Raw genomic sequence first — 72089 nt, 5'->3', positions numbered from 1 at the left:
CACTGATTTAAAATGCTTGTTCATAATTTCTGCCATTTCTATTTCCTCTGTGTATTCAACTCCTCCTTGTCGTAATTTCTCTAAATATCTTGTTTGTTTTTCAGTTTGTTGTTTACAAATCTGTAAATAGTTTTGGTTGATCTTTACATTTTTCTATGACATCTTTTTCATATTTTCTCTTTTACTCTCTGCACACTTGTACATATTCATTTCTATAACAAGTATATATTTTCCATTTTTCAGGTCTTTTGTTTTTCTTCTATTTGGTCCAAGCTTTATCTCTTTTGTCTTTCAACTCCTTACAACTTTTGCTGTACCAGCACTTTATATATTCTTTATCTTGTTTTTTGTCTTGGGACATACTTTTCCACTCCTTTTTTGTAAAATTTTGTCAAAATATTCCATTTCTCTCCCACTGTTGTTTCTTCTTTGTATATTTCTTCCCAGCTTTCTTTTTGAAAGAATTCTCTTATTTGATCAAAGTTTGTTTTTTCATACATCATTCTTCCTTTTCTATATTGTTCATTTCTTTTCATGTATTTCTCCTCATTTAGTTCCAGTTCAATCAATATGTGGTCACTTTTACTTATTGGTGTTTTATATTCAATCTTTTCCACTATTTTAGGTTCAGATGTGATTATTAGGTCTAGTCTCGATGATTCTTCCTCATTTCTATACCTAGTGTTCTCCTGTATCCACTGTGTCATTGTATGGTCAATAATCATCTCGAGTAGAACATTTCCCCATGAGTCGTCTCCACCCTTTACAGTCATCTCTTCCCAGCAGACTTCTTTGCAATTAAAGTCGCCCATTATAACTATTCTTCCTCCATCTTCCATTATCTTAATTAATGTTATCTTTGTGTCTTCTGACATACTTTTATGTTCACTCTCTTCCCACGAGGCTGTTTTTGGAGGCACATAATTTATCACGAACTTTCTGCTCTTCTTATCTCTGTCTTCCACTTCGATCATAATCATCTCCACTGTATTCTTTCCATATGTGACACACCTCACGTTTATATCCTTCTTAGTCAGGAACATAACTCCACCCCCTTGCTTTTTCTCTCTGTTTCTAATCCAATAATTATATGCATCATTGCCTACACTGTTGGGTGGTAGTGGACCTTTTAATTTCGTTTCTACAATTCCCATTATGTCCGGTTCTTTTTCCTTCAGATAATCATTCAGCTCATTCAGTCCTGTTATTAATCCATCTATATTCGTGTAAGACACTTTTAGTTTTCTGCCACTTCCATTGTATTCTCTGTTTCCCTTTTGTTTTTTTCTAGTATGTCGTATATCCCTATTTTCATATTCACTACTCTTCAATAGAATTTATCTTTTTCTGACTCTGTTCTGTTCTCGTTTTTTCCCTTAGCTTTATGTCTTTTTTTTCCCTCCACTCTTTCCTCTTTATTCATTTCTCTTTTTATCCATACCTTTTTATATTGTTCACTTGCTGCTAGTTTCCCTGTTTTTGCTAAGATATTCTCTGCCGTCGTTTGTGACCTGAATTTAATCTTAATTGGTCTGGACTTATCTGTACTATACTTTCCGAGTTTAAACATCTCTTCAATTTGTTTCATGATTTCAGGTTCATCTTCCTGAACTAATTCTAGTAAACTGCTTACTTTTTCTTTTTCCTCTTTGATTCTTGTGGTTCTATTTAGGCCATATTTCTCTTCCATTCCTAATATAATTATACATTTCTTTTTATCTGCTAAGTCTCTTACTATATTCTTCTGTCTCATCACTTTAATAACTGAGTCTTCAGTTTGTTATTTCATTTGCTGTTTAATTATGTCAGTAAATGCAACTCTACTGTATTCTTGGATCTTTTTCCAACCCTGTGCTTCCTTTGCTATGGCTTCTTTATTGTCTTTATTATTCCTCTTTAATTCCTCATTCTCCTCTTTTACTTCTTTTAACTGCCTTTTTAAATCTTCTATTTCTTTAGTTAAGTTTTTGTTCACCTTCTCAAGTTCTTCCAGTTTTTCAACTCTTTGGGCAATCTTTGCTATGTTACCGAACCTCTTTTCCCAATGTTCAGTCATTTGTTCAAGTTTTTCCTCTAGCCTTGCCAATCAGGGGAGGTTGGTATCCTCCCCCCCCCCTCATTAAATCCCTGGAAATTATTTTCTTCACCTTCCATTGTGCTGCTCATATCTATATTTCTAATCTTAATGCTTTTACTGATATTTTCGATTTTCCCAGTGTCATCAGCTGATCTTTTGTTTACATTTTTCCTGCTGTCAGGGGGAGCTCGTTTGTCTCCCTCCTCATTTTCTTCCATTTCCCTCAGTAATCCCTCCCCTTCTCCCCTTTCATTACCTTTTTACTACACGAGAATTCCCCTTCCCTACAAATACAATAAGGTACTTCCTTGTAGTTGAGATCCACGAAAAATGCGTTTTTTTTTCCGGAGTTCCAATCCACGCCGTGAATCCGACGAAAGTGTGTGTGTGTGTGTGTATTTATCTAGTTGTATTTTACGGGAAGGGGAGCTATGCTCGTGGTGTCCCGTCTTCATATCTCATTTTATCTAAACTATTTTTAAATTCATGTATTGTTTTTGCACACACCACTTTCTCATCTAACTTGTTCCAACTGTCTATTGCTCTGTGAGGAAAGCTGTTCTTTTTAAAATCTCTTCTATAGCTGTCTTTTTTTATTTTCTTTCCGTGTCCTCTTGTATTTCTGTCATCCCATTTTATCAGATTCTCTCTATCAGTAATTTCTATGCCTTTCATGATTCTGTAAATAGCTATCAAATCTCCTCTCTCTCTTCTTTGCTCTAGTGTCTGTAGTTTAAGTTTTTGTAGTCTCTCTTCATATGATAGTTTTGAGAGTGTTGGTGCCAGTTTTGTAATTGCTCTTTGTATTCTTTCAAGTTTTTTTATACATTTTTTTGTACTTGGTGACCATATCGTTGCTGCATATTCCAATCTTGGTCTTATCAGGGTGATTAGGATTTTCCTCACCATTTCTTCATCCAGGTATGTAAATGCCACTTTGATTGTTCTTATTAAATTATAAGTTTCTCCAAAAATCTTATTTATATGTTTCTCAGGTGACATATTATTCATAACAATGACTCCCAGGTCCTTCTCATTTTCTACTTTTTTTATTCCTTCTTCTCCCAAATTATATGATCCTGTTATTCTGTTTTTGCTTTTTCCAAATTCCATTATACTACACTTTTTTGTATTGAACTCCATCTCCCACTTCCTACTCCATTCTTGTACTTTATTTAGATCTCTCTGTAGTGATTCACAATCTTCTTCAGTTTTCACTCTTTTCAGTAATTTTGCATCATCTGCAAAGAAGCTCATATAGCTTTCAATTCCTTCATCCATATCATTAATATATATAGCAAACATTATTGGGGCCAGAACTGTTCCCTGCGGGACACCGCTTATTACTTCATTCCATTTTGAGTGCTGATCTCTTATCACTACTCTCATTTTTCTTTCTTGCAAAAAGTCTTCCATCCAATTTAGCAATTTACCTTGTATTCCTCCTTCATATTCTAATTTCTTAAGCAACTTCTTATGTGGTACTTTGTCAAAAGCTTTTTTTAGGTCTAGAAATGCACAATCAGCCCATCCATCTCTTTCTTGTATTATATCTATTAGCCTTGAATAGAAACATATTAAATTGGTGACGCATGATCGTCCTTGTCTGAATCCAAATTGCCTTGGATTTAGTACGTTGTTTTTTTCCAAGTATTTTACCCATCTACTTTTGATAATTCTTTCACATATTTTTGCTATTGTACTTGTTAGAGAGACTGGTCTATAGTTGGTAGGTTCTTCTTTATTTCCTCCTTTATATATAGGTACTATATTTGCTTTTTTCCAATCTTCTGGAACTTTTCCTTCTTTTAAGGAACTGCTTATTATGCTATGTATTTTGTCTGCCAGTTCATTCCTGCATTCTTTCAGAATCCAATTTGCTATTTCATCTGGCCCATGCGATTTTCTGACATCAAAATTACCCAAGTGTGTCAATATTTCATTCTTTGTTACTTCTATTTCTTCCATAGGGGGGACTTTTTCCTTCCACTCAATCTCTTCAGGTTGTATATTTTCCCTTGTAAACACTGATTTAAAATGTTTGTTCATAATTTCTGCCATTTCCATTTCCTCAGTGTATTCAACTCCTCCTTGTCTTAATTTCTCTAAGTCTTGTTTGTTTTTCAGTTTATTGTTTACAAATCTGTAGAATAGTTTTGGTTGATCTTTACACTTTTCTATAACATCTTTTTCATATTTTCTTTTTTCCTCTCTGCACTTTTGTACATATTCATTTCTATAACCAGTATATATTTTCCATTTTTCAGGTCTTCTGTCTTTTTTCCATCTGTTCCAGGCTTTGTCTCTTTTGTCCTTTAACTCCCTACAACTTTTGTTGTACCAGCATTTTACATATTCTTTTTCTTGTTTTTGTCTTGGGACATACTTTTCCACTCCTTTTTTGTAAATTTTTGTCAAAATATTCCATTTCTCTTCCACTGTTGTTTCTTCTTTGTATATTTCTTCCCAGTTTTCTTGTTGGAAGAATTCTCTTATTTTATCAAAGTTTGTTTTTTCATACATCATTCTTCCTTTTCTATATTGTTCATTTCTTTTCATATATTTTTCTTCATTAAGTTCCAGTTCAATCAATATGTGGTCACTTTTACCTATTGGTGTTTTATATTCAATCTTGTCCACTATTCTAGGTTCAGATGTAATTATTAAGTCTAGCCTCGATGGTTCTTCTTCATTTCTATACCTAGTGTTCTCTTGTATCCATTGTGTCATTGAATGGTCAGTAATCATCTCAAGTAGAGCATTTCCCCATGAGTCATCACCACTCTTTACTGTCATTTCTTCCCAGCAGATTTCTTTGCAATTAAAGTCGCCCATCATAACTATTCTTCCTCCGTCTTCCATTATTTTAGTTAATGCTATCTTTGTGTCCTCTAACATACTTTTATGTTCACTCTCCTCCCATGAGGCTGTTTTCGGAGGCACATAATTGATCACAAATTTTCTGCTCTTCTTATCTCGGTCTTCCACTTCTATCATAATCATCTCTACTGTATTCTTTCCATATATGACACCTTTCACGTTTATATCCTTCTTAGTCAGGAACATAACTCCACCCCCTTGTTTTTTCTCTCTGTTTCTAATCCAATAATTGTATGTATCATGTCCTACACTGTTGGGTGGTAGTGGGCCTTTTAATTTTGTTTCTACAATTCCCATTATGTCTGGTTCTTTTTCTTTCAAATAATCATTCAGTTCATTCAATCCTGTTATCAATCCATCTATATTTGTGTAAGACACTCTTAGTTTTCTGCCACTTCCATTGTATTCTCTGTTTCCCTTATGTTTTTCTTTAGTATGTCGAACTGCTTTATTTTCATGTTCACTACTCTCCAATAGAATCTCTCTTTCTCTGACTCCGTTCTTTCCTCGTTTTTTGCCTTAGCTTCAATTCTTTTCTGCTTTTCTGCCTCTCTTTCCTCCTTATTCATTTCTCTTTTTATCCATACCTTTTTATATTGATCATTTGTTGCTAGTTTCCCTGTCTTGGATAGAATTTTCTCTGCTGTTGTTTGTGACCTGAATTTAATCTTAATTGGTCTGGTCTTATCTGTACTATATTTTCCGAGTCTGAATTTTTCCTCAATTTCCTTTATAATTTCTGGTTCATCTTCCTGGACTAATTTTAATAAACTGCTTACTCTTTCATTTTCCTCCTTGATTCTTGCGGTTCTATCTGGGTTATGTTTCTCTTCCATTCCTAATATAATTATACATTTCTTTTTGTCAGCTAATTCTCTTACTATATTCTCCTTCTGTCTCATCACTTTAATAACTGAGTCTTCATTATGTTCTTTCAATTGCTGTTTGACTATGTCAGTGAATGAAACCTTATTCCCTTCTTGAGTTATTCTCCAATTTTTAGCTTCTGTAGCTATTTTCTCACTGTTTTCATTACTATTCTTCTTCAATTTCTCATTCTCCTCCTTTACATTTCCTAACTGTCTTTTTAGGTCCTCTATTTCTTCAGTTAAGTTTCTGTTAGCCTTCTCTAGTTGTTCCAACCTTTCAATTCTTTGGAAAATGGAGTCTACGTTACCTAACTTACGCTCCAAGTCCTCGATCACCTTATCAACTCTCTCCTCTAGTCTTATCAGTCGGGGGGGGGGGGGGTTGTGTCCCCCCCACCCTCTTTAAATCCCTGGAACATATTCTCGTCACTTTCTTCTGTATTGCTCCTCTCTATACTTCTAATCTTTACATTTTTATTAGACATTTGATTCTCGCTAAGTCTTTTGTTTACCTTCCGCTTGTCTGGCTGGGCAAAGTCTACTCCCTCCTCATTTCCTTCCATTTCCCTCAGTAATCCCTCCCCTTTTCCTCTTTCCCTACGTTCCCACTACTCCACGAGCAATTTCCCCCCACCCTGCAAAAACACTAGGCACTTCTCTTTGCGTTGGGATCCACAGACTTCACTTTTCTTCAGAACGTCTTTTAAGCCGTCCATTCGTTGAAGTGTGTGTGTGTGTGTGTGTGTGTGTGTGTGTGTGTGTGTGTGTGTGTGTGTGTGTGTGTGTGTGTGTGTGTGTGTGTGTGTGTGTGTGTGTGTGTGTGTGTGTGTGTGTGTGTGTGTGTGTGTGCGTGTGTGTAAAAATGTGAAAAACCCGAAAAGTGTGACACTTCTCGGGTATTTCACATTTTTACACCACTCACTTCACTCACTCACACACACACACACACACACACACACACACAAAAACACACACACACACACACACACACACACACACACACACACACACACACACACACACATATATATATATATATATATATATATATATATATATATATATATATATATATATATTTCAAATGTGGCCGAACCAAAGCCTACAAAAAGAATTATATACGCTCTGAGGTGCAAGGGGGGCAGATCCCCCCCAAGAAATCCAGATTGTGTTTGAAACTTTGCCGGTCGTCACGTATAATTTGGTTAATTTCTTAAGTTATAGTATATCAGTGTATGATTGAAGAAAGTTGAAATTTACATCATAAAAATATATGCCTATGGTGGGAATTTTAAATGTATATCTTGATATATATACCTATACCATTAACCATATATATATATATATATATATATATATATATATATATATATATATATATATATATATATATATATATATATATATATATATATATATATATATATAATATTTTTAGTTTTGCCCACTTCCCCTAAAGAAATACCTGCGGACGCCCCGGCCCACAATATACGAAAAAGAGAAAATTACACACCAAAAAAATTAAAAATGAAATATTGCTAACATTATATTATTGAGGGTGTTAAGTATTAGTATTTATTTTTTATCATTAAATAAATATGGGCGCACCATGATTTGTTCAGTGCTCATGGTTTCTACAAACCTTAATCGATATGCACTGGTGGCGTAATAGGAAGCGTGTTGGTCTCGCATACGCTTAGTTGTGAGTTCAAATTCCGCTCTCATCTTCGATTTAATTGATACTTGCCCCAACAGTCCAAGTGCTAAACAGGGCAAGAGAGGCGGCTTCGGCCGCAGTCACGCGCCTCCAGTTGAATCTCACGTCAGCGCTCCACAAGAACTTGATTTACATCCGGCCAGTTGTTGATTTGCCGGGCGTGAACTATCCAGATTGGGACGACCAACTTTATTTTATTATCCATTTGTTTATTCTTATTTTCATTCCATTTAATTCTTCTCTGACCTCAACCAGAGAGCACGGAGTTTCATTTATCGGTAAATCTGCAACCAACACTTCTCAAAGTACTTGTTCCAGCGAGTTCTACATCCCTCTGCACCTGGCACTGATTGCCTATTCAGATAGTACTCACCTGGGTCACAGATTTGAATCGGAAGTTTCTTCAGGACTCACATTGGAATGGCCCTCGACATCCTCGACGATTCCTCTGATATGCATCTCCTTGTCTATTCTCACGACTTGTGTAGGTCCAGGCGCCCGCAAACTTGGCAGCGTGACACAAATCAAACAAAGCATCATCCAAGTTTTCACTTGCCAATACAGGAGGCCAGGCGTCTTGTAAACAAGCGGAGGACTGAGGATGATTTTGGAGAAGGGATTAACAAAAATATAAAGGTTACAAATATAGATAAGAGCAGCACAATGGAAGGTGAGGATAATAATTTCCAGGGATTTAATGAGGGGGGTGGGATACCAACCTCCCCCGATTAGCAAGACTAGAGGAAAAACTTGAACAAATGACCGAACATTGGGAGAAGAGGTTCGGTAACATAGCAAAGATTGTGCAAAGAGTTGAAAAATTGGAAGAACTTGAGAAGGTGAACAAAAACTTAACCAAAGAAATAGAAGAATTAAAAAGACAGTTAAAAGAAGTAAAAGAGGAGAATGGGGAATTAAAGAGGAATAATAATGATAATAAAGAGGCCATAGCAAAAGAAGCGCAGGGTTGGAAAAAATCCAAGAAAACAGTAAAGTTGCATTTACTGACATAATAAAACAGCAAATGAAAGAACAAACTGAAGACTCAGTTATTAAAGTGATGAGACAGAAGGAGAATATAGTAAGAGATTTAGCAGATAAAAAGAAATGCATAATTATATTAGGAATGAAAGAGAAGTATAACCTAAATAGAACCACAAGAATCAAAGAGGAAAAAGAAAAAGTAAGCAGTTTACTAGAATTAGTTCAGGAAGATGAACCTGAAATCATGAAACAAATTGAAGATGTGTTTAGACTCGGAAAGTATAGTACAGATAAGACCAGACCAATTAAGATTAAATTCAGGTCACAAACGACGGCAGAGAATATCTTATCAAACAGTGAACAATATAAAAAGGTATGGATAAAAAGAGAAATGAATAAAGAAGAAAGAGAGGAGGAAAAAATGAAAAGACAAGAAGCTAAGGAAAAAAACGAGAACAGAACAGAGTCAGAAAAAGATAAATTCTATTAGAGTAGTGAATATGAAAGTAAGGAAATACGACATACTAGAGAAAAACAAAAGGGAAACAGAGAATACAATGGAAATAGCAGAAAATTAAGAGTGTCTTACACAAATATAGATGGATTAATAACAGGATTGAATGAGCTGAATGATTATCTGAAGGAAAAAGAACCGGGCATAATGGGAATTGTAGAAACAAAATTAAAAGGTCCACTACCACCCAACAGTGTAGGACATAATGCATATAATTATTGGATTAGAAACAGAGAGACAAAACAAGGGGGTGGAGTTATGTTCCTGACTAAGAAGGATATAAACGTGAGGTGTGTCACATATGGAAAGAATACAGTAGAGATGATTATGATCGAAGTGGAAGACAGAGATAAGAAGAGCAGAAAGTTTGTAATAAACTATGTGCCCCCAAAAACAGCCTCGTGGGAAGAGAGTGAACATAAAAGTATGTTAGAAGACACAAAGATAACATTAAATAAGATAATGGAAGATGGAGGAAGAATAGTTATAATGGGCGACTTTAATTGCAAAGAAGTCTGCTGGGAAGAGATGACAGTAAAGGGTGGAGACGACTCATGGGGAAATGTTCTACTCGAGATGATTATTGACCATACAATGACACAATGGATACAAGAGAACACTAGGTATAGAAATGAAGAAGAACCATCGAGACTAGACCTAATAATCACATCTGAACCTAAAATTGTGGAAAAGATTGAATATAAGACACCAATAAGTAAAAGTGACCACATATTGATTGAACTGGAACTAAATGAGGAGAAATACATGAAAAGAAATGAACAATATAGAAAAGGAAGAATGATGTATGATTTTTTTATATAAAATAAGAGAATTCTTTCAAAAAGAAAACTGGGAAAGAATATACAAAGAAGAAACAACAGTGGAAGAGAAATGGAATATTTTGAGAAAAATTTATAAAAATAAAAAATAAAAAGAGTGGAAAAGTATGTCCCAAGACAAAAAACAAGAAAAAGAATATTCTCTGCTGGTACAACAAAAATTGTAAGGAGTTGAAAGACAAAAGAGATAAAGCTTGGACCAAATGGAAGAAAAACAAAAAACCTGAAAATGGAAAATATATACTTGTTATAGAAATGAATATGTACAAACGTGCAGAGAGGAAAAGAGAAAATATGAAAAAGATGTCATAGAAAAATGTAAAGATCAACCAAAACTATTTTACAGATTTGTAAACAACAAACTGAAAAACAAACAAGATTTAGAGAAATTACGACAAGGAGGAGTTGAATACACAGAGGAAATAGAAATGGCAGAAATTATGAACAAACATTTTAAATCAGTGTTTACAAGGGAGAACATACAACCTGAAGAGATCGAATGGGAAGAGAAAGTCCCTCCCATGAAAGAAATAGAAGTAACAAAGAATGAAATATTAACACATTTGAGTAATCTTGATGTCAGAACATCGCATGGACCAGATGAAATAGCAAACTGGATTTTGAAAGAATGCAGGAATGAACTGGCAGACAAAATACATAGCATAATAAACAGTTCCTTGAAAGAAGGAAAAGTTCCAGAAGATTGGAAAAAAGCAAATATAGTACCTATATATAAAGGAGGAAATAAAGAAGACCCTACCAACTATAGACCAGTCTCTCTAACAAGTACAATAGCAAACATTTGTGAAAGAATTGTCAAAAATAGATGGGTAAAATATTTAGAAAAAAAAGTGCTAAATCCAAGGCAATTTGGATTCAGACAAGGACGATCATGCGTCACCAATTTAATATGTTTCTACTCAAGGCTAATAGATATAATACAAGAGATGGATTGGCTGATTGTGCATTTCTAGACATAAAAAAAGCTTTTGACAAAGTACCACATAAGAAGTTGCTTAAGAAATTAGAAACTGAAGGAGGAATACAGGGCAAACTACTTAAATGGATGGAAGATTTTTTTCAAGAAAGAAAAATGAGAGTAGTGATAAGAGACAAACACTCAAATTGGGATGAAGTAATAAATGGTGTTCCACAAGGAACAGTTCTGGTCCCAATAATGCTTGCTATATATATTAATGATATGGATGAAGAAATTGAAATATATATGAGCTTCTTTGCAGATGATGCAAAACTATTAAAAAAGTGAACACAGAACAAGATTGTGAGTCACTACAGAGTGATCTAAATCAAGTATGGGAATGGAGTAGGAAGTGGGAGATGGAGTTCAACACAAAAAAGTGTAGTATAATGGAATTTGGAAAAAGCAAAAACAGAATAACAGGATCCTATAAATTGGGAGAAGGAAGAATAAAAAAAAGTTGAAAATGAGAAGGTCCTGGGAGTCATTGTTATGAACAATATGTCACCTGAGAAACATATAAATAAGATTTTTTGGAGAAACTTATAATCTAACAAGAACAATCAAAGTGGCATTTACATACCTGCATGTGCGCGCGCACGTTTTAAAACTAGCGTACATAAAGACATGTGCGCACACAAGATTTTAAAATTATATTAAAATCCATTCAATAAAGTTCCACCTAAACATGAACTTATAAATTCTAAAAAAAATACGGTAACTTGCCAACCGTCAAACCAATAATCGGTTTGGTAGATGTAATATGTAATACAAACTTACAAATTGTGCGTATTTGCTTATATGATCAGATGGGTGCAAGCACATATTTTTCAGAGAAGGCAAAGTTTGCACACAGGCAAATTTCTGCGCACACTCAGCAAAAAACTAGATGGAATATTGTTTACGTAAACGATTGTAATCCTAAAAAAAATCTTCATAGAATATATTGTACATATTTCTCTATGCAAGATAATTGGATGTCTCAGGATGGAATTTAAATAACCCGATATCGGACTATTTTCTCGCTTCATATATAGGCCTATTCTCCTACAAGTCATCCACATATTTCCATATGTGTTCTTCTTACATATTTTTGTGTCATCAGCAAACAAATGTCACAAATATTTCTCTAACATGATGCATAGTAACGTAGAATTCCGTTACGTGTTCAGGAGTATGGAAACTGGAGTTCCATTCTCTCTCCCAATTTTGCTCTGCACGAACTATAGGGAGGAAAACAAAACGGAATGGGTAGTAGAAGGCGTTCGGGAAGCATTGAACGTCGCACAGGATTGATAAAGCACTAGGTACTAAGTTATTTGTTATGTCAGCTCCACACGAAATAAGTTCCGAGCTGAAAGCGTGATAAAAGGGGGATTTTCGCTAAACACTGACTAAGCTGGAGTACAATAAGGGAGTCTATTTTGTGCTTCGCTTCTTTTAGTACGACGACGTCTGCAGACGATGGCGACATTCGGCTTAACCTGATCTCGGCAGGAAAACTTTTCTCGGTTGGTTTATCATTCCTGTGCGACGCTTCTCTGCTGAACACCACGATATACACAGTAACTTAAATGAATTAACGTACTACCTGAATGCATCATCAGATATCTTAAACTAATATAATGTAAGTGACAGTTCGTGGATTGGGGATCCACGAAAACAGCTGCCAACCGTTTTCAATAAATGAAACTCGAAGTAAACATTAGTTTATGTGTTATTCGTGTGTCCGTGTTTTCCTTTCGAAATGCATTGTTCTAGTCTACATGTATTTTTTTCTTGTCCAGGTATTTTTTCTACACTCAATTCAATGGAATCCTACCATCGTACCCATTACTTGTTTATTTTTGGTATGATCACTTGCAATAAACATGCATTTTCTAAAGTTCGTGTTTTGTATTCCACAATCACATTTCAGGAACAACAGTGTTCGTTTTCAGCAAATTGAGTCGGAATTGTTGATTCTTAGGTTTATTCAGAGATATAGTTGACAGAATTAAATGACCTAGCTGCTTGCGTTTTGCCTCCTACAATTTACCATAGCTTCTGTCTTCACGGACAATATCACACCGTTGCCGAAAAAAATCCAAGTTCATGGTTTTGGATTAGCTAGTAGGACTGGGTACATATGTGGGGCAAAGTACAAAGGATTACAAAGGCGGAGCATGCCGACAGGAGACCTTTTGGTCCATATCTAGGTCGGATGCGATTTTTTTTTTTATAATAATTAAATATCAAATAAAATACATAAATAAATGCATAGGTATAGTTAAATAATAAACAAACAGGTAAATAGTAAATAATGATAAATTGACATATAACTAATAATAAATGAAAATCAAACAGACAAATGATAACAAAACAAAAAACAAATAATATAAAATAAATTATAATCATTACAGCATCTTGCTTAGGTGTTTATCTAAATAATTCTTACAGCTTCGAACTGAACCACATTGTACTACCTGTGCAGGAAGTTTATTCCATTCATTAATTACACGTTTGGCAAAGTTGTTTCTACCAACTTCCAAATTGAATATATACATATATTAACGCACATATACATATATATATACATATAAATACATATATACATATATATATATACATATAAAATAATATAATATATACACATACACGTACATACACATGTACAGTATATACATACATGTAACTACATATATATATGTATATATGAATATATATATATACATATATATACACATACATACACATACATACACATATACATACATATATATACATATACATACACACATACTTATATATATATATATATATATATATATATATATATATATATATATATTGAAGTCAACTGCGCTAATAGCTTTGGCTATCTTACGATTCAAATTCTTCAGTTTGAAGAATAACTTTTTGTTGTCATAGTTCAAAGTATGAACATAATAATTTATGATTTCAAAATCATGAAGAGGGTGCAGTAAAAGGCGCTGCTGAATGCTAGTTTACAAAGATTACAAAGGCGGAGCATGCCGACAGGAGACCTTTTGATCCATATCTAGGTCGGATGCGAAAAAAAAATCATATTAATAATAAAACAATAAATAAAAACTATAATAATGTAAATAACAAATAGAATACATAAATAAATGCATAGGTATAGTTAAATAATAAACAAACAGGTAAATAGTAAATAATAATAAATTGACATATAACTAATAATAAATGAAAATCAGACAGACAAATGATAACAAAACAAAAGCAAATAATATAAGATAAATTATAATCATTACAGCATCTTAGGTATTTATCTAACTGATTCTTAAAGCTTCGAACTGAACTACATTGCACTACCTGTGCAGGAAGTTTATTCCATTCATTAACCACACGGTTGGCAAAGTTGTTTCTACCTACTTCCAAATTGAATCTATTTCCGGATAGTTTGAGACCATTGTTTCTTGTCTGATTCTCATTCAATGTGAAAATTTTGTCACTTTTGATGTTGTCAATTCCCTTTAAAATCTTAAAGACCTGTATCAAGTTACCTCTGAGTCTACGCTTTTTTAGGGAAAACAGATTCATGTGTTTTAGTCGATTTTCGTATGATTTATTTTTGATATTTGGAATCAGTTTTGTGGCTCGCCGTTGTACTTTTTCCAGTCTGTCAATGTCTTTAATGAGATTCGGTGACCATACAGAAACAGCATATTCCAAATGTGGACGAACTAACGATTTATATAGCTTGTTAATGAGTGATGGACTTTTGAAATCAAAAGATCGCGCAATCAGTCCCAGAATCTTATTTGCTTTCTCAGAGGCTGAAATACACTGCTTGGATGATTTGAGGTCGTTACTGATAATTACGCCGAGATCTTTTTCACTATCCACTTTTGTCAACGAATTACCAAATAACTTGTAATCGTACTTACTGTTATTTTTACCTATGTGCATTACCTTGCATTTACTTGTGTTAAATTTCATTAGCCACTTTTCAGACCATTGCTGTAATTGATCTAAATCTTCTTGAATATCTAATTGGTTTGAGTGATCATTTGCCACTCCGCACATTTTTGTATCATCAGCAAATTTGGAAACAGTAGATTTTAGTCCATGGTCTATATCATTTATATATACTATGAATAGAAGTGGCCCAAGAACGGAACCCTGAGGAACTCCACTTGCAACACTTTTCCATCCAGAAGTTTTTCCATTTAAAACAACTCTCTGTTTTCGACCATTCAACCAATTACTAGTCCAACCTAATAGGCTACCACTTATTCCATGCAAAGCTAATTTAGTAAATAGTCTTTCGTGTGGGACGGTATCAAGCTTTTGCAAAGTCTAGATATATTAAATCTGTATTGTTCCTTTTGTCATAATTGGAGATAACTGTGTTGTAGAATTCGAGTAAGTTAGTCACGCAAGAACGTTTCCATCTGAAACCATGCTGGCTATCATTTATCAAACGGTTACTTTCTAAATGATGTTCGATAGCATCTCTGATGATAGTTTCCATTATTTTTCCTACGATTGAAGTCAAACTTATAGGCCTATAGTTATTTGGTTTCTTTTTGTCACCTCTTTTGAATATGGGAGTAACGTTAGCTAGCTTCCATTCTCTTGGGACATCTCCGGATATGATGGATTTCTTGAAAATAATTTCTAATGGAACAACAATCTCATTTTTTATTTCCTTTAAGATTCTTGGATGCCAACCGTCCGGCCCTGGTGTTTTATTAACTTTGAGTTTGTCTATACACCTTTTAATATTTTCTTTTGTTATATTTACCGTAGTGAGTAAGTTTACCCCAGACTTTTCACAGGTTTCAGTTTGGAATTCACTTTGAGGTGTTTCGTTTACGAATACCGAGCTAAAATAATTGTTTAAGATATTACACATTCCTTCATTTGAATATTCAAGTTGACCGTCAGCAGATAATAGTGGACCAATGTGATTCCTAACAACCTTTTTATCTCTAATGTAACTATAGAATTCTTTGGGATTCTCTTTGGATTTATCAGCGATTTTCATTTCGTATTGTCGTTTTCTTTTTCTTATTGTCTTTTTTAAATCTCTCTGTATTGATACATAACTTTCATAGTCATTAGATGCACCCGAGCACTTATATTTCTTATAAGCCTGTCTCTTTTTAGCAATCCTTTTTTCAGTTTCTTTGTCGAGCCACTTTGGGCGAGCCTGATTTGGGGGGACGTCTGTCCTTAAAAGGAATGTAAGTTTGAATCATCTTAGTGAGCGTATTTTGAAATATTTCCCACATCTGATCTACAGGTCTTTCGCTTAATTTTGCCTCCCAATCTGTAAGCTGAAGCTCCTGACGTAGTCCTATGAACTGAGCTTTACTGAAATCAGATATTTTAGATACACAAGTATCTATTCTAAAATTGTTTAGGAGTTTGAATCTAACTAAGTTGTGATCGCTATTTGCAACAGATTCACCGACTTCTACATCAGTTACCATGCTTTCGCGGCTAGTGATCAAAAGATCGAGTAAGTTTCCATATCTTGTGGGCTTTTTTACATGCTGAATTAAGTAATTGTCACCAAGAAAATCAATCAAGCGACTACCTATATGGCCATGTTCAAGGGTCATCCAATCAATGTCAGTAAAATTGAAATCACCCATTATCAATAAATCCCGGTTGCAGAAACTAGACAGTTCTTGAAATAACAGTTGGTCGTCTGCTAATGATAATGTCTTTGGGCTATATATTACACCTATATTAATTATTTGTCCATTTGTTTGGGTTAACTCAACCCACAAACTATCATATGCATCCTGTTTCACTTTCTCTAAAACACAAGCATGAACATTGTTTTTAACGTACAATAGAACACCCCCACCTTTCTTGTGGTTTCTATCCTGATGAAAGTATTTAAATCCCGCAATATTAAATTCAGCTTCGAACTCTGTACCATTTAACCATGTCTCAGTTATTCCTATCATATCGGGATTTTCGCTTTTGACATACGCCTGTATTTCTTGAAATTTGTTCCTAATACTGCGAGCATTAAAGTACATGATATTTTTTCCTCCACTATAATTACATCCCATCGTGATCTTTTGTCTTCCACTGACATTACATCCTATCTTGATATTTTGGCCTTCATTGACATTCTGTCCGGTATCCCTTCCCAAAATTATATTTTGTCCTTCACTGACATTATATCCTACCGTGATATTTTCTCCTCCATTATCATTACATCCTATCGTGATATTTTGTTCTCCACTATCATTACTTCCCATCGTGATCTTTTGTCCTCCACTCTCATTACATCCCATTGCGACATTTTGTCCTATGACATTACATCCTAATGTGACATTTCGTCCTCTAGCGACATTACATCCTATAATGATATTTTGGCCTTCATTGACATTCTGTCCGGTATCCCTTCCTAAAATTATATTTTGTCCTTCACTGACATTATATCCTACCGTGATATTTTCTCCTCTATTATCATTACATCCTACCGTGATATTTTCTCCTCTATTATCATTACATCCTATCGTGATATTATGTTCTCCACTATCACTGACATTATATCCTACCGTGATATTTTCTCCTCCATTATCATTACATCCTATCGTGATATTTTGTTCTCCACTATCATTACTTCCCATCGTGATCTTTTGTCCTCCACTGTCATTATATCCCATTGCAACATTTTGTCCTATGACATTACATCCTAATGTGACATTTCGTCCTCTAGAGACATTACATCCTATCATGATATTTTGGCCTTCATTGACATTCTGTCCGGTATCCCTTCCTAAAATTATATTTTGTCCTTCACTGACATTATATCCTATCGTGATATTTTCTCCATTATCATTACATCCTATCGTGATATTTTGTTCTCCACTATCATTACTTCCCATCGTGATCTTTTGTCCTCCACTCTCATTACATCCCATTGCGACATTTTGTCCTATGACATTACATCCTAATGTGACATTTCGTCCTCTAGCGACATTATATCCTAAAATTATATTTTGTCCTATATTGGCACATTGTTCTACATTAATGCTATACTCTACACTGTTTTCCCAAGTACATTCTATTTCCCCTTCCCTTTGGGCTTCTACCCTAAAAAAGGAGGTAGTTCATTACAAACTCCCACAATGAGGTTTGTAAGAACATCTTTGCCTCTGCGGGTAAGGTGGATCCCATCAGAAGCGTAAAGGTCATGGCGCCTAGAAAAGAGATACCAAGGATCAAGAAAGTGGTATCCCAATTGTGTGCACAACTGCGATATCCTATCATTGATCCCTATGGCTCTACTGTTCCAACACGAGCCTGCGTAGATCCTCGGGAGGATCCCACAGACTACGTGACGGCTCCCACGTTCCTTCATCTCCTGAAGGAGGACCTTGTAATTCCGAACAAGCTCCTCTGATCTCACCCTACCTACATCGTTACTTCCCGTATGAACAATCGTAACCGTGTTCTTCCGTCCTTGCTCCCTGATGGACTGGGTACAATAACACAATGTAACAGTACAAAAGCTGTTGACACAAACACCTAAAACTTAAGTCTCTTCGCCTCTCACGGAGGCTTCTTCAGGGTGAGAAGAACTATAAATTCGAAGGCTAACTAGGTCTGCTATCGACGAAGATGAAGCAAATAACAATGGTCTCTGGCCGACTGTTAGTCCTTAAAAAGCAGAGTGGTAAGGGTTATGGGAGATGTCATCGCAATTCTTTTGGGATAGGTCACTGGAGGAAACAGGGGAGGTTAAAAGAAGTGGGTGAGGTCACTAGAAGGAGAAGATGTAAAAAAAAAGAAAAAAAAATGATATGTCAAAAACAAAACAAAAAAAAAAACGACATTTTGCGCCAGATGACAGTGACGGAGACTGCATCGATTAGGTGCCCCCAAACACACCTATTTCTGCACAAAAATTCGGAATTGTGATATTTGCGAGACATATCACAACCAAGTAATACGCAAGATCAGCATGGAGGTCTCAAAACTTCAGAACAAGAAATAATCAAGTAATATTTTCATTTGGGTATTGGAGAGCCAAACAGCCAAACATGTCAGCTTTGTTTGTTGTGTGTGCTTGGTTTAGGATATTCATAGTCATAATTTGGAGGGAAGTCTCTTTTGGAGAAGGGTCGAGGAGGGGGAAATAAAAGTAACTGTGTTAGTTCTCCTAAAATGAGGTGTAGTGCGATCGTTTCTAAGGTATAATAAAGGTAGTGCCATAAGGGTAGGTGTGACTCCGTAATCCTGTGACAGCCATTGACGAGACAAGAGTGCTTCAAAGCGTCGCTTACGCTGGAAAGAGGTCAAAGATAAAGTTTTATGTTTTTTAAGTGGTTTGCTTGGGTTTTCCACCAAGGATTTGTTTACGGTTAATAGTGTAGATCGGAGATTTATGTATAAACTTGTTTAGGTAAATGGGATAGAGACACGGAGAGAGATCGATGTAGCATTCCAAGCTACGCAGGGCCCTCATTTGGGGGGGAGGGGCGGGGGGGGGGGTCATATGCCCTGGGGCAGCATTTCTGGTCTGGACATGCCGCCCACAAGGCTGGCAAAATAATTATTATAAAAAAGGTCATAGGAGACCTGAATATTTTACCGTAAAATACGAATTTTACGCTAAAATTAACGGAATATGAAATATTTCCCCCTTATCCTGTCTGCAATAGGGACATTATTATTTTTTTTTAATACGTTTAATTATTTCGCAATCCAATAGCTAAAACAGGCTGTAAGGGAGGGTGGAGATGGGAAGTGGTGATAGGGGAGGGGGAGGGGGCGGCACTTTTTTTTTTTTTTTTTCGAAATTCGGGAGTGAAGTATCATTCCCACGGGCTTTGTTTGAGCCCGTGCGGTGGTGTTTATGTAAGACACACCTTGTGGAGAGGAGGTGGAATAGTGTAGGTAGTTAGAGGGTGATAGGGGGCAGTAGAAAAGAGAGGCTGCAGCTGTTAGAGCGGCGGCTGACACTCTAGCAGCTGACGGAGCTCATAGGGGTTTTGCAGGCGGCAGAGGCGGCTCACCAGACCTTCAGGGGAGCCGGTGGTCCCCGTCTGAGGAAAGAGGTGGCGGGGCAATAGCTCAGGTAGCGTTGGAGGTCGGCATTTTTTTCACGGCAGTGGTTGCACCGGCGGTCTTCCATGGTGTTCTGGGGATAGCTGCCAGAAGCAACGGTATTCAAGACGCAACCTGAAGAGCAGCTTTTCTATCCTTCTGGGAGTGGAGCGGGGGAGGACTAGAGGCTCATATGCTGTCACCTTTTTGTACCAACCCGCTCGTTGGGAGATTTGCGCCTCCTGCCTGTGTTGGAGGTGCCACTGCGTGCGTGCTAATGCCCTGGTTCGAAGTTGGAGCTGGCTCTTGCTGGGAGGGACCTGGACGTCAACACTGGCACTTTTGCGGGCTGTGGCAGCAGCTGCGTCTGCAAGGTCGTTTTCATGCACACCGACGTGGCTTAGCACCCAGTTGATGATGATATTCCGTCCTTCACGGTGCAGGAGCGCAATTATGTTGGTGAGGTGGTGGACATTATCTTCGGGCTCTGCCTGTTGCAAGCAGCTCATCAGGCTCAGAGAGTCATTGTGGATGACCACGGAATTGGAGTGGGATACAAGGGCATGTTTTAGGGCCCCCTGCATCGCCACGGCCTCGGCTTGAAGAGAGGACGCGGAGTCGCTGACTCTCCTGCCGAAGATGTGTCCATCAGTGACGAAGGCAGCTCCAGCCGTGTTTGGGCTGCGTTGTTCGACGGACCCGTCTGTAAAATATACGGTATGACCAGGTCGCGTCAGTGCCCGGATGCCGTTATTTGCTAATGCACGCGCTTTGTCCGGGTGGCATGCGCCCTTTTGCCCGGGAGTGACGTAAATTTAAAGGTCATGGGAGCCGGTGCCCACGGCGGCGGGCATTTGAAGTCCGGGTGGGATTATGGAATGCCCTTCTCGAGGAGAGGTTGCCGCAGTTGGGAGGAATCCAGGAGTTTGGCCACGTGTGAGAGCCAAGTGCTGGGGCGTTGCAATGTGTCTGCGCGTGGAAGTGAGGAGTAGATGTCCCGACTTAGACCTGTCTCGTCGCGGGGCTGGAGTGCGCGGGCATCAAATTCCGCCCCGAGCATTCTGATCCTGAGTTGGAGGATCAGAATGATCGGGGCGGACTTAGGCTCTGAAGCTACCTTATCGGCCCGTTCATTGCTGAGGTTGTTATAAGATGGCTCCCAACATAAGAATACATTTGTGAAATAAGAGGATATTCAGATGATCCACACGATTTATTTAGATCAAAAAATGACAGAAAAAGAGGCGTGTAATGCGTTTCCGGGCGCTTCGTGTGTCGAGATGAAAAATGTCTACGGCGGCGAGAATAACAGAAAGTTCGATCGTACTGTCGGGAGCGAGTCGAATTATTGGTGGAAAAATATTTCTCATAATTCAGTTTTTGAGGCGAGAGAAATCACAATGGGTGAAAAATCAACTTCAACTATTTAGCCAGGTATGGTATCCAGCCCGAGCTTTCCCAGTTAGGGGACGTAGGTTTTTGGGGGTGATTTGAAGATATTTTTGATTTTGTACGGACCCCTATACTCATTGTGGTGCGACATGTACAGTTTAATTTACACCTCATATTGTATCTAAAATGTAATTTCATTGAACTTAACAACATTGATTTGAAAAAAATCACTGGTTTCTCGGGCACATTTTCCATGTGGTATGTAATTTCATTATTATCTCAACAAATAAACGCTTTTTTGTAATGTTTTATCACTTATCTATATACTTATAAAAAAAATCCCTGTTTATATAGATCTAAATCGGACCAAAAACCGGGAAGTCGTAACGAGGACACGTCCCCTCCGTCACGGCAACGGAGACAACTGATTGGCTGAGAACCGAAGGCGCCTGCAAGCGAAGTGAGCTCGTCCGAAAGAAAAAAAAATATATATACATATCCTGCACGGATCGACCTTGTTCACATGACCCCCGACAACACACGTTTCTTCCTGCACACCTCAAAGAGCCATTTCCCTTTGTCCAAAGTTTTCACTCAGCACCACGTTAATATGGCTATTCTCATCACTCTAAGGTATACCAAATGAATCACAACATATTCACAATCATGAGACACTGTATTAGTAACCCGAAAAATGACATCGGACCTTGGGGGAGGGGGGAATCTCTGGTAACTGCAACGAGAGAGCAGGCGCCAAATCAAAACGATGGTATTGTGGGGCATCTTTATCTTCTCCCTCAGAGAGCGTGATGTCATCATACAGGCAAAGTATATATATATATATATATATATATATATATATATATATATATATATATATATATATATATATATATATATATATATATATATATATATATTTATATATATATATATATATATATATATATATATATATATATATATATATATATATATATATATATATCGACCACAATGCACTTTAATTCTAATCCATCAACATCAGGAGATACGTAGAGGCTAACATGCAAGAATTGAAACATGGTTCGGCCATTCAGTGTTGCACACACACACACACACACACACACACACACACACACACACACACACACACACACACACACTGGAAAGTACGATAGTGCTCGCAGTACCCAGTTCGAATCCTGCCCAGGGCCGAAATTATTTCGGTATCGCTGTGCTTCGGGTCGGTACTCTGACTCTCGTGGGCGGGGAGTTGGGTGTGTGTGTGTGTGAAAGGTCATAGCATAACCCATAGATCGGTCATACGAGCTCTGAGCTCTCTTCCGGGAGGAAAATAGCTGTCGATCACGAGTCCAACACGTGATCCAAAGACCAAGGTGAACACGCACACACACACACACACACACACACACACATATATATATATATATATATATATATATATATATATAGTCTATACACACACACACACACACATATATATTATATATATATATATATATATATATATGTATACATATATATATATATATATATATATATATATATATATATGTGCAAGGTAACTAATGAAAAGAGACGACCGGAGCAGAGCGCTTTCATGTATTACATCTTCAGTGCAGAAATACATGTAATACACGAAAGCACTTTGTTCCTGTCGTTTCTTTTCATTAGTGGTTACCTTCCATCTTTAAAACACACGTTACTAATGTTTTTATTGCATATATATATATATGTATATATATATATATATATACATATATATACATAAATATATATATATACATATATATATATATGTGTATACATATATATGTATATATACATATATATGCATATATTTATGTATATACGGAAAAACCACAAAGGAAAAAGAAAAACTGATGACCAAGCGCTTTCGTCTATTCAGACATCCTCAGGGTATTTAGAATCACGAGTTTATGTGATTTCTCATGCATATATATGTATAAATATATATATATATATATATATATATATATATATATATCTTTTTTCAGCCACAAATCACTTTTAATTACATGCCATCGCAGTCGAGACTGAGAATCACTCGATGGAGGTATGCATTGGAAATTGAAACATGGACGAGCCCAAGTCGAACCCAGCTAACCCGTAACAAAGTTACAGTGACGTAAACCAATACGCTCTCAAGAGATAGCGTATTGGTTTACGTCACTGTAACTGTGTTACGGGTTAGCTGGGTTCGAATCTTTGGCTCGTCCACGTTTTAATTTCCAACGGATGCCTCCATCGAGCGATTCTCAGTCTCGACTGCAATGGCATGGAATTAAAAGTTATTTGTGGTTGAAAAAATATATTAATTGATCACTGGGAACCATTCAGTATATATATATATATATATATATATATATATATATATATATATATATATATATATATATATATATATATATTTGTGTATTTTGGGAGCAGGTTCTCTTTTAAACATGTTTGATTGAATACGACAGCATTCTGGAAGTTGTTGAATTTCTTTCTTGTATTTTCTATTTTTCTAATTATATTCTTCCCTTGGATAGGGTGGGCATAGACCAATTCATTATACTTCTCCATTTTATTGCACAACGTTTCGTCTCTAATAAGACATCTTCTGGTATTTCTGTTTTAAAGATACAATAGATATTTATGATACTAGTCTGAATTACATTGATTATTACACATTTACAATTTATATCAAATCTTACAACTGCATTTACATTTTAAATTTGAATGAATAATAACACTAAAGATAATATTATTAATAATAATAATGATAATAATATTAAAAACTACTTCTTGCCTTAGGTGAAAAGGATGGCGAGCGGCTACATATTAAACCCGGGGCGACCTTCTCCTATGCAGGTGTGAGGAGATTAGCGGATTACCCGTGACCTCTGCCCTTTTAAATGGTTCAGAGACCTGATGAGGAGAGGGTGTGTGTGTGTGTGTGTGTGTATTCGTAAAGGTAGGTAGCAGATCTTCCTTAATACATATAGAATTAAATTTGACCACTGCTTGTGCAAGAATAAGCTTCTTGTTGAAGGATTCAACCTTTCTAATAGTGCTTCTTTGTTCTTCATGAAGTCGGAATAAAAGATTGCCGAAGTTCATATTGTGTATTATACGACGTTTCGCCCTTCTTAGAGCATTTTCAAGTACATTTAAATGGTAATAGAAACAATTTATATATATGACAATAGGTGAACTGGGAAAGCTTATACAAAATAGTGAAGAAAGATCAAAGATCTTATGTGGGAATTACGTCCGTGGCACTCCGTGGGGTGCTGGGAGGGTCAGTTGTCCACCCAGTGAAGCTAGAGCCACGGAGGTTGTACCTCCCTGTACATTTATGGATGGAGCCTTCTCTCGAATATGGAGGGCCTCCAGGATCTCCAGACGATGAAAGTTATGTGCGGAGTCGATGATCTTTGTATTTTCCACCAGGATCTTTCTAGTCAGGGAGGAGTTATGTTTTTCAGAAAAATGTTTCTTCGGGGCACCAGCTTGTAGATGGCACGTTAATCTTCTGGAGAGAGAAGTGGTCGTCATTCCTATGTAAGATACAGGACGAAGCTTACAGTCTTCGTGCGGGCAGATGAACTCATAGATGACATTACTCCTCCGTAGTGGGTTGAGGTTACGGGTCGGGTTATTTCGCAAACCACTACGGAGGAGTAATGTCATCTATGAGTTCATCTGCCCGCACGAAGACTGTAAGCTTCGTTCTGTATCTTACATAGGAATGACGACCACTTCTCTCTCCAGAAGATTAACGTGCCATCTACAAGCTGGTGCCCCGAAGAAACATTTTTTCGGAAAAACATAACTCCTCCCTGACTAGAAAGATCCTGGTGGAAAATACAAAGATCATCGACTCCGCACATAACTTTCATCGTCTGGAGATCCTGGAGGCCCTCCATATTCGAGAGAAGGCTCCATCCATAAATGTACAGGGAGGTACAACCTCCGTGGCTCTAGCTTCACTGGGTGGACAACTGACCCTCCCAGCACCCCACGGAGTGCCACGGACGTAATTCCCACATAAGATCTTTGATCTTTCTTCACTATTTTGTATAAGCTTTCCCAGTTCACCTATTGTCATATATATAAATTGTTTCTATTACCATTTAAATGTACTTGAAAATGCTCTAAGAAGGGCGAAACGTCGTATAATACACAATATGAACTTCGGCAATCTTTTATTCCGACTTCATGAAGAACAAAGAAGCACTATTAGAAAGGTTGAATCCTTCAACAAGAAGCTTATTCTTGCACAAGCAGCGGTCAAATTTAATTCTATATGTATATGTATATATTATGTAATTTTTTCCCTCGGGAGCGACTGTACGTGTCGACCCCGTATGCGACTTGCCTCCACATTACACTAACCTAAAGGGAGGGGAAAGATATGGATTTTGTATGAGACAAGGTAAATAAAATCCTAATATTATCATATTCGGCAAGCATCTACCTGTATCAATATTAATATTTCGAGTCGTATGAATTTATTCATCTGAAATATAATAGGCAGAGCTTCCGTTCAAATGTTTACTAAACTCTGTTGACTTCATAATTTCAGTTAGAGGGAAGTGACGACCCTGAGGCACTGGCCGAAATCTTCCTGATACAGGACAAATGCAACTGGCAATCACTATCCCGTTGGGGTACGGGTAAACTATTTGTAAAATAGTCTAACAGTCAAGGGAGATACGCAGAAATTATAAAAAATAGTTATGTTGATACTAACTTATGTTTTATTTTCTCAAAATATATACTTTTTAAGATTTATATTACAATAACAAGTATTTATCTGCACTTCAAAAATATTTCTCATAATTAATCTTTTATATAGTAGTAGTTTTTATACTCGATTACTCTTCAGTAATATGTGGTGAGAACGCAGTTCTTAAAAACGCGGGAATTAAGCTCGTGAATGTAAACACAAAAAGTAACTCTAACTAAGAAACACATAACAATGGCTCAGGCTGAAGAAATTATTGAAGATTTCGAGACGTTTGGTGTTAGCCTAAACGATGACGCCTTAGTAGGAATGTGTAAGTACAATATTATACATTTCACAAAAGTGTTCTGAAGGTTCATATGATGGGGAGCACATCTTGAAAACCTAATCTGTTCTGGGATTATACAGGCCTGCAATGTTCATCACTAGTTTATCGTAGTAGGTTCTACGAATTGTTGCAGTGATACTGTAGTTATAATGATAACGCTGTATGTGAATAGTCAACTAGTATCATGTATGTGAATTCTTTTTCCCCAAACACAGCCCAACGAAATATTTTTAGGGACTCCTGGAGTATAATAATAATCATATAATAATAATGGTCTAATCAGACAACATAATTTGGCCCTCTCCCTCCACCTCCCGAGCTAAAAATGACAAAGTGAATGAATAATAATTAATCTATTGTATATACACACTAACATAATTTAAGCTTTTGGTGATCAAATAGATCGTTAGTCATTTATTGTACCTGAAGTCTTGTTCTGCCTGGATTGACAAGTTTTCCTTTAATTCAGGAAATGCCGATGCAATCAGGGTGTAGTCAACACTCACCAAGATCCTTGTGAATTAACTTTTCAAAACTTAGGATCTTTCATTCTTGTTATGGCATCTCATCTAACTTACTTTTATAATCTATACTTTTTAAAACAGTTTTCGAGTAATCACCCAATATTCTACTTACTTTCTTTCGACTATATAGATATAGGCTTTATATCTCAAATCCCTCTCTTCTTTACAATTCTTCCCTTTTTGTATGATTAAGAAGTCTTTAATCAAGTCGTTCATATTCTTTTAACCTCCCCTTGGTTACATCTCCATTTCTACCTCTTCCTATGATCTTGCTCTAATGATTTTAAGGTACCAGTGATGGGTACTGGTTGTGGTGGTCCTGCAAGATGGACATTGGAGCTGCCTATTTTCAAACACCTTTCAACCTTTCCCCTAAAGGATTGAAGAGAAAAAGGCAACTCAATTATAGTGTTTTAGTCAATAAAATGGGTGGACTATATTGACAGAGAGCTTGATTAGGAGTGGGAGGGCTCCACAAGGTCTTGTGTACAAATACGAAAAAACAGTGTCTGTTTCTGCATAGTTCAAGGTTTGTTTTCAAATACTTTTCATTCTGTAAATGCGGTTTTCTAACCTGTCATTTGTCCACATGAATATGCATTGCATATTTTAACTTTGATATTTCCTAATAGTCTGGAGTCACCACCACATAGTAGTGAAGAGTGGGCATACTAATACATTGAAAAGACTAGTGTAATTATTATATACTCACATTTTCATTAACATTTCTGTGTATTCTAAGTCCATCTAGTAAGTACTTGTTTCTCACTTGCTAACCTCATTGTCCTAAGTTTATCTCTTTATATATTTATTTATTTTTACTTTCTTTTATATTTACACAGTATAACATCATTTCAGGTGTTGATTTGTGCAGCAAGTACGATGTCACTGGTGAACAAATTGCTGCTTGTTGGTTGGGCTTTGCCAACAAGAATAGTTATGAGGGCGTTACCATGGATGGTTTGCAACACTTTGAGAGGGAGGAGTTGGCCAAACAAAACAAGAAGACCAAAGTGAAACCAGCAGATATTGATGCTCAAGTGTTCAAAATGTATGATGCATCAACAATTGATGAGTAGTATCCTTTTGTGAATTTTTGTTTATGAATTTAGGTTTGTAACATATAGAAATTTATTTTTGAAAATACACTAATATTTCTAATTCTTGTTGCCTCAGTGTCACTGGCTGAAAGGGGTAAGAAAAGGAGAGTAGTCACTGGTTAGCAGCTCCCCATATATGAAAAATTGTAATAAATACATACATATATCAAAGGCTTTTTCCCCATTACAAATGAGATAACAAAAAAACAAAGGCATAAAATCCACTCCCACCTGTTCCATCCCTACATACTCCACTCCCATCCACCCCCCTCCTCCCTCTTATCTTGGCTCCTCATAAATACAGTTAAAGTGAATAGATCTTGGGCCTAGTCCAGAGACTGAGTGTCAACTCCTCAGTACTGCACCTCCTGATGGAGGTGAGGATGTGAATGGGTTTTGAAAATGGGCAGCTTTGCTGTCTATCTTGCAGGACTACCATATGCAGGTACCCATCATTGATCCCTGTGGAATGTTATGGTATTTTAATGACCAGACTCTTTACCTAGTTAAACAACCAATGCAACACTGCAAATATGTATGTGTGTGTGTGTGTGTATGTGTATATATATATATATATTAATCAAGAAGAACCCACGGTCAGAATAAAAGGAAACTTTAGAAGAAAATTTAACCTCTATATTTCGGGTAATAGCTATAGCTCTCTTCAGGAAAGTACTCTCCTGGAGAGGGCTATAGCTATTAGCCGAAATATAGAAGTTACACTTTCTCCTAAAGTTTCCTTTTATTCTGACTGTGGGTTCTTCGTGACTATTATTTACAAATGTGCTACAACATTTTGTCTAAGTGATATATATATATATATATATATATATATATATATATATATATATATATATATATATATATATATATATATATACAGGTAATCGTCGACTTACGACCGAGTTCGGTTCCGACAGACAGGTCGTAAGTCGATCTGGACGCAAGTCGGTCTATATATATATACAGTATATATTACCCTTTATATAGTATATATATATATATATATATATATATATATATATATATATATTTTATATATTTTATATATTGTATATTTAGCATACTGAAATAATCTTGGCATCTTTGAACTATGTTGTATAGTATTTTTAACCTTTTTATAATTTCATCTGATTTTCTTTGGGAAACGTAGCCTAGGCCTAAGCATATTGAATAAAATCCTATCATCTTTGACCTATGATATTTAACACTGTATTTGTTAACCTTTGTATTATTTTACCATCAGACTTTCTTTAGGAAACGTATGCATACTGAATAATATCTTGTTATCTTTGAGCTGCGTTGTTTAATATTCATTAACTTTTTATCATTTTCGTTAGGAAATGTAGCCTAGGCCTACGCATACTGAATAAAGTCCTGTCATCTTTGACCTACAAATCCTTTTTTGTTGGTTACATTAAAATCATTGTAAAGCAAAATTAGGAAAAAAATATTTCGAAACACATTCTTTTCGTTTACGTACTGTACCGAAAATATTGTTATCGACAACAGACTAGGCATAAACAAAGTTTACTGTTACATTTTATTAATCGCAAAACATAAAAATACAAAATGCTGTGCCGAACATTTTGTCATCGACAACAGACTAGGCATAAAAAAATACTGTTACATTTTATTGATTGCAAAACATGAAAACACAAAATGTAAGGCAAAATTAGGATTTTTTTTATTTCAACAAAACACATTCTTTTCGTTTAAGTACTGTACTGAACATATTGTTATCGACAACAAACTAGCCTAGGCATAAAAAGTTTGTTATATTTTATTAATTGCAAAACATACAAAATGCAATGCAAAATTAGGAAACATTTTACTTCAAACAAACAAAATGAAAGAATATTTAGCTGGCTGGGATGCTGACACTGCCGGCAGCCTGCGAAAACTATCGTACTCGCGTCTCGCAGCGTGCGGAGTAATGTACTGCACTGCCAGGCATAACATTGCAATTCTATTACTCTATTAAATGTTAGATATTATTGCACCATCTCGTGGTCGTAAAGTCGATCAGTCGTAAGTCGCATAGGTCGTAAGTCGACGACTACCTGTATATATATATATATATATATATATATATATATATATATATATATATATATATATATATATATATATATATACATATATATATATATACAAGGGAAAAGGGGACAAGTGTGAGTTTAGTAGTTTCAGAGGGATTAGCTTGTTAAGTGTAGTTGGGAAGGCTTATGGGAGGATCTTGATTGAGAGGATTAGGAGAAGAACAGAGGGAGTGATTGGCGAGGAGCAGTGTAGACTTAGGACAAGTAGAGGTTGCATAGATCAGATTTTTGTGGTAAGACAGATATGTGAGAAAGCTATAGGAAAAGGTAAGGATGTTTTTTGGGCTTTTATGGATCTGGAAAAGACTTATGACAGGGTTGACAGGAAAGCACTGTGGGAGGTCTTGCAGATATACGGGATAGGAGGAAAGCTTCTAAGAGCTGTCAGGAGACTTTATGAGAGTTGTAGAGCATGTGTCAGGATTAGAAATGGAGAGAGTGAGTGGTTTGAGGTAAAGGTGGGACTTCGTCAGAGATGTGTTACGTCACCCTGGCTGTTCAACTTATACATGGATGGGATGGTGCGAGAGGTAAATGCAAGGGTGGTGGGTCAGGGATTGGAGATGTTTAAAGAAAATGGAGAAAAGTGGGAGGTGAACCAGTTGCTGTTTGTGGACGACACTGCTTGTAGCAGGATCAGAGGAGGGATTGAGGAAGTTGGTGACAGTTTGGGAGAGTGTTTGAAAGAAGAAAGCTGATGATAAATGGGGGTAAAAGTAAGGTGATGAGATGTACAAGGGTGAAAATGGCAGCAGACTGGAAGTGAGCATTAAGGGAGAGCAACTGGAGGAAGTGGATAGTTTTAGATACTTGGGTGCGAATGTGGTTGGAAAGGGTGGAGTGGAGGTGGAAGTAACTCTTCCTATCATAATCCTATTTACCACTACATAATCCATTAGCGCTCTATCTACCACCCTTCCCTCCACCACCCTCTCCCATGTGTACTTATGCTTGACTTTCTTCCTAAACAGTGTATTTGCTATCACCAACTATCGAGACACATCTCCACCATCAACTCTCCACTACGATTCTTTCCTGGAACTCCACATTTCCAAACCACTCCATCAAATTTCCTACCCTAGCATTAACCCCTTCCATACGGTGCCGCACACGTAGGCGTCATGGACTTAGATCTCGGTGGCAGCAGCCAATGCCAGCCGTACGACGTGTCGTAATAATACTCGCATCATAAGATATAGTCACCGCTTATATTGATCGTTCTCTCTTCACCCGTGAATTCTGATAACCATAGAAAATGCGATTACAAAAGAATTAGAAAGAATGTCATTATGGAGGGGCGACTACAATATATATAATCAAGACGCCGATATGGCAGCCTCGCGAATACACTCGCTCCCCATGACGCCTACGTGTGCGGCACCGTATGGAAGGGGTTAAGCTGTCCCAGTACTATCACATTGACATTTCTTCCCAAATCCTCTATGCACTCATTTAGATCTATCCAAAAGGCCTCCCTTTCTTCTACACTCTTCTCACTGCCAGGCCCATATGCACTTACAAAGACCCACATCTCCTTCCCCAGTTTCACCTTCATCCACATTATCCTTGAGGACACCTCCATCCACTCCACATGCCCCTTAAAAATGCCATATATATATGGTGAAGGTGGGTGAGGAAGACATAAATTAGAATCCAAGTTTATTTCTGACTAGTTTTGCACAAATAGGCTTCTTCAGAGAAATAATGTTACAGTATTTCTCTGAAGAAACCAATTTGTGTGAAACTAGTCAGAAATAAACTTGGATTCTGATTTATGTCTTCCTCACCCACCTTCACCAACCTGTCATAATACCTCAACATTATATATATATATATATATATATATATATATATAAATATATATATAAATATATGTATATATATATATATATATATATATATACACACATATATATATATATATATGTTGACACATTGTGACGGGTTTGAGGAAGGAGGAAGAGAAAGACATTGGTCTAGGGCCGAGTTTATTCCTGGCCAGTTTCATTTACAGCTTCTGAAGGAGCTGTAAGCGAAACCAGTCAGGAATAAATTTGGCCCTAGACCCGTGTCTCTCTCTTCCTCCTTCCTCATATATATATGTGTATATATATATGTGTATATATTTATATATATATATATATATACATATGTATATATATATATATATATATATATATATATATATATATATATATATATATATATATACAGGTAAACGTCGACTTACGATGGCATTAGGTTTCGATAGAGCCATCGTAAGACGATTTCATCGTAAGTCGATCCCCAATTTATGTATCACTGTTCCGTGGTCACTGTACCTAGCCTACCTGTATATTAACCACCAGAGATACTGAATATAGCCTATTAAACATGTACAGTAGTGTATTTAATTATTTTTATCCTTTTTACCATATTCAAACACTATAATATGTATTTTCAGTACGGAACTTAAATCTCGCGGGCAGCAGCCAATGCCAGCCGTACGACGTGACGTAATAATACTCGCATCATAAAATATAGTCACCGCTTATATCGATCGTTCTCTCTTTCACCCGCGAATTTTGAAAACCACAGAGAATGGGATTCAAGGCACATTTGAGAGAATGTAAAAACACAGGGGCGACTACAATAAATATAATCAAGACGCCGATATGGCAGCGTCGCGAATCCACTTGCTCCTCATGACACCTACGTGTGCGGCACCGTATGGAAGGGGTTAAATTATCATATCGTCGTCGTCGTCGTCGTCATCGTAAAGTCGAACAATCGTAAGTCGCGGCCATCGTAAGTCGACGTTTACCTGTATGTATATACAGTGCATCCCTGGTTTAGGGTTTCAGGACCCCTTGGGAATAGTGAAAAATCACAGACAATAGACATGCCCCTTAAAAATGCCATAGAATACCCTTTTTAATACACTCATGCCTCGATTTAACGGACTAAAAGGGGGGAACACCGGTCCGATATACCCGATTGTCCGAAGTTTCCGATACTACTGTATTTCAACGATTACATTACGAAAAAATGAATGAATACAGTACGGTACTTTTACTTAAGCACATTATCCAATCTGTTAGTGTAAATACCTGGGATCTGGCCCAAAATTTTCACCCCAAGAGTACCAAGTCCAAAATTTTCATCAACCGAATACTTCAGCGAATATTGGGTAAGTTGTTCCTTTTGTTTACGAATATCAGACACAGTTTGTTTCTTTACTCCAAATTCATCACACACCTGCTTCACCGACACTCCGCTCTCCAACTTTTTAATCAACTCAAGCTTCTGTGATACTGTTAAATTGACTCTTTTCCTCTTTTCTACCGGATGTACAGGTGCCATGGTTAAAAGAACTGTTGAATTATTTCACAAACACACAAAACAGGGGCAAAAAGGTCGAAAAACACGGACCAAACAGCTCCACATGTTCTGGCACAGTTGTAAACAAAGCGACCATAAGTCATCTGGCGGTCAACTGCGGAAACATCGGACCGCGTCCGGTCACTCTGGACGTTCCGGAAGCTACAGATTTTGTCCGTTGCATCCGAAATCCGTTAAAGTGAGGTCTGTTAAATCGAGGTATGAGTGTACGATGAACCTTGTTTTAATCCTTTTATATAATTTTATGATTTAGATCAATCTTAATATTTTTTGAATAGTTATTTTTTAAACATAATAATAGATTCTAATGATATAGTTAAATAGACCTGTACTCGGCAATAATGAAAAATTTATTGAATCGTGCACCTGGATTGGGTACTCACAAATCACCAACTAATAGCATGGCTAGAAACATTGATGCTGGAGATACTGGAATCCCACACCACATTTTATCATTGATATATAAATTCAATATTAGGTTATGTACTTTATATTGTTCTTTTGCTCATTTTTAATCAGTAAATGCATTTAAAAATTAAAATGTAATAATTTTTAAGCTTTAAATTAGGAAAAAATAATTAAGGTTCAAAGTACTAGCTCAGAGATACATAGCCCTTATGGATAGGTAGGAGAATTGTAAATACACAGTAGCTAGGTTCCATGAGAAAAGTCTCAATGTGCAGGGTCATGAATAGCTCTATATATATATATACATACATACATACATATATATATATATATATATATATATATATATATATATATATATATATATATATATATATATATATGAGTTAAACACCACAGCATTATCACAATTATTAATTTTCTAATGTTTTCAATTCCCCTCACTATAGTTTTGACTCTAGGAGGATGAGCATAAATGAGTTGTCCAAAGTTATCCATTTTAATTTCTCACAAGTTGACATTTCGACTTCAAGGAGTCATTCTCAAAATAATAAATCACAGAATGGACAAGTCAACACGTTTCCGTATACCTTATAAACAAGTACAAAGGTGACATAGAAAGGCTTACATTCGTGTGTGGTCTGCTGACCTGACCTGAGCTTATATTCTTAGAAGTGGGGGAGGGGGAGTTGGGGCAGTGAGAAGATCAGCTTTGGTCAGGTCGGCAGCCCACACACTAATGTAAACCTTTTCAGGACACCTTTGTACTTGTTTATAAGGTATATGGAAATACATCGTCTTGTCCATTCTGTAAGAATGTAGTTGTTCTGTGCCTGTTCGGTGTGTTTGTTTGTGTGTATTTATCTAGTTGTATTATACGGGAAGGGGAGCTATGCTCGTGGTGACCCATTTTTGTATCTCGCAAGATCAAGTTTGTTCTTAAATTATTGTATTGTGTTTGCACACACTATTTCTTCATCCAATTTGTTCCATATATCTATCACTCTGTGTGGGAAGCTGTTCTTTTTCAAGTCTCTTCTATAGTTATCCTTTTTGAGTTTCATTGCATGTCCTCTTGTTTTTCCTCTGTCCTGTTTTAATAGGTCCTTTTCTATCAAGGCATTCTTTTCCTTTTATAATTCTGTAGATGGTTATTATGTCCTCTTGTTCTCTTCTTTGTTCCAGGGTTGGCAATTCCAGTTCGGCCAGTCTTTGTTCATATGTAAGGTTTGGAAATGTTGGGACCAACTTTGTTGTTGCTCTTTGTATTCTTTCAAATTTTCTTATATTCTTTTTTGTACTGGGTGACCATACCAGCGCTGCATATTCCAGTTTTGGCCTTATTAGTGTTTGTAATATTTTCTTGATCATTTCCTTATCCAGGTATTTAAAGGCCACCTTTATTGATCTCAACAAATTGTATATTTCTCAGACTATTTTATTTATATGTTTATCTGGCGACATGTCTTTGGTGATAATTACTTCTAGGTTCCTTTCAGAATTCACTTTCTTTACCTCTTTTTCATCAATTTTATACTGTCCTGTTATTCTCTTCTTGCTTTTTCCAAATTCAATTATACTGGACTTCTTGATGTTGAATTCTACTTGTGTGTGTGTATTTACCTTGTTGTATTTTACGGGAAGGGAAGCTATGCTCATGGTGTCCCACCTTTGTATCTCGCAGTGTCTAGTTTGCTCTTAAACTCCTGAGTGGTTTTTGCGCACACTATTTTTTCATCCAGTTTGTTCCTAGTGTCCACCACTCAATGTGGAAAACTGTTTTTCTTCAGATCTCTTCTATAACTTATGTTTTTTTATTTTCTTTCCATGTCCTCTTGTGTTTCTCTTGTCCCAGTTGAACAAGTCCTCTCTATTGAGTATTTCTTTGCCTTTAATGATTCTGTAGGTCGCCTCTCTTCTTTGCTCCAGAGTCGGTAACTCCAGTTTAGCCACTCTCTCCTCATGTGACAAGTTTGCAAGTGCATGGGGCCATTTTTGTGACTGCTCTCTGGATTCTTTTTATTTTCTTTATATTCTTTTTGGTACTGGGTGACCACAATGTCACCACATATTCTAGTCTAGGCCTTATCAGTGTGACCAATATTTTTTTAATAATTTCTTCATCCAAATATGTAAATGCCACTTTTATTGATCTTAGCAAGTTATAGGATTCTCCGACAATTTTGTTTATCTGTTATCATAAGACAAGTTATTTGAGATAATTACATCCAAATCTTTTTTTGGATCCCACTTTCTTTACCTCCTTAGTTCCAATTTTATATTGTCCTGATATTCTATTTTTACTTTTTCCAAACTCCATTATGCTACACTTAATATTGAAGTCCACTTCCCATTTCGGATTCCAGTTCCATACCTTATTCAGGTCTTCCTTTAGTGATTCGTAAACCTTTTCAGTTTTTACTTCCCTTGACAATTTAGAGTTGTCTGCAAAGAAGCTCATGTTAACATTGCACATCATCATCCATGTCATTCACATAAGTAGCAAACATTATTGGAGCCAATACAAATCCTTGCAGAACTCCACTGATCACCTCTTTCCAACCTGAATATTTTTCTCTGAGCACTACTCTCATCTTTCTATCAATCAGGAAGTCCACCATCCATTTTAGTAGGTTCCCTTGTATCCCTCCTATATGTTCCTTTTTTTTTTTTTTAATAATTTTTTGTGTGGTACCTTGTCAAAAGCTGTTCGTAAGTCCAGGAAGGCACAATCAGCCCATCCATTCCTTTCTTGCACTATATCTATTAATCTTGAGTAAGAGCATAATAAGTTTGTGGTACATGATCTTCCTTGTCTGAACCGAAATTGTCTTGAGTTTATTATATTATTTTCTTCCAGGTGTTTTGCCCATCTATTCTTGATGATTTTCTCCAAAATTTTGGCTATAGTGGTTGTTAGTTCTTCCTAGTTTCCTCCTTTATATATTGGTACAGTGTTAGCATTTTTCCAGTCTTTTGTATTTTTCCTTCTTTAAGTGAGCAACTTATTATGTTATGTATTTTGTCTATTAGTTCCTCTTTGCATTCTTTTAGAATCCAATTTGCAATTCCGTCTGGGCCATGTGATTTCCTGACGTCAAGGTTTGATAGATGTTCCATTATTTCTTTTTGTGTTATTATTATCTCTCACATGGGGGGAGATCGCATTTCATTTCCCTTGTCCCAATATCTAGTGAAAACTGACTTGAAGTGATTATTCATGACTTCGGCCATTTCTAATTCTTCTGTGTATTCTATATTTCCTTGGCGTAGTTTCACCATTTCCTGTTTATTTTTAAGTTTACCGTTCACATATTGATAGAATAGCTTGGGTTGCTCTTTGCATTTATCTATAATGTCCTTTTCATGGTTCCTTTTTTCCTCTCTTCGCACTTTTACATACTCATTTCTATAGTTTATATATACTTGCCATTTTCCAGGTTTTTTATCTTTTCCAAGCTCTGTCCCTTCTATCTTTTGCCTCTGCGTCTTTTCTTGAACCAGCATTTAATATACACTCTCTCTAGCTTCTGTCTTGGTACGTGCCTATTCACCCCTTCATTGTAATTATAGATCAAGCTATCCCATTTCGCTTCCACTTTTGTCTCTTCCATTTAAAATTTTTCCCAATTTGCATTCTGAAGGAATTTCTTTAGTTTTGCAAAGTCTGTTTTGCTGTACATCAATCTTCCTTTCCTATACTTTTCATTTCTCTCCATGTATATTTCTTCCTCTAGTTCAGTCTCAGTCTCTCTTTCCAATTGGTGTCTCATATTTGATTTTATCCACAATTTCAGGTTCAGTTGTAAATATTAAATCTAGTCTCGACAGCTCCTCATTATTTCTGTATCAGGTGTTTTCACTGGCCCACTGAGTCATTGCATATTCCATGGTCATGTCCAGTAATACATTATTCCACAAGTCTTCACCTTTCACTGTCATGTCCTCCCAACAAATTTCTCTGCAATTAAAGTCCTCCATAATTACCAGGTTACCTCTGCCCATTAGTATCTTATTTAATGAATGCCTTTTATCTTCTAGCATTTTCATATGCTCATTTTCTTTCCAAGCGTTTGTTTTTGGGGCACATGAGTCACCACAAACTTTCTACTTTTCATGTCCTTGTCTTCGACTTTTATCATGATCAGTTCTACTTTACCTTTGCCCTCCCCAGTTTTTGTCACATTCAAGTTTTTCTTTGCCAAGAACATGATTCCTCCTCCCTGTTTCTTGTCTCTGTTTTTAATCCAGTAATTGTGTAGTCCATGTCCAACATTGATGGGTGGTATTGCACCCCTTAGTTTAGTCTCCACAATTCTCATTATATCTGGTTTTTCTTCTAACAGGTAATTATTAAATTCATTCAGTCCTCAAATTAATCCATCGATGTTAGTATACGCCACTTTCAATTTTTTCCTATCTCCATCTTTTTTTCTTTCTTTGGTTCGCCCATTCTGATGTATCATTTTCTCAGTCTCGTGTCGATTACACTCCAATAGAATTCCTTGCTTATGGCCTCCGTTCTCTTCGCGGTTTTTTCCTTAGCTTCATCTCTTAGTGTCTTCTCTTTTTATTAATTCCTCAATACTCGTTTCTCTTTTTATCCATATCTTATTGTAATGTTCACTCCTTGACAACGTAGCTACTTTTTCAAATATGTCTTCCACTACCATTTGTGATCTTTAGGGGTCAATTTCTTTCCTTAGAATAATGACCAATTCTATACACATTGTCAACGTCCTACCCTACATCCTGTGCTCCATCCTGAATTTCTTTTAGGATTGCTATTGCTGTTTCTTTTTCTTCTTTTTCTCTCTTGTACCTCGCCAGACCATGTTTTTTTTTCTTTTAGTCCATATACCACAATACATTTTATTCTATCCAATACATCTCTGACCCAATTTGCCTTTTCATTAATTACTTGGATAATTGTGTCTTTTGCATTCTCCTGCATTTGTTGTTGGACTATTTCTTTAAAGGCAATTTCTTTATTTTCTATGTTTTCCTTCCATTTTCCTTCCATCTTTTGGATACTTTCCTCACCTAAGTTCTCTTCGATTTTTTCAGTCATTTCTTGTCTTTTGTTATTTACCTCTTTTTCTTTAAGTTGTCGCTATTGGTAGTATCATTAATTTTCTTCTTATCATTTTCACTCTTCACCTCTCCTATATCATTTTTCATTTCCTTAATCTCATTTCTTAGATCCAAGTTAGTTGTCCTTATGTTGGAAATTTCAATGTTAACTTGTGCTAAGCAATCCATTAGTTCAACAATTTCCTTCCTTAGTCCATAATTTCATTCTCCCACCATTTTCTATTTTTGCTCATTTCCCTCTCTATCTCTAAGATTTGACTTAAACTCCTTTCATACTTTTTTGGTGCTAATTACATCTTATTGCATTTAACTAGCACTGCAGAGATTTCATTTCGGACACTCTCGATTTCTCCCCTCCCATTCAATACTAACCAGGTTTCCTTCTTTTTGTTGTATATCCTCTTCTTTTGGGCACAACGACGGTGTTGGCGCTGGTTTCAAGAAATTTTACGATATTGATGTGTGTGTGTGTGTGTGTATGTATACACATGTAAAGTGGTGGTGATATATATATGTTATTTCTTATGTGTGTTTGAGAATAAGTGTCAGAGAAATATACTAGGGATTATGAATATGGATAGTGAGAAATAAGGAGGTGAGGAGAGCTGGGGTAGAAGGAGAGCTGGCACAATAGGCTGATGAAAGATTACTAGGATTGTATGGGTACATGGATCTTCTCTATTTTTCAAAGAGGGGACAATAAGGGAGAGTCACTTTAAATGGAGCAGCTGTCCCTGCTGTGGATGTGCTGTATCAAATGAGAGGGAAATAAATAAATGATGGATGGAAGTTGAATGGATAAAGGTGGGTGCATACCTTGGATGGCTATCTATCTTATAGAGGTGAAGAGGCCCATGGTATAAATATAACATACATAAATATACCATTGGCTTTTTCTCTCTTGTGAGGGAGGTAGCCAAAGTCAAAAGGCATAACTCCACTCCCACCAATTTCATCCCCATGCACTCCACTCCCATTCACCACCCCTCCCTCCTTTCTTGGCTCCTCCTGGATGACAGATCATCCCTGCATCTCTCCCATTGCCCTGGGTCAGAAGCAATGCAGCAAGGCACAGCACATCCACAGCAAGTCTGCTTCATTTAATTGGCAACCTCCCTTTCTGTCCCCTCATGCAGAAAAAAAAAGACTGGGAGGAAACCCTTTGGGATACATCAAAATATTATTCACACATAACTACTCTCTAACCCCCCATCCCCCACCCACACCCTTCCATGCATCACAGCATCATCCATATACAACCATTCTCCACTCACCCCTATCATCTGTCTTCTCCCTTCTTCAACAGACCCTCTTTCTCAATGCCACTTTTACCCCATCCATCCATCTCATCCTCGGTTGCCCCCTCCTGTTTGCTTCATCCACTTCTGCCTTCCACATTTCTTTTACTAATGATCTAATCTTTCTTCACATATTCTTTCCATGTGTTCAAACCATCCCAATACTCTTTTTTCATAAGCCCTATTTCCCAACACCTTTTCCATCCTAGGTCTCTTCCTCACCTCATTTCTCACTCGATCCAGCCTAGTAACCCCTACCATATTCCTCAGACATTTCATCTCAAACACACTTAAACTCGTCCTGACTTATGTTCCATGTTTTTGCCCCATACAGTGCTGTCAAGACAATCACCCCTTCATGCAATATCCTCCTAGCATCCATTCCCAAATGTCTATTTCTCATTACACTTTTTAATACCCCGGGGCATTTACTTGCATCTCTCAATCTACATTCTACCTCCAGATAGATAGATCTTTCTATTATTATTATTTATTTATTTATTTCTATTTCTATTTTTTTTTTTTTTTTTTTATAGTGAATGAAGAGGGGAGGTTGCTATTGAAGTGGTAGAGGTAAACCAACTCTAGCTGTCATGCCCTGCTGTGGAGGTGCTTTGTCCTCCTGTATTATTGCCATTGACCTGATTGGTGTGTTGAGGGAAACAGGGATCACCAGTGAGATGCTAGCATGGGTATTAGATGAGTGTAGGGTGGGTGCATATTTTTACTCTGCCACCCACCTATAAAGGGGAAAGACTGACATGTATGATTGTAGTTTCATGATTTAATTAAATCTATCTTGTGCACTTTCATTGTGAAAACTGTATGTGTGTGTGAGTATTTACCTAATAGTAATTAATTATAACATACACTTATGGGGTCGTGTCTCTTACTCGCCAATTTAACTTACCTAGCTTCATAGTGGATGTTCTATGTCTTGCTGCATTGCCTCTGACTTGTGCAATGGGCAGATGACAAGGATGACCCATCATCATAAAAAAACTAAGATAAAAAAGAAATGGGTGATGGATAGGAGTGCTATGGTTGGGGGTGGATCCATGCCTCAGCTGGCTACCATCCTTATAAGGGGGAAGAATCCTATTGGTAAATAGATAAATGCATATCCCAAAGGCTTTTCCCCCATACAATGGAGGTAGCCAAATAACAAAGGCATAAAATCCACTCCCACCCATTCCATCCCCACATACTCCACTCCCATTCACCCCCCTCCCTCTCTCTCATCTTGGCTCCTCCTGGATAATGGGTCATCCCTGAATATATATATGGTTTGGGCTAATGGGACATTGTGTCATTCCCTCATCCATTGACAACCACTCTCCTCATACACCTATCTCTTGGCCTCTCTTGTCCCTGCTCATCAGATGTTCCTGTTGCACCCAGCATTCGTTGGTCTTTCCTGTCTACCAGCTCTTTCCACCTCCTGTTGTCTGCTTCACCATCACATTGATCACTATTCTTCCTTTTAAACCCCACAATACTTCTTAAACATTTTATTTCATTTTCTAAACAGAAATGTAGTAGCACATTTGTAAATGACACACAGGAAACCCACAGCCGAAATATAGGATTCTTCTTTATTCGAAGTTTATTTTCTCCAACTTTAGGTTTCCTGTGTGTCATCTTATTTCATGACCTCCAATTTCCCTCCAACTTGCTGCAACCATCACCCCTTCTACATATCATGATCTAACCTTTTCCATATTTTTTCCTGCTTCATCATCTCACATACCCTCCCAAACTCTGCCACATACTGGTTCAGTCTCTCCTTCCACTGAGCTACAGGTGCAATGTTTTTAGCAAAAAACAACCTTCTCCTACTCTCTGGTTTCCTTTATCAGCTTCATTCCCCTGCCTAGCATCCTCATATTTATTTCCTGCACTACAACATCCATGTTCATGTTGAATAACTGTGGTGACATTGCACAACCCTAATGCAGCCTCTTCTTCATCTTAGGTTTCTCTTTCTCTTCATTCTTTTCTGTCACACAAGTTTCACTGCTCATAAAAAAAATCTGACTGCTCTCAGCAGACTTTCCTATATTGCATACATCTGTAGTATGTCTCAGAATGCTTTTATTTCAACCCTAACATATGACTTCTAAAATCCATAAAAGCCCCAAAAGCATCCTAACCCTTTGCCAAGGTTTTCTTGTATGGATGCCATGCTATAAAAATTTGTTCTATGCATCTTTTCTTAAACCCATACTGCTATGCCCTGATTATTCTTTCTGTTCCCCTCCTAATCCTCTCAATATCCTCCCATACATTTTGTCAATGGCACTTGACAAACTGATCTCTCTAAAACTATTACATTCATATTTGTCCATCACCTTTTTCCCTTGCATAGTAGAATTATACATGCACTCCTCCAGTCCACTAGCACACTGTCCTCTTGTAGGTACATATTAAACAATCTCACTAGCCAATCTGGTATAATTTGTCCTCTTTTTCATCAGACACCACATGTCAACCATCTAAGCCAGGTGCTTAACCAGCTTCTCATAATTTTCAATTCTCTTTGTTTCTCCTTTTTTTTCTTGTGGCCCTGTCATTCTCCTCTCTCAATCCTCTAAATTCATCAACCCATCTTCAGTCCTCACTTTCATCAGCATCTGATCATTAGCACCCTTCACCTTCTTTCTACCTGTCCCACTCTTTTCACTTCTTAAAGTTGAATAATCTTTGCTGAAGATAAACCATTGGCATATGTGACTTAGCACATGTTTTCTTTGAAATACATACCTGTAATAAAAAATAATGGTACACGCACTACAGTATTGTGTACTATATTTGGTGATAGGTGTTGTGTGTTGAATATGTTCTTTGTATGATAATTTGTAATAAATCTTGGTAATATTTATGCCATCAATGCATAAAAGGAAAGTGCTGTGAACTGAGTTAGGATGACATATTTTATTTACATACGCATTTATTTGGTTAGGTAAGAGTTAAGTCAAGGCCCATGGATTTGAAAATATCTAGATTTTTAGGGATCCAGACAGAGTTATACAATTTTACAAGAAAACAAGTTAGCTAGCATCTACTCAACAAATGAATGAAAATTCTAGAGCATTAATAGAAATTTACTTTTCTCTTTTTTTTTCTTCAATGGGCTGAGCCCCTGGAGGTTCTACTTCTGGTTCCTGCATGCACATGTGCACACAGACTGTTGACAGACTTCAGTGGCTTTTCATTGTGTGGACAAGGAAATGAAAAATAAATCATAGAATATGATTCATTTTGGAGTACTTTTTTTAATCTGCAAATGTGTTTTTGTATGGATGTGTTGTATGATTGTGCCAACAGCACTGTACGGGGCAGAAACATGGAACATAAGAGAGGAAGAGAGAAAGAGATTGAATGTGTTTGAGATGAAATGTCTGAGAAGTATGATAGGGGTTACTAGGCTAGATAGAGTGAGAAATGAGGAGGTGAGGAGAACAGGGGTGGAAAGGGAGCTGGGAGATAAGGGTTGATGAAAGAATATTAGGATGGTTTGGACACATGGAAAGAATGAGTGAAAAGATTAGTAAAAGAGGTGTGGAAGGAGGGGGCATCCTAGGAATCCTAGGATGAGAGGATATGAGGGGGCATCCTAGGATGAGATGGATGAATGGGGTAAAAGGGGCATTACAAAAGAGAGGAATGTCTGCTGAGGAAGGACGTGAGAGGACAGAAGATAGGGGTGAATGGAGAAGGGTTGTTTATGGATGATGCTGTGATGCATGAGCGGGAGTGGGTGGGGGATGGGGGTGAGGAAGTATGTATGAGAAAAAATTTGACACAGCCTGAAGGGATTTCTTCCTGTCTTCTCCTTTGTCTGGATGAGGGGACGGAGAGGGCGGTCGCCGAATTTATGAAGCGGCCTTGCTGTGGATGTGCTGTGTCTTGCGACACTGCTTCTGACCCAGGGCAGTGGACAGGATGCAGGGATGACCCATCATCCAGGAGGTGCCAAGATAAGAGGGAGGGAGGAAGGTGGAGGGGAGTGGAATATGTAGGGAATGGAATGGGTGGGAGTGGTTTCTGTGCCTTTTTCTTTTTGGCTACCCCCTATGTAAGGGGGAAATAGCCTTTGGTATATGTATGTATGTGTTGTATGGTGCAAGTAATAGGTTGTAGAATTTTGAGTAACATGCTGCTGGTTTAGTTTTTTGTCACATTCAGTTGGTTGTGCTTTTGATTTTTAATGGGATGGATAGGTTGGGTTGAGGTGTCTTGAATAGAACTGTGTGCCTTTAATTTTTATGTATTATTCTGTGGGAGATTTTTGGTTTCTGTATCAGTGTTCTACTGGGTTGGGTTTAGTGCATCTTGTTTTTGTTCTTAATGCTTTGTTTTGTATATTTTTGTAATAGTATGTGTTTTCCAGAAGATAACACCAAAGCACTCATTATGCAGATGACCTAACAATAATAAGCATTGCGGTTATTAGATAGCTGATATGAACATCCAAGTTAACATAGACAAACTAAAACAGTGGCTCAGAAATGGTACAATAGGAACCTCATCCCAGAAATAGTAACATTGCTCACTCCAGACAGTCATGAATGAAAGAAATATCCAATAGTAGAATTAAATTACCAAACTCTTTCTTTCAAAAAGAACTAAAGAATTCACTTTTGATATTTACATGCTATTCAGCCCATATATCAAAGATCTGGAAGTCTATCTATATGTATATATCAAAATCTTCTTCCCCTCTGTAAGGGAGGTAGCCAGCCAAGGCATGCATCCACTCCTACCCATTTCACTCCCATCCACCACGAATTTGTTTCTTTTGTAGTTTTACTCTGATAAGGATTAGGTAAAGATCTAATGATAAAATCAACATACTAGCATCAGTTGCAACCACAGAATATGAACAGCAGAAGGAAGTTGTCACAGTCTACAAACAAGGCCCTAGAAACTTGACTATGCCATCGCAGCATGGTTTCCCAACAATCTGGAAAACAAATAGACACCTTACAAACTATGCAAAGTAAAATGCTAAGAATAATAATAGGATGCATCAAAACCACCCAAATAGAACACCTGCACAAAATCCAAAATCCTCTCCACAGAGCACTACATGAAAATAAATGTACACAGTTCTATAAAGAGCCCTCAACTCCACTTGCCCATCTCAAGCACAACCAAGTGAACCCATTAAAAGTATTAAACAAGCAGTGAACCCATTAAAAGTATTAAACCAGCAGCATATTACTTAAACATCTACAACAATCTACCACCTGTAATGCAACAATGTACTCAAAACCTTGTTCACACTCAGATTACAAAACAAACTTTTTCAATGTTGACAACCCAAAACTCCCAGACATCACCCCCCACAGAAAAATCCCTCCCAAGAAAAGCAAGAACTACACTAGCATACTTGTGTTCAGGTCACCATCAAGTACTAAGACAGTACTACCACAAAATAGGCCTGATTGTATAAACAAATTGCTCCAGATGCAACCCTCGTATGGATTACAGAAGACACGTCTTACACTGCCCTGCCCGAACCATACCCATACAACAAAGTATGTCTTTCTTGAGTGAATTAATGAGCCAGATTGAAGGCTGTTGCAGACTATCTGGAAGCAGTGGGTCTGCTGCAATAGGGTCCTTGGGCAATGGATTGATTGATTCATTGATAATTTGTGAAGAGGTTTATTAGTGCCAGTGAGAATATTGCTCCTTGGGAGATTTCATTATACAGTCTTTTAGTTTTTTGGTTTGTCTATACTTGCTTCCAGCCAAGAAGTTTGTTAGCTATTTCCTATCAATGACTTCATAAGGTGCCTTATACTGTATATGTCTGGTGATGCTTGTTAATTCAAAATATTTTTTGAATTATGTTTTTGAGATGTTTGGTGGTGGATTGACCCTCCTTGAATCCATGTTTGTCATGGTAGGTGGGAAGTTTTGTCTTGGTTTTGTTAGTTTCAATATGATAGTATAGTGAAATTAGTCTATAGTATGCTCAGTATTCTGGAAATTTGTTTGGTTTTGAGATGTGGCCTTTTTCCAGATTGTTAGATGTGTTGTACATATAGGAATGATTGAAAATATATGTCAAGGCTTTTGGGCTAAGATTTTTGAAACCTAGTCTGGGCCTTTTGCATGGGAATTTTTCAATGTTTATTGTATTGTCTGTGTCTTAGATTTTTTTTCCCCTTAGATACTCAATTTTTTGTCTGTTGTCTGTTTTCGTATCCATAGTTTGTACATTTTCCCAGTTCTGCTGTTAGTTGTTTATGTATGTTGTGGTGGCTATATTTATTTTTTTAAATAGTTCTTTCTCTTGTTATATAGGTTTAAGCTTGCTTTTTATTTATATTTTTTTGATAATTGGTATCCCAGGTGTATAGTTATGTTTTTATTTTTTCCTGTAGGAATGTTTATGTTTGCCTTTTTTACAGCTATTGTAAGCTCTTTTACTGCTTTGTCTTCAGACAGAAATTGGTTTATGGTAAACATTTCTAAGTCCTTTTTCTGTTTCTGCTGTGTAATGTTGCCAATTTACTTTTTGTTGTAGGATTTAGCTTCCTTTCAAGTTCTATGGAGATCTTTCTTGTAAAGTGTTCTGAGGGAAGATAAGGGATGATTTCCTATGTTGTGTTTGGGGGAAGGGTGAGCACATTATGTTTAGATGTGTTGCTTGTTGGGTGTATAAGGAAAGTTGTCTAGTGAAGGGATTGCAGACAACCAGTTTGGTTTCAGAAAAGGAAGGTTTTATGTAACAAAGGCACTAAGTTTTTTTGTTCAAGTGCAGTTGTTGTTGCTGTTCCCTAGACTGGCTGAGCAGTCTTATCTCCTTGAGGAACACCATGACTGGAATGGGGTATCCCCACAAATATCTTATTGAGTATATGTTGTGTAGTTAGCATGCATAATTGTGTACAATGCATTCTTTATAATGTGTTTTATAGTGTGGGTTGAAGTGTAACATCCTGGACAGTTATCTACAATGAGGTCATCCAGCCACCTTTGGTAACTCAATTGCAATTGATGTATTGCATGAGTGAGATGGTTAAGTGGACTGTGTATTTGGATCTGGAAAGGGCTCTCAAGAAGGTGCTTCATAGAAGATGAAGTTGGAAAATGTAGGATTCTGAAGGAGACTCATGGAATGGATGAGATGAAAGATTTTCAGAAAGATTACTCATAAAAACAGCAGTGAAGGATGAGATGTCAGATTGGAGAGAAGTGAGTATTGGGTCCCACAGGGATCAGTTCGGTGACATTATTGGGTTCAACAGCAATGTTAACTGACAATGCCAAGATTATGAAAATGGTGAAAAGTGAAGAATTTTAATTTCCACAGAAAGATCTAGACATGATTTGTAAAGGTAGCTAGGAGAGGAAGATAGAGAAAGGGGTATGTTACTGTGATTATTGTCTTTAGAACTGTGAAAGGTGGAAAGATTAACAGAGAATGGGGTAAAAGAATATGGAGATGATCTTGCAAAAACTTTGATTTGTGGAAATAAATCAAAGTAACAATCCAGGTAGACAACATAATAAATTTAAAGCATAGTTTGATAAATGCAGAGATGAGTTTTATGAGTATAACTCAGATCCTGTATATTACAGTTAGGTAAATAAACATACATCATTGCCCCCCTGGCCCCATACACAATTCTAAGTTGTGTGAATTGTACAGAAAAATTTATTTCTGAACAAAAAACTCAATCGCTTTGTAGAAAATAAATTTTGCCCAGGTTCGTAAGCCCAGTTGTAAGGCAACTGCAAATGCATATGATATATATTCCTGCTGGTTCAGTGTTTGGTAAGTGGAGTTTGCTAATGGTGAACAGATTTTTGGCATTTGCACCAGATTATAACAAACACTGTCTATTCTAGCATACCCAATGAAAAAACGAATACATTACTTGTGTCTCGTAATTAAGCTCTCGTTTGCATTATTATTATTATTGTTGTTTCCTTGACATTTTGGACGGTGACCGTATTCTTTCACGTTTATTTTTTCGCATCTTACGAATAAAAAGGCGGAAGAAGACGCCATGTCATTGTTATGTTTGTATTTCTTCGGTGTGTGACTATGCAATTCTTTCCCTTTCCGATGATCAAGTTTGTATTATATTTTGCGTTTTACAGTTTCCGTTTACCTAACTACTGGAATTTCGTGTGTACCGGACGTACGCACACACGCACGCGCGCTGGCAGTGAGCTTGAGGTTCATTGTCTTTGCACGATGTTAGAAATAGTGCGTTAGGGATAGTTCGGTAGTTTTATAATTTGAATGCATGGTACATAGATGTTGTTTATTTGCCGGTTCTGTAACAGTTACCTTGTTGTAACACATACAAATATATGAATTTTGTGCAGGTCGTGTATCGTATTTGGAATCTGTATATATTTAAGGGGATGGATAAGTGTGGTGTGAGGGTTGCTCATGTACTGTACAACGGCCAAAATGTTGTGCTACATCCACCATGGTGTGTGGTCCAGCGAAGAAGTTGAAGAGACCGTTGCGTGTTTTGTGGGGAAGGCCGGGCGTTGCGTGAGACAGAGCAAGAGACTTAGAACTGGGGGAGAGGGTGGGGGGAAGGCCGGTACGTAGGCAGACCAAGCGGGGGTGGCTGCTCATTTCCGAGAACGCTGATTTTTTTTTTTTTTTTTTCCGGAAAGCCTTTCACTCCTGACGATCCATATTATTCGAATTCTTGCGACTGGAGAAAATCCTTCGATGAACGCGTGGGTGGCAGGTGGTCGGATTGGGATTTGAAGAAGTTTGCAGTGGCCGCAAGACAATGGCAGTGATCGACTGCGGGCCTCGGCCAAGCTCAGGCAGTCGCGGACGCCGGCGTCGTGGGGTTGGCTTCGTAACGGATCTCTCGGCATTCTTTGTCGATTTTTGGACATTGCACCAATCACCAACGATGCTGTTCACCACAAGAAAAGGATGGTCGGCTGGGCACCAGGAAGAGTTTTTGGTCGGCGGCGGGAATGGAAGGGAGAAGAGGATTTCGAGCCGACTCGGAGGTCGACCCGTCCACGTCACTTGGGAGCTTCGTCCATGTCCGCCATGATGTGGCGCCACTGCTGCGCTCTTGCCACGCACAGATTGACCAAACATAACGCCGAGTTCTTTTGTTCTCCGGGTCTTGTGGTGGTGCTAAGTGTTGTGAAAAGATGAGACTCACGTCGATGTTCACTTGGCGAAGTCGCTGGGGCCGCACTCGAACCAGGCTAAAGATCATGTAATACTTTCGCATTGAAGTCTTTGTTTTCCTTGACTCGTAGCTCAGCGACGCCGAAAACAACTTGCTGGCGGCCTACGGGGGAACCCCCACCGGTAAAGTAAGTAACCGCCAGGAACTGCTTTGTTGGGCATTGTACTGGTTCATACTTGTGCATTTGAACATGTAATGACTTGTTAGTTCAATTGGAATGATGCCGACATATATACGAGGGTGTTTGTGGAAAATGGAAATACCCATTGTAGTTTCTGGAGTACATATGCCGGCATTGACGCTTGTTTTTTTTCTGCAGTTAGTAACCGTCTCTCACCCTCTCTTTTTCGTATACTTTATTTTTTTATTTGATAATATTGAAGTGAAATTTGAAAATACATTGAATTTGTTCTAGTCTATCATTGCCAAATGGAGTAGTGATTAAGAACGTTAGTTAGAATGTACTTAAGGACACCATGTGCTGGAACAAGCTAGTCCAATGTACTCGTGTATGGAGGGTTTCCCCAGTGGTCGGTCTTGACCCCTGGGGTTAGATGGGACTGCCCATAGCTTTGGTGAATACCTGTAGGTCAATTGAGTGTTGTGAGCAGATCTTTCTATAGGAAATGTGAAAATATGAATTTGCTGATGCATGTCTTTTATATATTTTTATGGAAATATAACAATAAGTTCATCATTATTATGCATTTGTTTTGTTCGTTTATTTTATTTATGTTGCACAAAAAATGGGTGTTGTGAGATCAGGAATTCCAAGAGGTCAATGATCTGGGTTTGGTATGGGTCTTTGTTCTAAGAGTTCTCTTCCAGTTAACACAAATATTTTTATTTTTTTATTTATTTTTTTTTATTTTTATAGATGATTTTTTTCTATTCAATGGTTAAGTTAGGAGCTATTGGACAATATAAGTTTCATGTTAAATATCTGTGCTTGTGTGTTTCTGGAATTTTACCAGGTCAGAGCAAGCGATTTCATTCAGTCATTGGAGGAAGGGTTCCTTTACAATTGAAGAGAGGAGGTGGGGGGACGTCGGATCACTCAAGATCCTGTATAGCAACTTTGCTTATGAGTTCCATTATTCAATCAAGAGAAACCACTGGGAGTTGATGTTAACTAATAATGCTTTAACCCCCACACCTGTAAGTTCTGTTCTGGATGCTTCCAGGTGGTCTTAATGTCAGTTACCGTCTCTGCATTCTGTAATGAGTGAATCATTCTAACCACTTCTAGACAATTTATCCATCCTAGAGAAACACTATTCCCTCGGAAAAAGTGTCCAACTACCACTCTTGTTTTATTCAGCCAAAGGAAACCTACCCTATGACAAAAGGCAATAAATACAATCTTGGGCCAGTTTTCTTTAGCCATTGCCATGCTTTGACTTATAACTTGTTCAAGCTGTCACCAAATTATTTAATCCAGTTAAGGGAACCTCCTCACTCCTACAACAAAAGGGATTAGAAATCGAGCCTATTTTCTCAAGCCTTTACTCTGGTTTTTATAACAAGTCTGTCTTAGATACTCCCACGCAATCTTTATTCAGTTAAGGGAAATATCCTTCTGCTTTGAATGGCATTAAAAACAACCTTCCTATTTCAGTTGGCCTTTTTCAGTGTTTTAGGACTTGGTTCATCATTTTTGCTGCCACCAAGTGCTTTCCTTCAGCTGAGGGAAAGCCCTCTTGCGGCAGAAAAGGTTTTCAGTCTTGAGCCCATATATTAGATGCTTGTTTTATCTGAGGGAATTGCCCTTCTGCAACAAGTGTTAAAGAATATCCCTAACCTTTTTGTTAGATTATTCTGCATGTTATAGCTACTGTATTTTATGATTTATGTAACTGTCTACTGCCAGATAATCTTGTTCAGCAAAAGGATAACCCTCATGTTGTACAATGGTAAATAACTATTTCATGCCTATTTCTATCAACCCTTTCTCAGTGTTTGAATTAGATTGCTTACTCTGCTGCCAGGCAAAAAATTTTCAGCCAAGGAAATATTCTTACAATGTAAGGTTTCACTGTCTTAGAATATATTTTCTGTAAACCTTTTCTCTGTATTTAGGGCTGGTTGCATATTCTAGCTACTGCCAGGCAGTGTCATTCTGGCAAGGGAGATGCCCTCTTACAGCAAAAGAGTTAAATTGAACTCGAGCCATTAAAATTCCAGAATCATGCAAACCTAGATATTTAACATGTAACTTGTTTTGTCCAAGAGTTCCTAACCTAATGTAACCATTCCATAGAAAAAATAGATATTTAAAAAAAAAAAAGTTAAAAATGGGTTTGTGATACTGCATACACATAGGTCTCTTAATCCAACATTTGCTAACTGCCACGTGCAGACATTTGAGCCCAAGACAGAAAACACCACCAATTACCAAAGCGGGTTTTTGTCCTGGGCCCAAATATCCACATAAGTGGCAGTTGGCAACTGTTGGATTGAGAGACCTAGGTGTACTGATGTTCTTTTCTGTTTTCCGCACAAGGTGACAGGGGGGGGGGGGTTGTCACCAATTAAGTGAAGTGGCCTTGCTGTGGATGTACTATCTTGCTGCATTACTTCTGACCCAGAGCAGTGGGTGAGATGGGGATGATCTTTCATCTTAGGAGCTAAGATGAGAAAGGGTGGGAGTGGGTGCGTGTCTCTTGATTTGGCTACCTCCCTTATAGGGGAAAAAGCCATTGGTATATATATATAGATAGGTAGTGATACTGGAATAGAACCTTCAAGCCTATCATTAGTTTTTTCTCAGTATCTCAAGTCTATCATTAACATCCTGTTTATGGCTGTAATTCTAGTTGACAAGCATATTCATGAAGCTGCAGAAAACACAGCAAAGGTTAAAAACTCTGAAGCTTATCTATGTAATTTCTTTGACTTTTTGAGCCTATGTTCATCTGTTTGTGACTAGGTGGATGTGATAGCTGTCACAAAGCAATTTCATTCAGCTGAGGAAAATGCCTCCTGTTTTATCCTGTTATAAGCCCTTTCTCAGCATATACTAAGTTGCTAGTTGCTTACTCTAGCTGTCATCAACCAAAGTAAACTCTTCCATAGCAAAAGAGTTAGAAGCTAGCCTGGGCTTAAAACTGTTAGCCTTTTCTGTGTGTATGACTTAAGTTACATATTGTAGCTACAATCAGGTGATTTTATTCATTGAGGAGAAAGCCCCCACCACAGAGAAAGTTGCTTTATTATTTGTATTTTTCTAGCTCCATCTAGGTGATTTTATTCACTCAAGGGAAGCCCACCCTCAGAGTGAAAATTATATACCAACACTTATCCATGAACCATTTCTCTGCATTTGATGACCTTAGTTACTCCTAAGGAGAAAAAACACTTCCCTCTATAGTGATATGTACAGCTATTGTGAATCTTCTGTTAGCCTTTGCTGTGTCTTTTCAAAGGATTACAAAGGCGGAGCATGCCGACAGGAGACCTTTTGATCCATATCTAGGTCGGATGCGAAAAAAAAATCATATTAATAATAAAACAATAAATAAAAACTGTAATAATGTAAATAACAAATTAAATTACATAAATAAATGCATAGGTATAGTTAAATAATAAACAAATAGGTAAATAGTAAATGATAATAAATTGACATATAACTAATAATAAATGAAAATCAGACAGACAAATGATAACAAAACAAAAACAAATAATATAACATAAATTATAATCATTACAGCATCTTACTTAGGTATTTATCTAAATGATTCTTAAAGCTTCGAACTGAACTACATTGCACTACCTGTGCAGGAAGTTTATTCCATTCATTTACTACACGGTTGGCAAAGTTGTTTCTACCTACTTCCAAATTGAATCTATTTCCGGACAGTTTGAGTCTTCAGTGAGTCTCTATTAACACTTTCTCTGCATATTGTGACAGCTATCTTATAGTTGTCATACATTTTTATTCAATTGAATAAGCCAATATAGGTTATTGACTTCTAAGTTTTATGCAGTTCATATTTTAGGGACTAGTGACACTTCTAAGTACTAAAGTGACAAGTTGCTCTTATTTGGCTCATGACCACACAAACAAGTGTTAATATATAATTTAACTACTATCAAGAAAAGACCCCCCCCCTCCCAGAGTAGAAATGTGAAATCTTTGACCCCAAATATTGAATTGTTTCTTATTCTAGCTGTCGAGTCAGTTTTGTTCAGATGGGGTAAATCCATTCTAGCTGCTGACAGGTAATTTCATTCAGCCAAAAAAAGCCCCATTCCACAGTTAAAGGGTTTAAGGATACCATGAGTATCCATTCATCATGTCTGTATTTTTATTTTAGTAACTTGTTCTAGCTACCTCCAAGCAGTTTTATTCAACTGAAGGAAATCACCCATATAAACAAAAGGGATTAAAATTGTCTTGAGGTGATCTCCAGTAACCCTCTTTTTATGTTTTACAAGTTCCATGTATTCTAAGTGTTAGTAGTCAGTTTTATTTAGCTGGGGAGAACTCCGTCCTCAGTTAAAAACTGTACTGTGGATAGCTCCCACCTTAGTGGATAATGTTAAAGGTTACTCTGGGTGGAAACATAGTAGAGCTTGTTTAAAGGTGATGTGTTTATGGTGGTGGTAAGGTGTTGAACTGGCCTTGTGTGGATTTACCTAATTGATGTTTGGTCCATTCTATCCAGTCTTTCTTCATAAGCTGAAGCAAGCTGACCAGCAACTATTATCTTCTTGTCCTCATCCCAGCTGATCAAACATATCCACACTTAAAACTTAAGTCTGGAATTTCTTCCTTGGGATATCTGAGAGGGACCAGGGATTATTACGTTTTACTGTGGGGCTATAAGTTTCCAGTTTGTGAACCTCTTAAGCAACAATTTTATGTGTTAGGTATTTTCCTTCAGGCGTTGCTGTATTTGGGAATTGTTGGCATTGAAACTGGTGGTTGGAGGTCTGGTGCATGTTTTTTTTATATGCCATGACTAGATCTACACTCATCAGTTTTATTGCCTAAGCTTTTGCCATCCATGATCCATCATGAGGTATGCAGAGAATGTAAAAACAGGAAGGAACGGAAGACTGGCTTTGTAGTAGCCATCATAACTACTAGCCAACTATTAGTTTGACAGAACAACAACCATAGAGCTACAGTATACTTGGGGTTGTTACTGGACACACCCACTCTTGTACAATGAAGCATTGCAGAACTTTCAAAGGCAATTATGATCCATAGGGGTGTTGCTTTAAGCCCAAAATTATGGACTGGAATTTACCAAATATTTGGGAATATTCTCTGAAATGTTGCAAATAAAATGCTGTTGGGATATGAATAAAAGTGTATAAAAGAAAAATGTAACCCCACCCCTAGGTCAGAAACCTTTTAAGTCCACATTGAACCAGTCTTTCTACACACCTGTTCACATACTGTGCCCCAACAGATGTACAGGTCTAAATATGGAATGTGTCTGCTGTAACATTCCCAGTACATCACAATGCATGACATTTTCATGATACTTCGTCACTAGTATCTTGTTCTGGTAGTGCAACCCTTTAATGGTTAAATTTTTTTTAAATGTGTAGAAGTTGGATTGATATGTAATATGGCTACAATATGACAGCAGCAACTGTTCAACTTTATATTAAGGGTATCTTTTTTGAAAAAAACATGTTTACTTAATTTTTAAGTGATTTTCATGCATCCATCCAATATATACAAGAGGATATGTGGAACTAAGGCTGTTAATTGTAGTAGATGTTGGAAATGGAGGAAGTATGGAAGACACAGTTTGAGATAACAACGGGTGCTGGATGAGTAAGGTTTTAGTACATGATACTTAGGAGCATGACTAGATCCATACTCATCTAGTAAACGTGATGTGAATCCAGCAGTTTAATGTTATAGTTTTGTTAGCCATATTCGTCAAATAGCTTCTAGAAAATCTTCCCTTGTCATTATGTTGAGAAAAGGACATCAGTGTAAAAACTTTGCAATACAAGAAAAAAATACATGAAACAATCTTCTTAGAAAAAAAAAGGACTAATCTAGATTCTTATATTTTTATTCCATCATTCCATGGCTATCAAGCTTTAAGAGATGAATGAAATAGATTGGCAGCAGGTAAAATAAAGACCATGCCTTCCAATATGAAAGGGATTAACTGAGATAGGCTATTGAAGTAATACTGTTGATGTCTGTTAGGCAGCAGCAAGAACAAAAGAAGCTATTGAAGTAATACTGTTGATGTCTGTTAGGCAGGCAGCAGCAAGAACAAAAGGAAAATTCAACCTTGTATTTACAATATATTGAGCCCATTCTGTCTGTGTTTACCTAATTGTAATACTCAGGAAAGGAGCAACACATGTGGGGTACTGTTTCTACTCAGATGATCATATCTCTGTGTATATGTGTGTGGATGTGCACACACGTTTCTCTCTTCTTTATCCGTTCCTCTCCCTGCATCAAGTATTGACTGCACAAGGTTTATTTAGCCAATAAGACCAGAGCCACACAATCATTTATGATTAGAGACCAATTTTCCCAGAGGAATAATGGTCACTTCATCACATATGATACCTTTTCTCTGCTACCTGCCTTAAATTTCTCCATCATCTTACTCCACCTCCTCAGCATGATGTTGACCCCAAAGGTAGAAAGGTTGGTTATTGACAGTTGAATATAAATTTCTCCTCTATTCCTGCTCTCCTAGAGGGTGAGATTTCCCTTCCTGTTATGAGCTCTATTTCAGTCTTGCAGCCCTCTGCATCATCTGTTCAAAAAGAGGGAGTCTCAAAGCAGAACCCTGAAGCAGGCTGAAGGAAAATTGACTGCTGCCTCACCACCACCTATGTTGCCCCTGGTTTGATTCCTTTTTGAAAGTTGATGCCAAAAGGGAGGCAGTGACTCTGTCATTCAGTAAATATAAGATTTTTGTGACTAACTACTTAGCCATCTTTTGATGGTGTATGATAGTAGGGGCAGGAGATGGTGATCTCTGGAAATCCTTAGTTGCAACCTACATGAGGCAGTGAAGGCTCAGTGGTTGCCCTGTGGTGGGACTAAGGAGCGATACAGTTTGGCTGTTGTCTACAGGACTGAGCAGCCCCTATTCAGTATCTGCTCTGCTCACCCTATATGGGGAAAGGCTAGAAAAAGTGACATAGAAATAACCTAACTAGATCTATCCTTGCTTCAGTCTCCCCAAGCATGATCACTCAAATGCAGCAGGATTGATGATAATCAAACAGAACCAGAGAGGGAGTGTCCTCAAATGAAACTAGATTTGGATCCCTTCTTCCCATTATCTCAGTATTCATGTGTCATTCAAATCTATATCCTGCTAGGCACCATCTCAAGTTGGCAACCCTAGCAATGGATGAGCCACCAGGGTAGCTCAAAAGGCAGCATCCACTCCTTTCATTGCCTCCACTCCACAGTGAGCAACAGATTACTACCCAGTTCTCTGATCCAAAGTGCAAAATGTACACCAGGAACAACACTCTGCAAACCACATAAACACTTAAGCCCCACATATGTCCTTGGCTGTCTTCATATCAATACAACTTGTTTTAAAAGGTCACTGTTACTCTTTAGGAACAGGACATTCCCATTTGACACATTGATATGGCCATTGTGACAGGAAATAACTCGCCCACTTACCAGTGTAAAGTTCCCTTCCTTCCCACAATACCACAGATTCTACTAGAATCCTCCCTCTCCCTCTTCCTCCCTCCTCACCTCACAGCCCCCCCCCCCCATTTTTCCTCTCTTCTCTCCCTTCCCCTCACTCCTCTCTCCTCACCATCCCCTCTCTTTATCTCTTTTGCCACTGTACATTTGTTTGTGGCTATGCATATGTCTCACTATTTCTTAATGGTTTCATAAACTATGCATGTTAAATTATTTGGGTACCTTTAACACATGTTCTAGGTAGAGATGGCTATTTTCATCAAGTGTGGCATTAAAGTGCATGCGTCATTTGAACTGTTTTTAGCTTGAGTTGCACAGGGGATTCTCCTTAGGCTGAATAAAACCACCTGGCTGCTGTCAGAATGTTGGTATAATTTTTCAGTGAAATTGAAAGGTCTGATTAAAATGTATTGAACCCTGTTTTTGTTGAGGGGGCTGCTCTTGGTGGATTCACTGGTGCAGCCAGAATAAAAGTACATGTCTGTAGCATTAAAAGAGTCATTATATTCGCAAACTGTGTAATGAGCATAATAATGTTTGTTGCCACAAATTTCATGGGCTGAAACTTACAGCCCCTCCCTTGGGCCTTTCCATAGGTCTCCCCAGGAAAAAAAAGTTGATCAAGACAGAGGTAATTGTAATTGACCATGATCCATTTTTGGCTGGAAAGTACCTTTACTCCTTCTCAGTAGATAGGAGGAACAGGAAACTGTAGCCAGTGTTCCAAATTAAGCATCTTTGTAGTAGTGGGGAAGGATAAATAGACAGACTTTGGATCAATAGTCATACTCTAGTTGGTTAGATCCTACATCATATTACTTTGTATGTTGCAGGGGTTGAGTAAAAGCATTGTTCAGACACCAGAGAGCAGCATCAAGAAGTCACAATTTGGGACACCCAAGACCCTTGATTCTCCTTCAGCACAAGTGTCTGATGGAACTACTCCCTTGCGAAAGTTTAGTGAAAGAACCAATAGTGGGGCAGTGGTTGCATCATATGGTGATGTGGGGAAAGCCACATGGACGTCATCAGGATTATTTGATGCAGAGGTGAGAACATTGTGTATTTACCTAATTGCAAAAGAAATCATTTTGTAAACATGATAATAGAAAAGCATAAGTTTAGGTTGACATTCATGTGTGTAATCTGATAAATTTGTCATATAGGTATCGGTGTCTGACAAATTTGGGATGGTCTTGACAAAGAGCTATAAGTATATGTTTGAAAAATTACGTGACATAGCAGAAGTCCATGATGACATCATTGAATACATTGCTGAGAATATGAAAGGCCATCTTGGGGTTGAAGAATGGACGCATGTAAGGCAGAATGGCAACGTAAGTTTTTAAAATATATTTTTTCATATACAAACATACTCCCTTTAAAAAATTTTAAACATAGGATTTTCCTCATGCAAATATGTATTCCTGAGTTTTAATATTGTACTTCTGTGAAGACAGGTTAACAATGAATACTATTTTGATTTTCTTTTTTAGAAATCCACTGCAGTAAAGATCATTTACACACTGAAAATTGTAGCGTGGTTATAATATTTTTGAAAATTATGCATACATATTCTCATTGTTTTGTTCATTTTTACCCTATACCCAGTTTTTCTCACTTTCCTTGTCTCCTTCACTCTTTCTCCATATCTCCTTTTTCTTTTCTTCCCAAACACAACCTTTCCCTTACTTATTTTCCTTTGTTTCTTGATTCTGATTTCAAAAGTTTTTGGTTTACAATTTATAATTTCCTCCCCCAGGAGTGTTTACCAGTAGTTGGTCGTATATGCTGTGACAGTGTTGGGCGCTTGAATGTAGCTTCAGTATTGCTCGAAGGGAGTAGGGCCAGCTCTGGAGGGTTGACTGTTCCATTGGATGTCACTGAACTTAAAGAGTTTTCCCTATTTCCTGGACAGGTTAGTGTTTTTTTAATTTAAAATTGTGTACTCGTGTAAATCATGAAATGAATACATGTTAGCTGGAGCTTGCTGGAAATATAAGTAATATGAATGTATGGTTACTTAAATGACATATGGATGCATGAGTTTAGATACATATATACATATACCAAAGGCTTTTTCCCCCATACATGGGAGGTAGGCAAAAGAAAAAGGCATAGAATCCACTCCTACCCATTCCATCCCCTACATACTCCACTCCCCTTCACCCTCTTCCCTGGATGGCAGTTGAGTATGTGGGGATGGAATGGGTGGGAGTGGATTTTATGCCATTGTTTTTTGGCTACCTTCCATGTAAGGGGGAAAGAGCCTTTGGTATATGTATGTATGATAAAAATTACAGTACTATAATTATTACCTTTTGGTTTTATAGGTTGTTGCAATACAAGGCGTGAATTCCAGTGGGTCAAAGTTGGTTGCACAGAATGTACAACAAGGATTGGTTCCTCCTATTGTTGACACAGAGATTACCCTTGACCAGAATCAAGGTTAGTATCATGCAACTGCACATCATCTCTTCTACAGTATAGGAAAAAAGAAAGAAATTACAACTACATACCAAAACACCTTTTCCCTTTTCTAAGGGGTGTGGCCAATTCAAAAACTCTTGTCTCACACCTGTACATATTGCTCTGGTCAAAGGTAGTGCTGTGAGACATTTCCTCCAGAGTTGGTAGAAATTGAGGTTGATGTATGCTTTTTCTTACACGCACATTCACACACACACACTCAATCTATCAATCAATCACTTGGCAAGTGGTTCATGATACCATTGCATTCACATACCATTATTACAAGTTTTTTAAGTACACTTGGAATAGAGTTCTTGTCCTTTAAGCTGTCAGAACTATGCCTACATATCCACCTCCTCTTTTTTCATGAAAGTAGCAGTTGCCGAAAAGACTGAAGTTAAACACCATATGAGGACGGAGCCTTTATTTGTACGTTTCGCTTATTACAGCTTTTTCAAGTACTTGAAAAAGCTGTAATAAACGAATTGTACAAATAAAGGCTCCGTCCTCATGTGGTGTTTAACTCGTCAACCTCCTCTCTTCAGTTGTTTCTCTTGACCTCTAACTCTCAGCCTTGTTTTCTTTTGACAGTGTACCATGAGTTACAGATACAGGTAATCCTTGAATGTAATGGTTGTTGTTGTCGTTCCCTAGACTGTCTGTCCGAGCAGTCCCGTCTCCCCAAGGAATGCCACAGCTGAAACTGGGTTTTCCCACAAATCCTTTGTAGAGTGTATGTTGTGTTGTTTGCGTGCATGATTGTGTATAATGCAGTCTTCCATTATGTGTTGTATAGTATGGGGTGAAGTGTTACATCCCGGGCAGCTGTTCACAATGCGGTCATCCAGCCTCTTCTGGTAGCTTAGAAGTGCTGGGTGGTGGCCGCACCGCAGTCTGGCCAGGTGGACTCTGTCCTTTCATGGGAGAGATGATTCAGAAGGGTGGATATCAGGGGGTCTGGCATGCAGCAGTGTTTTGTCTTTCAGTGTGTTAATGTAATGGTAATTGGTACTGATAAACAATATAGGAATACATGATAATGAGATACATGAATTAAAGAAGAAAATTCTTAATGGTTCCCAGTGAATTACCACCCCTAAGATACCTTCATTGGGCTTTGAGCCATATGATCATCAAGGAAATATTTGACAAACATAACCTAGGATTTAGTTAACATATATATAGTCAATACATTGGGATGATAGATTAAGCAGTAAATTTTCTGAGATATCAGATGTTGATGATTGATTAATATGGTTTAATGTCGCAAACCCCTCCTGTCGGAAGGCTAGGACGAATGAACCATGCCCATGGTTCAACATCATCAGTGGCAGGGTTTGAATGACCTTCACTGCAAGTAATGATGTCCTAACCTGCTCAGCCATCAAGCTTCCATTAAGATATCAAATGTAAAAGAGCTATAAGCTTGCCCACAAGTTCTGTTTGATCTGTATTGGGAAGGGTTGAGGACGTTAAACTGAACCAAATATTATATAATATTTTTCCTTTTTTTCAGAGGCAGTGCAGGTTATGATAGCTAGTGGCCCATTTACAACAACAGATGATGTTCTCTATGAACCATTAATGGAACTGTTAAATAATGTTACTCAGAAACCACCTCACGTTTTAATTTTGATAGGACCATTTCTTGACTCTTCTCATCCATTCATTGTCAATAACAGTCTTAATGAGACATATACATTGCTGTTCAATCGCTGCCTTGAAAGAATCACATCGTGCACTAAAGAGTAAGTAGTTCATAGTTTTTGTGAATGTATGGTATTTTGTCATTTCTAGTTCCTTTGCATTCTTACATTTGAAGTCTACTCTATATTTAACATTTTACTTCTTTGCAGATTACCTACAGAAGTGCTCATTGTTAGTTCATATCGTGATGTGATGTGTCCAGCTGTGTATCCTACACCCCCAATTGATTCACAGACTTCAGGAACATCTAAAATGAAGTTTTTGAGTGATCCAAGCTTTATTGAAATAGAAGGAGTTACCTTTGCACTTACTTCAACAGACATTCTGTTTCACATTGGCAAGGAAGAGATATCATTGTAAGTTCATAGTTGTTTTGTTCCTGTGAATTTATATTCTTTGGAATAACCGATTACAATAGGGTGAGAATCATAGCAATTTAATGTGTTATCTATTTATTTACTTGTTTATTTATATTTTGTTTTTTCTTTCAGTCCCCATGGTTCAGATCGTATGTGTAGGTTGGCAAAACACTTGTTGGCACAGCAGTCTATGTACCCCCTCTATCCACCACCATTGGGAGTTAATATAGATCATGAACGGTGTGATTTGCATGCCAGGCTCCCAAATAGTCCACATGTCCTTGTTCTACCTTCAAATCTTCGGGGATTTATCAGAGTTAGTATAAAGCTTTCAGAATATTTTTAATTTTTACATAAAATTGTCATCTGTTTATTAATGATTATTTGCTATTGCATAGTGCTTGTGGCAGGGTCAGAGGAGGGAATAAGTGAGATAATTACAGAGTTTGGGAGGGTATACGATTGGAAAAAGTAAAAGGTAAAAGTGAAGAGATGTACAAGGGGTTGAAAGAATATTAGGATGGTTTGGACACATGGAAAGAATGAGTGAAGAAAGACTAGTAAAAGAGGTATGGAAGGCAGATGTGGAGGGAGTGAACATGAGGGGACGTCCTAGGATGAGGTGGATGGATGGGGTGAAGGGGGCTTTGGGGAAGAGGGGAAAGTCTGTTGAGGAAGGAAGGGAGAGGACGGAAGACAGAGGTGAGTGGAGAATGGTTGTATATGGATGTTGTGATTGCACGAGGAGGAATGGGCAGGGGGGTGGGGTAGTATGTGTGAGTAAATTTTGATGCAGCCCGAAGGGATTTTCTCCCCGTCCTCTCCTTATATGCAAGGGGGGACGGAGAGGGGGGGTCGCCGATTAAATGAAGCGGCCTTGCTGTGGATGTGCTGTGTCTTGCGACACTGCTTCTGACCCAGGGCGGTGTGCAGGGATGACCCGTCATCCAGGAGGTGCTCAGATGAGAGGGAGGGTGGGAGGGGTGTGGAGTGTATGTAGGGATGAAATGGGTGGGAGTGTTTTTATGCCTTTCCCTTTTTGGCTACCTCCCTTGTAAGGGGGAAAAAAGCCTTGGTATATGTATGTACTAATATTTTCCTCTCATTCTCTTTCATCATGAATGTGGATAACTACAGAAAATGCAATCAAGCCTGTTCGCAGAATATGGGGGTTTAAAGAGAGGTTGGAGGAAGTGGATAGCTTTAGGTATATGGGGTCACATGGCAAGAAAAAGAGTTGAAGCGGAAGTAAAAATGTAAAGTGAGAGAAGCAAGTAAATGCCCTGTCAGATTAAAAAACTTCATGAGAAGAGGGCATTTGGGAATGGATGCAAAGAGGAGACTACATGAAGGAGTGATGGTGCTGATAGCACTGTATGGGGCAGAAACCTGGAATTTAAGAGAGGCAGAGAGGAAGAGTTTAAATGTGTACGAGATGAAATGTCTGAGAAGTAATGTAGGGGTTATATGATTGGATAAAAAACATGGAGGTGAAGAGGAGAGCTGAGGTGGAAAAGGAGATGGTAGATAGGGTAGCTGAAATAGTATTGGGATGGTTTGGAAACGTGGAAAGAAGTAGTAAAAAATGTGTGGAAGGAGAGGTGGATGGAGTGAACTTGAGGGGATGACCAACAATTGGATAGATGGGGGTGAGAGGTGTTGAGTAAGAGGGGAATGGTGCAAGGAAGGGAGAGGGTGGTTAGTGGTTATATACAAATGATATTGTGACATTCCTAAGGAATTTCTCCCAGTCTTCTTTTTTCTGGATGAGAGTGGGTGGGGGTATCACCGATTAAGTGAAGTGGCCTTACTGTGGATGCACTCTTGCTGCATTGCTTCTGACCCAGGGAAATGTGTGGGATACTGGGATGACATGTCATCCATGAGGAGCTAAAGTGAGAGGGAGGAAAAGATGATGGATGGGAATGAAATGGGTGGGAGTGGGGCCTTTTGACTTGGCTCTTGTAAGGAAAAAATTCTAGGTATATAAATATATAGCTGTATAGTGTGATTGAGATCAAGAATGAATGGTTGGACAGGGTAAAGGGGGCATTAGATGAATTAGGAATATCTTGTAATTTAGTTTATTTTTTCAAGTGGATAAGGAAAGGGTCAGTTTGCCATTTAAAGAAGCATTGGAGTCAATTGGCTGTGGCTGTCAAATCCTGCTGTGGAAGTGCTGTCTTGCTGCATTGCAGTCAATCTAAGCAGTGTCACAGGGGACATGACCCTTCATCCACAAGGTGCTAAGATGGAAAGAACAGCAAATGGATTTTTCATGAGTGTATGTTTCAAATTGGCCACCTCACTTCCAGTTAGGAATGACCTTTTGGTAAATGTATGTAAAAACAAATGATAGGGTCATCATGGTAACTGAGGAGAGATACAAACATACATATACCAAGGCTTTTTACCCTTAAAGGGAGGTAGCCAAAAAGGAAAAGGCATAAAATCATTCCCACCCATTCCATCCCTGAATACACTCCACACCCCTCCACCCACCCTCTCATCTTAGCACCTCCTGGATGACGGGTCATCCCTCCACCTTGTCCACTGCCCTGGGTCAGAAGCAGTGTTGCAAGACACAGTACATCCACAACAAGGCCGCTTCATTAAATCAGTGACCCCCCTCTCTGTCCCCCCATGCATAAAAGGAGAAGACGGGGAGAAATCCCTTTGGGCTGCGTCAAAAATTTGCTCACACATACTACCTCACCCCCCACCCCCCTGCCCATTCCACCTCATGCATCACAACATCATCCATATACAACCATTCTCCATTCACCCGTCTTCTGTCCTCTCCCGTCCTTCCTCAACAGACATTCCCCTCTTCCCTAAAGCCCCCTTCACCCCATCCATCCACCTCATCCTAGGACGTCCCCTCATGTTCACTCCTTCCACATATGCCTTCTATATCTTTTACTAGTCTTTCTTCACTCATTCTTTCCATGTGTCCAAACCATCCTAATACTCTTTCATCAACCCTATCTCCCAACTCCCTTTCCACACCTGTTCTCCTCCTCACCTCCTCATTTCTCACTATATCTAGCCTAGTAACCCCCATCATACTTCTCAGACACCTCATCTCAAACACATTCAAAGTCCTTCTCTCTTCCTCTCTTATGTTCCATGTTTGTGCCCCATACAGTGCTGTTAGCACAATCACTCCTTCATACAGTCTCCTCTTAGCATCCATTCCCAAATGTCTATTCCTCATTACACTCTTTAATCCACCAAGGCATTTACTCGCTTCTCTCAATCTACATTCTACCTCCACCTTCACTCCACCTTTTCCTGCCACATTTGCACCCAAGTATCTAAAACTATCCACTTCCTCCAATCACTTTCCCTTGATGCTCACTTCCAGTCTACTGCCACTTTCACCCCTTGTACATCTCATCACCTTTCTTTTACCCACATTTATCTTTAGCTTTCTTCTTTCACATACTCTCCAACTTCCTCAATCCCTCCTCCGATCCTGCCACAAGTGCAGTGTCGTCCGCAAACAGCTGGTTCACCTCCCACTTTTCTCCATTTTCTTTAACCATCTCCAATCCCTGACCCACTACCCTTGCATTTACCTCTCACATTACCCCATCCATGTATAAGTTGAACAGCCAGGGCGACATAACACAGCCTTGACGAAGTCCCACCTTTACCTTGAACCACTCACTCTCCATTTCTAATCTTGACACAAGCTCTACTACTCTCTTAAAAACTTGACAGCTCCCAGAAGCTTTCCTCCTATCCCGTATATCTGCATAACCTCCCACAGTGCCTTTCTGTCTACCCTATTTTAAGCCTTTTCCAGATCCATAAAAGCCCAAAAAACATCCTTCCCCTTTCCTATAGGTTTCTCACATATGTCTTACCTCAAAGATCTGGCCTACACAACCTCTACTTGTCCTAAGTCTACACTGTTCCTCACCGTTCCTCTCCTAATCCTCTCAATCAAGATCCTCCCATAAGCCTTCCCAACTACACTTAACAAGCTAATCCCTCTTAAACTACTACATTCACACTTGTCCCCTTTTCCCTTAGTAAAGTGGAACTATACAGGCACTCCTCCAGTCCTCCGGCACTCTGCCCTCTCTCCAGCAAACATTAAATAACCTCAGCAGTAACAAGGGATAGTAATGCTGAGAGCAGACAAGTGACTGTTGTACCATGTATCCACATCAGTATATGGCTTCTCATTGTTTAGAAGCAAAGGCATGCACACAGACAAGTGTGTGCACAGCTTTGCTTGTAAACAGTGGAATTGTATGGGAAACCACATATCAATGCAACTATGTGGCACCACATTCACTTGTCTGGTCCCGGCCTAAAAGTTAGAAAATTACTGCATTCTTTCAAGTCTGGGTGTTTGTCATTATGCATTAGTACTTTTTTTTTTATAGATGGAAGAAGTGCCACATGTTAGGGAGATAATTTTTCTTAATTTTGTTCTTTTGCAGGATGTAGAGGGAGTTGTTGTGGTCAACCCAGAACATTTAGCCAAAGGTCAAGTTGGTGGGGCCTTTGCCAGGTTGGAGTTACGTCCCCCGTCCAAAAAACAGAGCTCGATAGCATCTTCAGTCATTGCACAAGTTGTTAAACTGTGACTTTTATGTGTGATGTATGTACCAAACAGTCTTACTTCAAATGTAAAACTTTTGTATGGATGGTTTCAGAGGAGTTGTTTGGAAAGATATCAGACAGATGAAAGCTACAGTTTTGAAACTAGTGAAATTGAAGATATTTTTAAACAAATTTTAAGAAAATATTGTACAAATTTTCATCATGAAGCCAGGAAAGAAGAACTAGGATTTAATTTTTGTAAAGCACCTGAGACTTTTTACAATAAAATGAAAAATGAAATATTGACATATTGTATGACCATCCTGAGGTGATGAGAGGGGTGTGAAAAATGATTAAATGTATGTGTTGAGTGTGTGCTTTGAGTTGGATGAAGGTAACTGGATACATGGGTGAAGGGGGTGTGCTTGGTTGGCCCCCCTCCTCATAAGAGGTAAAGGATGAACATTCAGAGAGGAGGAAGCCTACTTCCATCACTGTCCCACTTAATTGCCTATATCTTGCATGGGAGATCTCAATGCTAGGGTAGGGGATGAACCAATAGAGTGGTTGGGAAGTGTGGTGTGCCAGGTAAAAATGATGGTGGACATGTTTGGAAAGGGAGTTGATGATAGCTAACACAATGTTTAGGAAAAATGTCGAGCATAAGTACATATGGGAGAGGGTGGTCAATAAAGCATTAATGGACTGTATAATGGTATCCAGGAAAAGATTAGGATGAGTTCTAGATGGGAAGGAATAGTAGGGAGTGGTGGAATGACAAAGTGAAGAGGGTAGTAGAAGGGAAGAAGTGAGCATTCAGGAACTGGTTGCAAAGACGAGAAATGTATGAGAAGTACGAAAGAAAAGCAAAGCAAAATATGAAAGGCAGAAAGGAAAGCAGATGTAAAATGAGTGGCAGAAAATTTTGAAAATGCGTCTTGGAAGGAGGAGTTGAGTCACATACAAAAAATGAATGTACAGATGTTAACGAAGAGGTGGTGGAAGACGGGCAGAGTATTTTAGAGAGTTGATGAATGTGAAGGTGGATAGGTAGTAACAGTGAGGGATGCTAAGAAAATGAATGATGGGATGGGAAGTAAAAGATATGGTGCAGATAGTTATCAAAATGATAAGGGCAGATAAGGCACCTGGTTTAGATGGGCGTTGTGGTGAGTATCTGAAGAAGGGAGGTACAGTAAATGTCGGACTGGATAGGTTTAAATGTTGGTGTTAAGGGAGGGTAAAGTGTTTGAGGACTGGAAGAGTGCCTGTGTAGTTCCACATTATAAAGGAACGGGACAAATGTGAGCATATTAGTTTCATAGGGATCAGTTTGTTGAGTGTTGTTGGGAGGGTTTTGAGAGGATTGGGAGAGAAACGGTAAGTTTAGGAAATGGGGGTTGAGTGGATCTGATGTTTATGGTAAGGCAGATTTGAGAAAGCTTCAACCAAAGGTAAGCATGTTTTTTGAGCCTTTATGGATTTGGAAAAGGCTTATGACGGTAGATAGAAAGGCACTGTGGGAGGTTTTGGAGATATAGGATTGGGGGAAAGCTATTAAGAGCAGTCAAGTTTTTATGATAGTTGAGCCTGTGATAGAATGGGAAATGGAGAGAGCGAATGGTTTGAGGTAAAGGCGAGTTTGTGACAGGGATGTGTCGTGTTGCCATGGCTGTTCAATATGTACATGGATGGGGTGGTGTGGGAGGTAAATGGGCAGGGGACTAAAGATGGTTAAAGAAAATGGAGAGAAGTGGGAGGTAAGCCAGTTGTTTGCTGATGACCCTGCACTTGTGGCAGGGTCTGAGGAGGGATTAAGGTAGTTGGTAACATCAGTAGGAGAAACTTGAAGGTTAATGTGGGTAAAATAAGGTCATGAGATGTACAAGAGGAAAAGATGGCAGCAAGTAAGTCTCAAAGGAGAGAAGCTGGAGGAAGTGGGTAGCTTTAGGTATTTGGAGTAACGTGTGGCAAGAAAGGGAGTTAAGGCAAAAGTAAATTGTACAGTGACAGAAGCAAGTAAATGCCCTGTCGGATTAAAAAGCGTCATAAGAAATAGGCATTTGGGAATGAATGCAAAGAGGAGACTATGTGAAATTTGAGAGGAAAAGTCTAAATGTGTTCAAGATGAAATGTCAGATGTATGGTAAGGGTTACGAGGTTAAATAAAATAAGAAATGAGGAGAGCTAGGGTGGAAAAGGAGATGGCAGATAGGGCTGATGAAAGTATTGGGATGGTTGTGTTGGACACATGGAAAGAATGAATGAAGAAATATTAGTAAAAGATGTAGGAGTGAACTTGAGGGGACTACCAATGATAAAATGAATGGATGGGGCAAAAGGGGTTTTGAGCAAGAGGGGAATGTTGGTTGAACAAGGGAAGGAGAAGATAGGAAATAGGGGTGAGTGGAGAAGGGCTGTGATGCAAGGAAGGGATGGAGTGGTTATGTATGAATATTTTGATGCAGCCCAAAGGGATTTCTCAATGTCTTCTCTTTTTTTTTCTGGATGAAGGGATGAAGAGGGGGGTTGCTGATTAAGTGAAGTGGCCTTGCTGTGGGTGCATTGTGTCTTACTACATTTCTTCTGACCCATGGAAATAGGGGTGAGTGGAGAATGGCTGTGATGCAAGGAAGGGATGGAGGGGTAGGGAGTGGTTATGTATGAATATTTTGATGCGGCCCAAAGGGATTTCTCAATGTCTTCTCTTTTTTTTTCTGGATGAAGGGATGAAGAGGGGGGTTGCTGATTAAGTGAAGTGGCCTTGCTGTGGGTGCATTGTGTCTTACTACATTTCTTCTGACCCAGGTCAATGGGTGGTATACAGGGATAAACTATCATCCATGAAGAGCTAAGATGAGAGGGAAGAAAGGATGGATGGGAATGGGTACTTGCCTTTTGAGTTGGCTACCTTCTTTGTAACAGGGAAAAAGCCCATGGTATATAAATAGATAACTTGTGTGGGAATCATATTGGCAGAACGTTTTCCACCCTTCTACCAGAGGGAAAGCAAGGGAAAAGAAAAGATCTGTTAAAAAATAGTATTAAAGGACAGTTTCAAGGGAACAGCATAGTGGAGGGATAGTCATAGTTTAATAGGCAGCATTCTTCTAGAAGTAGATATTTTACTTGAACAGATAAATGATATGTGGCTCTAGTCCATAGGGGTACCCCAAAAGTCATGCTAACATGCAATACTACTGCATGATAATGTGTAGTCAATACCCAAATATAGGGAGCTAAGATAAAAGGTGGCAATGTGTCCATGCTTTGACTGGCTACCTCATTTGTAAGGGGGATGAAGTCTTGATATATATGTGTGTATGTGTGCTCTGACTTGGTCACCTATTGTAAAAAAGAAAGGGCCTGGGGTAGGGGGGGTCTGCAGAGATGGTTTATCAATGCTTGTAACATAGATTACAAGCTACATTCCCAACCAAAGCCATTCCAAGGGGCAACGTTTTCTCTACATATTATAGGTCACATTTAAAGATTTCAATGTGGGATTTAGAATCAAGCTGACATAAAAACAACTAATGGATCCACCACTTCCATGTGGTTCTTCCTATCCAGGATTTGATGCAGAGAGTGAGGGAGCAACAGAGACTGACAGTACATTCACTTGTCAAACTTTTTCACTGATAATAACTTCATTCTTCCAACTAACAACAAAAGTTCTATGGTGATGGTAAGGTAGAGTGATTTTTAGAAGCTTAGTCACAACCCTCACAGATGGCAATGCAGCCCCAGTGGTTGCTCTATGGTGGGGCAAGAACACTAGTTTGGCAACAGCATGTGTGATTGAGCAGCCTTTTTTTAGGATACACCCTGCTCACCCCACATGAGGACTCAACTAGAAAAGGTACCTCAAACATTGCACCCTTGCTCCAACCTGGATTTCCACACGAAGTGACAAATTCCAGTCACTTTTAAAGAGCATTATACAAGAAGAGATGGTCTACCAGTAGTGTTTAGGACCAAGAATGTTGTTTAACATGGGTCTAGGTCCATTTCATCTACTGTACATGTAGGTCAAGCAACCCAAGTTCAAGAATGCAAAGTTGCTTAGCAGGAGTGAAGTTTGTGTTGGTTTAGTTAGTAGGAAGTAGGTATATATGGGGACAGAGTATTCCTAAACTGTAGAAATGTACATGCATCACATTAGGGTTAGGTGTACATGACATCTGGCAATCACTTTGGAAAGAAAATGTATCATGTAAAAACAATTTAAAGAGAAAAATAAAGGTTGTTGATTCTCCTAATATTAGGTTAGTGTGATCATTGTATTAAGGAGTAGTTACGGGTATAGAAGGTTGTTAAGGGGTTGTGTAGTTAGGGCATTTGAGTAAGATGGGTGTAATATAGATAGTATTGCATGGGAGGTGATGGGGGTTGTCTGGACACGAGTGGGACAAGAACGTGCTGTTCTTGAGCATATCAGGGTTGTCTCAAAGCAGAGGTTATGCTGCTGGGATGAGAGCCATGGGCATACATGTCTGACTGTCTTCCAATGGCCTGTCAGTTTTTCCTTCCAACATTTTTGCCATGATCTTTGTAATATAGACCAAAAGGGCAGGATAGGAGTCTGTTATTGGCAGTGAGGTGGATGCTTCATCCTGAGCTACCTTGTCAGCTTGTTCATTGCCGGGAATGTCACCATGTTGCACATGCATAAAACGAGGCGCAAACGCCTAAGCCAGCAAGGACGCGAGCGTTCTTCCTGATGCACGTGTCCTTGCTGGCATCTAGTGGCAATGGGAACTGGCACACATCTGGAAGAAATGGTGGAAGGCTGAAAGGAAAGTTCGAATGAGACCGCAGGGCGGCAGGATAGGTCTGCCGGTCTGTCTTGGGGTTCTGTCAATGAAGCGCAAACGCGTGTACGAAAATCTGACGCGTTTTTGTGCGCACGTTTGGCGCACGCACTCAAACGCCCGTGTGAAACTGGCTATAAAAGGCTAAAGGGCCGAAGAAAGTGTGATAATTTGGGGTATTGGGGGAACATGATGGAGAATTACTCTAGTGTTGTTAAAGAACAATAAATTTGTAAAGGGGTTATCTGCTTTCTATATATAAACTTCTTCCTGGTGAGCTGCAGAAAGCGACTGTGCCGAGCCATAGGCTGAGAGATCATAATTATGGGGTTTGTTAGTCGAAGGGCTGTGAATCAAGTGGATATATAGACTTGGTACTTAGAATCAGTTTTGCTTTCTATGAAGGATTGGTAGAAATTCCAAAGGATCGTCTGTCGACTCGTCACTTCGTTCAATTACAGGATGGTTTACTTTGTATCCGATTCAAATGACAGACTGAAGCAGTTGGTGATTAACTTTGGAAAGGTATGTGAAAAGAGGAGGTTGGTGGGTAGGAATTAAGGACGAGAGGCAAACACTGAAAACTGGTTCGACCGTAATAGCAGACATTAAAGGTGCGGTATATCAGTGCTGAATTTCGGAACTAGGACGTGATCAGTATGATCACATTGGTTTCAGAATCCATTCACAACCGCAGTTATTCTAACATTTGATACGTCACAAGCACTACATACTATACATACTTTACCAAGCCACCGTGGTAATATATATACATACACACACCCACACATATATGAATATATATATATATATATATATATATATATATATATATATATATATATATATATATACAATTACACTGAATGGTTTCCAGTGATCAATTAATATATTTTTTCAACCACAAATCACTCTTAATTCCATGCCATCGCAGTCGAGACTGAAGAATCGCTCAATGGAGGCATCCGTTGGAAATTAAAACATGGACGAGGCGAGGATTCGAACCCAGCTAAAC

The 72089-nt window shown here is 38.1% G+C and overlaps 1 protein-coding gene across 1 annotated transcript; it reads left to right on the top strand.

Moving 5' to 3' along the window:
• Window positions 1–26206: 26206 nt before the first annotated feature.
• On the top strand, window positions 26207–66563 carry PolA2 (DNA polymerase alpha subunit B). Its single transcript, XM_076186713.1, has 11 exons — window positions 26207–26368; window positions 27766–27985; window positions 49569–49620; window positions 57996–58211; window positions 58329–58499; window positions 58925–59080; window positions 59496–59610; window positions 61151–61382; window positions 61491–61697; window positions 61833–62016; window positions 66158–66563. The coding sequence occupies exons 1-11, from the start codon at window positions 26290–26292 to the stop codon at window positions 66302–66304; spliced, it is 1779 nt and encodes a 592-aa protein (XP_076042828.1). The 5' UTR covers window positions 26207–26289; the 3' UTR covers window positions 66305–66563.
• The last annotated feature ends 5526 nt before the right edge of the window (window positions 66564–72089 follow it).

The sequence above is a fragment of the Oratosquilla oratoria genome, chromosome 6, assembly GCF_046742065.1.
Source record: "Oratosquilla oratoria isolate Oo_2021 chromosome 6, ASM4674206v1, whole genome shotgun sequence".
Classification (NCBI taxonomy): domain Eukaryota; kingdom Metazoa; phylum Arthropoda; class Malacostraca; order Stomatopoda; family Squillidae; genus Oratosquilla; species Oratosquilla oratoria.
Note: the sequence above shows the minus strand (reverse complement) of the source record. Positions and strands in the feature narration are given on the sequence as shown.

Coding starts and splice junctions, on each gene's coding strand:
- PolA2 (XM_076186713.1), top strand. CDS start 26,290: ATGGCTCAGGCTGAAGAAATTATTGAAGATTTCGAGACGTTTGGTGTT. Junction 27,986..49,568: donor GCATCAACAATTGATGAGTA/GTATCCTTTTGT, acceptor CTCGTAGCTCAG/CGACGCCGAAAACAACTTGC. Junction 59,611..61,150: donor TACCCTTGACCAGAATCAAG/GTTAGTATCATG, acceptor CCTTTTTTTCAG/AGGCAGTGCAGGTTATGATA.